This window comes from Lycium barbarum, chromosome 7 (assembly GCF_019175385.1).
Source record: "Lycium barbarum isolate Lr01 chromosome 7, ASM1917538v2, whole genome shotgun sequence".
NCBI lineage: Eukaryota > Viridiplantae > Streptophyta > Magnoliopsida > Solanales > Solanaceae > Lycium > Lycium barbarum.
This window is the reverse complement of record NC_083343.1, coordinates 1,119,005-1,181,022: the sequence shown is the minus strand read 5'-3', so window position 1 is coordinate 1,181,022 and position 62,018 is coordinate 1,119,005. Positions and strand designations below refer to the sequence as shown.

The window sequence follows — 62,018 nt, the reverse complement described above, 5'->3', positions numbered from 1 at the left end:
TACTTTTGGAAAATCAAATGTTTTTGTTGGGTGTGTGTGTCAATGGCGCCGGTCAAAAAATATGAACTCAAGTCCATAGGGAATTTTTTTTTTTTTTTTGAGTCTACATTCTAGTACAATGGTTTTACATTACAATTACCTTAAGGCCATGTTGATTAAGGACTAATGTTGCTCAACTGATTTTCTACAACTGTAAGCTTATGGTGGTGGAGGGGGTGGAAATTTTGGTGGTGAAAGAGAGGAGGAGTAAAATGGGTTAGGGGTGATGAGGTGGCAATACCACGTGGCATTCCACCAATAGTATAATGACAGGGGTATATTTGGACCCAAAGTATAACAAAGGGTATATTTAGCCCTTTTCCAGTAGTACAGGGGTATATTTGGCACTTTTCCGTTTCTTAAATCATTCCTCCCCCCCCCCCCCCCCACCGCCCCCCTCTCCCCACCCCTCTTTTTTTTCTTTTTTTGTGTGTGTAGATGTCACTTGCATCACACAAGAACAAAAAACAGTTTTTTCTGTAAAAGATCATAATTTTTATTCACTATCTATTTTTCCTCGAGAATGTGAGACTGTTTTACTTCACTAATCATATTAGATGCTTTTTTCATTTAATTACACAACTTTTTAAAAAAATAAAGAAAAAATTATCATGAATGACGACTTGTTACGACATCTTTTTCGTCACCATCCACCACATCATGCGACCTGAATTTTTTCAACTTAAGTCCATTAATTTGAAGTTAATTCCCAAATGGCTAAACTTTTAAAAAATTTATGAACTTCGGCTTTGTCTTAAATAGCGGTATAGTGGTTATCTGTGCACTTTCTACTGAAGTCCAACTATCAGTGGGCTCTTTGCTTGAAGCTCAACTACTACTGGGCCTTTGTTTCTGAAATGAGCCAGTCTCTTAAGCATCTGGGCCTTTATCTTTGAAATGGGGTCTCTTAAAGCATCTTTAGAGGTTTTAATGGTTTGTAATTTGTGAAGTTACTTCTTTTTAGCTCTTAAATTGAGGGATATTTATTGGGGAAATAACCCATATATACGGTCCACACATCTAGTTTGCAATCGATGTAGCTCACTGTATCATCTATGTATAGATATGTATCTATTCTGAACAACTATATAAACAATTACATATACTATGTATATATGATGTATATGCTTGGTATAATCATGTATAAACACACGAAACCAACTCAAATTACAATGTATAGATAATGTATTTGTTTTGTATAGTTATATATAAGTTGCTCAGACTTCTTTTGTAAGTATTTCGAAGATATACTTTCTACCGGAATGACAACAAGATCTGCCGGAAACGGTGAAATTAAGCTCTGAATGATTACATGGAAGATAAACAGTGCACCGTGTGCCGAAGATGAAGGTAGCTTCACGAACTTGAGAAGGAATAAACTTGTGGTGATCTAATGGGGCATAACTAGTTCTTCTTCTGAAGAGTTTTTTGTGGACCAATAATTATTTTTCCGTTACAATCTCCTTTTTTACCTTAAAATCAAAGATGAACGTAGGACTTACCGAAATGCACCCATCCATGAACTCAATCACTTAGTAATTATAAGTTTGATAAAATAAGTTTGGGACTATAATAATTATAAAAAGAATAGTAATCTCTTATCTCTTTTTGTTTGTTGCCGGTAGCACGGAATTTGGCCAAAGATGAAATTGAGTCCCTGTTATAATCATTAACTTAATTAATATCGAAGATATTCTTTTATAATTATTTAAGTACGAACTAACAACAATTCTTACGTTATCAAAGCAAACATCCTTAAGAACTAGTTCTAGTTGTGCAGTTCGAACGAAAATTATAGTCCACTGTCTAAAAAGAAGCTGATAGTTAGGAGAAAATGGTTAACTAGATCACCGAATGACACATATAGGTAATTATCTAATTTTTACTTTAGTTTTAGTAATGAATCAAATGTGAAAATTTGGAGATTAATTATTTTAAGAAGAGAAAGTACTTTAAGGTTGCGCGTGAAAGGATGGAAATCTTAAAGTAAAAATTAACAATCACAATATCTAAGTGTAGTGTGTGATTGAATGTGTTCAAAACAATCGATAACACTAGAGATGACTCGTGGAGCCCCTAACGTCAAGCCGATGTCAAATAAGAAGAGTATAGCACAAAGATAAAACTCTAAACTTTCTAACATATATAGGAAGGAGGGCACCTCATGGTGAAAAAATTACTAATTGTCATAAAAGTAAAAACCAATTCTTTTGAACTAAAATGAATAAATTGCCAATATTTGTGGAGTTTACACGGTTGCTTTAAGTTTTTAAGTTTTAATTTAGAGGTTTTTATACTCTAAGCTTTCGTTTGAGTTTCCCTATTTCCAAAGATGGAAAAATTAAAAGCTTCCTTTCGAGAGATTTTTTGTTGGGCTCGATAGCATCAAACACAAAGCTAGATTCAAATCCTTGAATGAATTTCAACTTAGCAGTCTTCAAAATAAAAATAAAAATAAAGAGAATTGGGATTAACTGTATTATTCTTCCAAGATTTCCTTCATTGATTTTTATTTTATTCTCACACGGTGTTCAATATTCGTATTAGGATTGATTAAATCCGTATTCGTGCTGAAAAGTCTCACATCAGGGATAAAGTGTTCCCTAACAAAAACGAGTTCATCCTCAATATTTGAATCAGAAACAACTAGTTAATGATGAAAGAGTACTTATCACTAGGGGTGTTCATGACTCGATTTTTGGTTAAAATCAAACCAACTTAGTCGGTTTTTGTGGTTATTAAGGCCAAACCAAATCAAATATAATACATAACCATCGGTTTGGTTGTTGTCGGTTTGGTTCGATTTTTCAGTTTTCAAGAAACATAATGTTATTTCTCTCTTTCATTTTTTTTTATTCCTACGATTAGGAAAGACTTTTTCATCATTTTCCAACTTATAATCCGTTATTACCCTTTTATTGTGAGAGCTATAATTTTCTAGGATTATAGAGAAAATGTCTTAAGACCTATGAGCTTTAATCAAGTGAATAAAATTTGTAAGAAACACACCTCTTTTCTATTAGGTAAATTTCATAGTTGATTGTTCGAATAAATGAGTTTGGATACATGAATTTCTTTTAAAAAATGAGCTTAAGGTGTAAGGTTCATTAGCCTAATAGAGATAAAGAAATTTTCGATGAAAGAATAAACGAAATATGTAAAATTATGTATAAAAATTAGTATATATTGTGTGTGTGTTTGTGTAATTGTGTATATTATTTAGTCGGTTCGGTTCGGTTTTTTCTTCAGTTTGTTTTTAATAAAATCAAACCAAACCAAATATTATCGGTTTTTAAAAATTTAAAACCAAACCAAACTCAAATAACTATCGATTCAGTTTGCGATTTGGATCTATTTTTAACCAAACCGTGAACAACCCTACTTATCACTCTACAACAATCCTTGTTGGTCATTGTTTTTATTTTATTTTGTTTTTTTAGGTAGTGAAAATGTCAAACTATCTAAACTCTAGACCACCCTTTATCTCCCTTAAACATCGAACTTAATTAAGTGCTAAAAAACAAAAACAAAAAAGTATAGCTTGTGAAATGTAATCAAGTGAAAATCTTATAGATCTTTGATATATATGCGATGTCGTTAACAATTGGATGGGAGTCTCTTTTATACTGGATTGACTGAGTCCAACAACTAGCTAACAAGACTAGAAATGACCTCCAATATGTAGATAACAATCTCTTGATTCGTGAGAGATAACACTACAAGCAGGGGCGTATGTAGCATGATAAGTTGGGGTTCAATTGAACCCTCAACTTTCGACGTGAAACGTAAATTTATGTGTAAAAATTATAATAAATAATAGATATGAACCCAGAACTTAAAAAATATAATGAGTTTAATACTTAAAATCTAAATTTTGAACCCCTAAAATTTAAATTCTGAATCCGCCTCTGATTACTAGTCGAGTATCTTGGCACTGGTGTCTTGATTTTTAGTATTCATGTGTTGAACTGACTCGCATTTTTTTTTTTTTCAACATAGTAGAAGATTTTCACATACACAAATTTACAAATAAGGATACAAAAATGTCTCTTTGCTGAACCCTTAAGTATAATTCTCTTGTGATAATTTTATCTACTAAGAAAAAAAAGCTCAAAATACGTGGAAGACATGAATTCTGTTATTTCCATTATGAGGAAAATTAAGTAGGCGTTTGGCCATAGATATCAAAAACAAATTTACCTTTTTTGGAATTTTTGAAGTTGGAGTTGGAGTTGGAATTGTGTTTGGCCATAGTTTTTAAAATTGTAATTTTTGGTGAGATGCAGTTGTAAAAAAGTGATTTATTTTTTTTTGAAAAATAAATTTTTTGAATTTTTAGTATTTCGAAATATAACTTCAAGGTGTAATACAACTTTAGGTTGTATTCAAAATATTTATGACCAAACGCCCAAAAATAAAAAATAAAGCGAAAAAAAATGAATAATTTTTATGGTCAAACGCACCTAAGACTAACAAAGAAAAGAAGATAGCTCCACTTGTGGGACAACTAGCAGCCAATTGGAATTTTTTTCTTTAAAAATAACATTCTTCTGGGACCCACAAATGAATATGACCCTACATGAATAAAAAACAGTTTTAAAAAAAGAGGCAATTTCATTATAGTCCTGTTCTGGTCAACATTTTTTGACTAATTGCATCTGCACCCTTAATTAACTCCATAATTAAATACTCCCTTAACTCCGTAATTAACTCTCATGAATTTTTAGGCGAAGAACAAAAATTAAAGAAAATTAATTTGAAAGACAAAAATTAAAGACCATCAATTTGAAGGGCAATCCACGCAAAGAAATGTCAAATATCACTATATTTATATCCTACTACACTAGCTTTTCTAAAAAAAAAAAAAAAAGTGAAAAAATTAAAGGATCCGAATCTTGGATTAATTATGTTAGTATCCCAAGATTTCTTTCATCGAGTTTGTGTTTCTATGTACAGTATCCGTATTAGGACCTGACCAAATTCGAATTCGCGCCGAAAAAATTCACATTAGGGGATAAATGCTCTTTATCAAAGGCGACTTTATACCTAGGGTTTGAAATCAAAATCTCTAGTTAATTATAGAGCACACCACTCACTACAACTGTCACGCCCCGAATCATGGCCTGGGCGTAACACGGCACTCGGGCCTTGCTTGCATGTGTCCAAGCGAACCTCATGGCTTGCTTGTCAACATGGGCATCAAAACAATATAATCTATATGATGCAATTTAAATAAATCATGAAAATGTAATTTGCGAAATAAAGTCTTGAAATTTATCTCATAGCATGAAATATCATGGAAACACAATAGTTTGCAAACATAAAAGCATAACTGACTTTGTGAACTAATATATGTCTATGAAACCTCTAAAACATGTCTGAATACTAACTACCAGGACATGGCCCTGGACTACCACAAACTGAATACTAATGCAGACTCCATGTTGAACCCCGAGAGAAGTGGGGCTCACCAATAAGCTGATATCTGAAGTGATCCTACTGCGCAGATGTATGCTCCTGAAAACCGGTATCTGCACCGTGAAGTGCAGGCCCCGGGCAATAGGGACGTTAGTACATGGTGAATAGTACTAGTATGTAAAACCTGCTGAAATGAAGAACATGGCACAACATAGATATAGGATATGAACTGAAATTGAATGTAACTTGAACATGAAACGTGAGTGAAGTCTTAAAACAGTAATCAATAGAAATACTTGTATGTAAAACTACTTGTAACGTGGGGAATGCTATAGTATAACCGACAACATGGTCTGGTACTTGCGTCCTACCAACAGAACACTCACAACCTTGCCAGGGATATGAGATTTAAGTAATAATAAGCATGTAAGGATCCAAACTGCATAATGAAGGTGTTGCCTCCTTGGTGACAACCTTTATCCTACGGTGGCTACGTAGTTTCGGGCTATCTGAGCCTTCTCGGTTAACTAAACAATTCCCAAAAACATGAACATAATATAGTTGGCTAAGAAGCCCATGATTTTCGTGAAATAACTTGTAATCATGATTTCACGAAATAACTTGTAAACATGGTTTCATGAAATATCTTGTAATATGGTTTCATGAGATAACTTGTCATAGTCTTGCAAACATGTTCTTGATTCATGAGTAATAACAATAGTTCATAATTATATATATATAACTTGCTACATAAAATCATAAAGTTTCATATAAACATGCTTGTAACTTGCTACATAAAATCATAAAGTTTCATATAAACATAATGAGAATACATGAGGAAGAATTCATGATTCATGGATTAAGCTAGGGTTCCTAATAACCGTAATGGAAGATTAGGAATACAATAACGAATATAGATACAAAATTCATGTACATAAATACATAAATACGGGCTAACAATATGTTGGGTTTAATGCCCTAGGGTTTGAATTTCGTGGATATCAAGAAACAGAGCATGGGGAAGAACGTAGAGATTCCTACATGTGGATGGAAGTTCTACATACCTTAATTGCTCCAAAACTTGAATTAAAGACTTGAGCTTTGAAGAAGATTTTCAAAATCTTGAATTCTTGAACCTTGAGATGGGTTTTCTTGAAAACCTTAATTTTAGAATGATAATTTCTTGTTTAGATTACAAGGATAGGTATTAGAATTGAGTTGGAATAATTAGAGTAGGCTTACCTTGGTGTTCTTGATGATGGGAGAGGATAGGAAGTCGTTCTAGGGCTTGAAGGAATGAAAAATAATGATTTGAAATGGTATGGACGAATATATACTGTCCTGGGAAAATTCAGTTTACGTCCAGCACTGTGCTGGCCGTATTTTCAGTTTACGGGTCGTAAACTGCAATACGGGTCGTATTTTGCAATATGGACTGCACTGCATCTCTTCAGTAAAATGGCTATAATTCTTTGCACAGATGTCCGTTTGACGCCCATAATATACCGTTGGAAAGGTATTTCAACACTCTACAACTTTCATCAAGGAAGTTTTCCCAAATTCCAAATAAGTTTTGAAATACGGGCCGTAAACTGAAATACGGTCCGTATTTAACCATGTGACATCAAAATGCCAAATTCCAGAATGTTCAGAAATTCTTGGTTTCAGTTTACGATTTGAAATACGGGGCCGTATAGTGAAATACGGTCCGTATTTAACCATATGACATTCAACTGCCAAATTCCAGAATGCTCAGAAATCTTTGGTACCAGTTTACGACTTGGTTTATGGCCCGTAAACTGAAATACGTCCACTGTTCATGGGCGTAAACCACTATCTCACAACTGAACAGGAAAATTCCAATTCCCACATTCTTTATCTGATTTTTCAAGTCTAGGATCATGGTTAAAGCTTACGTTAAAGGTATGAGGTGTTACAACAACCCTCTTTAATCATTGTTTTTCTACAACCCTCTTTGATCATTGTTTTTATTTTATTTGTACTTTAGGTAGTGAAAATGTCATTTTTTTTTTTCCGAAGCAACACCACCAAAAGTTGTGGTAAGATGATAAGTATCTCCCTTTCTTAGCCAGAGTCTCGGGTTCAAGCTTAGAAAATGAAACGATTTTGATAGGGAGCATTTTATCTCCGAAAGTGAGATTTTCCGGTGCACATTAGGATTAGTCGGACCCTAAAACGTATACTGAACACCAACAAAAAAAAAATTATAAAAAAAAAAAAAAACTATAGGAGGCAACAAGATATTTGTCCTTTTTCTATATTTTTCTTAGTTTCTTAGTATATTCTGCATCATCTTTTAATTTGTTCTGGTACATTAGTAGATGTTTTACTCTTTTGAAGATATCTAGGATAATCAATGCGATCCTAGCATGCGCATTATCGAACTTCGTACTGTTTATTGTTAATTTAACATACTAATTTATTACTAGCATTAATTCATATTATATTATCTTTTAGGGCTTGTTTGGAAAGCCACCCAGGTAATTGGAATTGAGTGTAATTATAAAGTTTGACTTGTTTGTTTGACCAAGTAATTACACAGTTTGGTGAAAATTGAGTGTAATTGAGAGGGTGCAATTACACTCTCCAATTCTCAAGGGGTGATTGAGAATTGAGTGTAATTACACTCTGTAATTACTGGGTTACTTTCTAGTTTGTTTCTTTTTTGTTTATTTTATTTTTATTTTTTATTTGTATTATTTTATTTTATTTTGATTTTTAATTTATTTTTTATTTCTATTATTTTATTTTATTTTTATTTTTTAAAATGTATTTTTATTTTTGTATTATTTATTTTTCATTTCCTTTCTCTCATTCCCAACCTTTACTCCTTGTGGTTCCATGTAATTGCCCGTATTTTTATTTTATTTTATTCATTTAGCATAACCATGTTACTATTCTAATTTTTGAAACTACACCTCTTAATGTTGGAAATAATGAGTCATTAACACTTGACATATAACGAGTGACATTATTAAAGTAGAATTTCGTTGTAAATGAGGTTATAGGTTATAGACTTATATTTTCCCTTTCTTTTGAATTATTTACTTAAGTTATGTTGGAACCTACTTATGTAATGTTGAAATTTGACATAAGAGCATTATGTTAAACTTTTTCTTTTGGATTTTGAATTTAGGTTATATTTTGAATTTTAAGTTATTTGCTTTCACATTGCATGTTGTTTATTTTTCACTTACATTTGATGGATTTATTGTGTCAAACAGTTGAATAATGTTATGGCAATGCTATGGCATTATATTTATAAATGTTTTTTTTTTTGTCAAACATCTCATCCATGACGTTCTCACAAAAAAAAAAGTCTTCCTTTAAGTTTTATAATTAATTAAAATTAAATATTATTAATTTGAAAAATATATATCAATTATTTTTTACAATATTAGTTACAAATATATGATTATTAATTAATATATTTTCAAGAAACAATATGTTATTTAAAAACTAATTTAATATCATTTATAAAAGGAAAATATTTTTTAAATATTAATTTTAAATTTTCATAATTAAATTTTATTTTTAAATTAAACTAACTGTGTAATTACACTGTGCAAACAAACATCACACTTGTAATTACACTGTAATTATGTTATGACAAACAAACAGATCGTTGTAATTACACTACTGTGTAATTACTAGGCTATGTAATTACTACCCTAGTAATTACACCAATTCCAATGACCAGGGGCTTTCCAAACAACCCCTTAAGATATTGTGTATTGTGTAAGAAATATATTTAATAACTTTAATTCTAAGAGTATTTATCTAGTCTTAACCACCCTTTATATCCCTTAAACATCGAACTTAATTAGGAGCTAACAAAAGAAACTAGGAATACAGCTTATGAAATCACGTAGACAAGTCAAAATCTTATAGATATATGATATACATTCGATGTCCCCAACCAATAGACGGGAGTACCTTTTATACTAGGAGCCCGTTTGGGTTGGCTTATAAGTTGCTGAAAACAGCTTATAAGTTGTTTTCAGCTTTTTTGAGTATTTGGCTGGCCAGCTTAAAGTCATTTTGTGCTTAAAATAAGCCTAAAAAAATAATTAGGCCAGTTTGGCTTAGCTTCTAAAGTAATTTATAAGCTGAAAACAGCTTATAAGCCAAAAAAAAAAAAAATTATCCTACCCAACTTATTTTTTTTTTGTTTATAAGCTGTTTCCAGCTTATAAACGGCTTATTTTAAGCCCATCCAAACAGGCTCTAGATCGATGTAGTCCAACGGCTAATTAACAAGATTAGAAATGATCTCCAATATGTAGATAACAATCTCTTGATTCGTGGGAGATGATTGCAAAACTATCCAATCCGTTAAGCACCAAGAAAGAATTGTGTCATGCCAATGGAATTCATTTTATATAGAAGTGTGAAGATCAAGCAAGAATAATATAAGCAGGAAATGCCTAATGAGTGATGTGTATGCATACTGCTAGTTGAGTATCCTTGAAACTCCTGTCCTAATTTTTAGTACTCGTGTATTGAGCTGACTCGTCCTATCTTAAAGGTTATAAAGAAGATTTAGGCCCCATTTGTTTGCACTTAATGGGGGTCTGAATCTGAATGGTTCAGATTTCAGCCTATTAAGTGCATTTGTTTTTTTTTTAAAATAGTCTCTTAATACACCTGAAAACATCTGACTCGTTCAGATTTCAAAAAGAATCTTAATGGGATTCAGACTCTCAAAAATGCCAAATTTATTTGCTTAAAAAGCTGCACGTCTGTTTTTTTTCTCTCTCTTTATAATTTACCTTCTCTCTCTCTTTATAATTTACCTTTCTCTCTTTATCCACAAGCATCAACGATCCTCTATCTCCCTCTTTATCAGTAAGCTATTCATCAAATTCTTTCTTCTTGAACAGGTAAGATGTTGAATTTTTTACAAGTATTCACCTATCTAACAAACATTAGTTCGTTAATTAATACATGAATGGAGTGTTCTTTTTCCTCTCTTAAGTTTTGAATTCGATTGTTTTGGTGTTGTTTTTCCTATCCTCATGAGTCAATTGCTAATTTTTGTATTAGAGTTGTGCATTATTTAGTTTCAACCAAGAAAACCTATATTATCTATTTTTTTTATTTTCAAGATTATTATCTGTACACATTTTGGGTGATGTAAATGTTCTTCCTGGTGCTATTGAATCTTGTGTAGTGTTAGCTACGTTAAAATTGGGAAACAAGTCCATGGGTATGGTTTAACAACTGGGTTAGCGTTAGATTCGTTTGTTGAAGCTTCTTTAGTTCATATGTATGTGAAAGGTAATAAGTTGGGATGTGCATGTAAGGTGTTTGATAAAATGCTTGAACTAGATGTGTCTAAATTTTGCAACATCTATGCGTCTCCTATTCAGTTCCCCTGCAACATCTATGCGTCTGGTATTTAATTCGTTCCCCCAACCATTGGCCGATCTATTTGTTGAGGAAGAAACATAATCAGATACAAAATGTGATTGTTATATTAAACTTGTTAATTGAACAAAATCAGATGAGCAGTCCAAACTCCACTTTTTAGTTATAGTGGCGCCTGCAATGAGATTGATAATATTAGGAATACGATATCCTCTGCGCATATATATACAAATAGCGGAAAGAATTGGCACTCTGAATTTTGATATTATAATATAATCTAGGTATTCCCTGTTCCTTGTGCTTTTTCAACTTTAGACTACTATGCTTTTCTCGAGATTGTAAATAAGTAGTTGCACAGATTAAAGAAGTACTTAAAGAAGTACTTGAAGAATAACTTTCAGAAGTTCCTATGAGGGGTATATCACATTCCAGAAAAAGAAAATTGCTTGTGCATTTCACTATGACCTTTCTTTTAGTCTAATATGCTATGATGATCATTAGAATTTTATATTTCAGTTATGGAACAAGCTAATGAAAATTCAAAATTGACTTGGAGATTGGAGGTAGTAAAAACATTTTTAGAAACTTGTATTCAAGAAGTGTCATTGAATGGGAGACAAGGAAGTAGTTTGAAGCCAGATTCATGGAACAAGGTTAAGGTTGTTCTGCAAACTTCTCATGACTTTATAGTCACACAAAAGAAGATGAAGAACCATTATGATTATCTAAAAGAAAAATATCAAGCTTGGTTGCCAATAACTAAAAAGACTGGTAATATTTATGATCCAGCAACCAATACCATTCGAATGTCTAATGAGGAGTGGGATAAGTACATAAAGGTTAGTTCATTATCTAGTAATTTTTTCTTCTCTTTTTTGTTTTAAGGAGAAACGGTTTGAAGTGTATATTGAAAGTATGATCTCTTATATTTGGATATAGGCTCATCCAAAAGCCAAGACATTGAGGAGTGCACCTCTACCCTTTCCGGAACTTTGTACAACATTATTTGAGGATTCTACTGCAACAGGCATTCATGGTTGGAGTCCAAGTTGTACAACTCCGCGGCCCGGTGCCTCTTCTGTAGCTACTAATATAGACATAGATTCACTTGATGACATTGAGGATCTACTTGGTGACCAAAATGATTGAGCTTCTAAAGATTTTCCATCTCAATCTTCAATTCCAATTGAAAAAAAGAATTTGGGAAAGAAAAGAAAAAACGCATCGTCCCGATTAGAAATTGATGAGAAGATGAGTGCTGCATTGGAGTTACTGATTAACAAAAACAACGGGCCTGATGTTGAAGAATGTATAGAAAAACTAGACAAGCTTGGATGGGAAGAGCCATTGTACTCTGCAGCTCTTAGTATATTTTGTGAAGGTGATAGCTACACAAAAACATGGATGAAACTGAGAGGGGTCGATAAATTAGAGAATTATGTTAGAACCATGGGGAAAAAATTGGGAATTCTTTAATTTTTCTAATTAGCTAGTATCTATGTTAGATGAAGATTTTATGGAATCTAGTTTTTTTTTTTTTTTTTAAATTATAACCTCTGGAACTTTGTGGTAATATATTATGCTTATGGAACGTATTTTATTGGTGAAAAATGCTACTTGTATGTCTTGTTATGCTTGATGAGTACAGAATAAATTTTTATAACCATTGTATATTTTTTTATCTTGATGAAATACATAGGTAGTTGTGTTTACGATTGTGTATTGTATCTTTTTTTCTTGGTAAAACAGATTCAACATGGATATCGATGATCAAATATTATGGTTGATGAGCTTGTATTGGCAAAGAAATCGTTATAGACTCAAGTATGATAGAAGAACTAAAGATTTAACATCATCTTTATCTGGTCAAAAGTATACATTAGAACTATTATCTGGCTCTAATCGACAATGTATAGAATTGATGCGCATGTCACGTGATGCATATGTTCGGCTATGTCAGCATTTTAGACATAATGGATGGCTCATAGATAGCAAACATATATCCGTCGAAGAGAAGATAGCAATATTCTTAACTATTATAGGACATAACGAGCGTTACGTCGTAATCAAGAGAAGATTTCAACATTCTTTGCAGACAATTCACAAATATTTTCACGAGGTTCTTGAGGCAATGAAGAATTTTGCAAAAGAGATGATAACACCTACAACATTTGATTCGAATATGAATATTCCTGGTGCTCATAACAGGTTACGAAGAATTTTTAAGGTATTATTTGTTAAACGATCATTAAAGAATTTCACAAGTTTTTTTTTTTATTCACTTTGTTGACATATATTTATATATTGGCAGGGAGCATAGGTGCACTAGACGGGGCATTAGTACATGTTGTTGTTCCTGCTAATCAACAAATTGTTTACAGAGGAAGGGGAAAAGGTAAATGCTATCAGAATGTTCTGGCAATATGTGACTTCAATATGGTCTTCACTTATGTTTATGCTGGATGGGAAGGGGTAGCACATGATGCACACGTTCTAACTAAGATTGCATCTAATCCAGATAATGGCTTTCCATTTCCTCCACCTAGTAAGTCATACAGCTTAAAAAATTGAAATGCTTATTTAGCTTTTCGATATGATCGCCTAACTTATTTTATTTTAATGTCAGATAAATACTATCTATGTGATGCGGCATATCCTAATACTCGAGGATTTCTAGCACCGTATCGTAATATTCGATATTGGTTAGGAGATTATCATCGTAGGCGTGCCATAACGAAGGAGGAAAAGTTTAATCATGCTCATGCACAGCTTAGAAACGTTATCGAACGTTCCTATGGAGTATTGAAAGCAAGATTTCCTATATTGGACAAGATGGCTCCATATCCTATTAATATCCAAAGAGATGTTGTTATTGCATGTTTTGCCGTTAATAATTTTATCAGGAAGGAGCGCATCAATGATGACTTGTTTAATCATTTTGATACGCCTCAAGTGATATTTGATGAAGAAGGACAACAAGAAGAAGCATTGGATGAAACAAATGGACCTAGTTGGACAGTTGAAGATTCTCAGATAATGACCGATATGAGGGAGCAACTTGCACTCCAACTAATGCAAAGAAGATGTAATACTTGAGAGTTCTATATTTTAGTTATTTGATTTTTTTTCCAGTGTTGGAGTGTTACAATTTGATGATTGTTAGTTAATTATTCAAATACTCTAATATTTATGTGTCTATATCATAACTGTATTTGAGATATTGTTTTACTTTGTTGGATAGGTTTGATTTATAGATTAATTTATGTTAAATTTAAATTTTTTGATTGCATTTTATAAACAATTTATTTTTAAGGATATATCATTTTTTGAATAATTCAGATAGTTTAATAATTGTATCAAACATAAAATATTCATTTATATATTTAAATACTTTAATTTATCTCTCAAATAATATTTTTTTTGCTTATCTTAATATTTGTTTGATATAATTTTTAATTTGAATTATATATTTATTATGCTTAAATATTGATATATTATACAGATTCAGATGATGAAAAACAAGCAGTCTTAATCATTTAGTGTTCAGACCTACATACCACATCTTAATATTCAGATGTGTATTCAGATTCAGACGTATTAATAAAAATAAAAACAAATGCAGCCTTACACATATTTATCCGCAACTTTACAATTAAGGATTCAAAAATGTTTCTTTTCTGAAAAATTATGTATAATCCTCTAGTGATAATTTTATCAATTAGAAGAAAAAAAAAAACTGAAAATATCTAGAAGACATGAATTCTATTTTTTCCATTATAAGGGCATCTCCAATCCATTACACTATTTTTTTTACATCAAAATGATGAAAATTAACTCCAACCCATTATACTATTTCTTACACCAAAAAAAAAAAAATCCCTTTTATATTATTCTCTTTCTTCTATATTATATTATTTTCTTTTATTTAAATTTTATTTTTTTATTTGATAAAAATCTTTTCTTTTTTTCTTATTCATCCCATATAATTCATATTCCTTTCTTATCTAACCATTTAATATAGAATTATTTTATACCATAAATTTTTAAATAATATAAATTGTAAGCAAATATTATACATTGTACATATTAATGTACAATTCAAATAAAAGTGAAATCATTGATAAAATACAATCAAATAAATATTATATCTTGGTTTAAAAAAAATTAATTTCTAAATAAATATTCAACTTCTAGGATTAGTATATTGCTCTCATAAAATATTGATGAATAGTAATGGCGTTGATGAATAGTGTTACACCAAATTTGGTGTAACACTATTCACACACTAAAATGGTGTTGGGTTGGAGCACCAAAACACAAAATATTACATCAAAATAGCATTTGATATAAGTAATGGTGTTGGGTTGGAGATGGTCTAAGGAAAAAAGCTGTTTGGACATGGTTTGAAATCATGATTTGAAACCATGTTTGGACATGCCATTTGGATATCTTAAGTTGTATTTTCTCTTATAGACATAAAAATCCAACAAGTTGTGCAAACTATCAGAACATTCTCAATTCTTATACAATCTTACCAAATGAGCAAGTCATAGTTCATAACAAAATTAATACGCTACTAGAAGACCTTTCTAAAAAATACAACATCAATTGATCAAACTTCAGTTTGATAAAAAATAAAAAATTAACATGAATAGTAATGTAACTACTCTTTAATACAATTCTCCTACATGGTAGACATAAATAAAGGTTCGTGAAAGTTAATGAGGTTGGTATTAAAAATATTTATCAACTTAAAGGTTTTTTTTTTTAAATATAAACTTATAGGTCAAGTTTTATATTTAAATTTTTTGAAATCATGGTTTGAAACTCCAAATCATCCAAAAGATGAAATGCATATTCAAATGCTGGTTTCATCTCATGATTTCAAACCGTATGTCCAAACGCCTACTAAGAATATATTGTACTCCCTCTGTCTCATAATAAGTGTCACCTTAGTCAAAAAAATTTATCCCACAATAAGTGTCATCTCAGGAAACCAAAACATAAATTGACTTGTTTTTCCAATTCTACCCTTAGACAATAAAGTAATATCTAAATAATGATTGGAAAAACCACATAGTAACTTGGTATTACTGAATTTTCAATGTCAAAAGGTTTACTTCTAGTACATGCTCTATTCAAAAGGTAAAAATAATTTATTTTTATTATATAGGGATAATATAATAAACTTCACATTATATTATTAATTTCTTAATAATATGCGTGTTTTTGGTCAAGGTGACACTTATTATCGGACGGAGGAATTACCAAGATAGCTCCACTTGTGGACATGTAGCAGCCAATTGGAATTTTTGTTTTTAAAAAAGAGAATTTTGCTGGGACCCACAAATGAATATGACTTCACATGAAAAAGCAATTTCATTATAGTCCTGCTCTGGTCAACATTTATTGTCTAATTACATCTACACCCTTAATTAACTCCATAATTTAATACAACTAACTCTAATTTATTAAATTAAAAATTAATTACTTTGAAATCTTCCAAAACTAAAGAAACCAATCACTGACTACTCTCATTCACTCTTACACAACTCTGCAAATCTTAACACATACTTTTTTACAAGAATGTTTTTTTTAAAATTTTTTTTTTTAACTTTTAGATTAGATTCTTGATTAAAGGGCATTTTGGGTATTTTAAATATAGTTCACTGTTTTTTTCTGACCACTTTTATTGAAGACTTGTGTAGTGTTCACACATTAGAAAAAAAATGAAAAGAGTAAAAAGAATTTAAAAAACCCTATTCTTGATTTTTTTTTTTGTTACCCTTCTTGGTATGGAGCTGAAAAAAGAGAGGTTTGTCCGGTAAGTAATTTTTTTTTTACTGTTTTTTATTGGTGTTTAGCTTAGTTTGTGTGATTTGGTGAATTTTTATGCTATAATTTGATAAAAAAGAGATCTTTTTAGTGATATTTTTGTTACTCTTCTTGGTATGGAGCTAAAGAAAGAGAGGTTTGTAAGGTAAGTGTTATTTTTTTTTTACTGTTTTTGATTGTTGTTTAGCTAAGTTTGTGTGATTTGGTAAATTCTTGTGTAGTAATTTGTAAAAAAAAAGTGATCTTTTTAGTGATATATTGAAGAGATTAGAACTTTGGGAGCTTAAACATAAGTTTTTATTTTTTTTATTTTATGTTTTTGATTGTTCTTTAGTTTAGTTTGTGTGATTTGGTGAATTTTTGTGTTATAATTTGATAAAAAAAAGGATGTTTTTTAGTGATATATTGCAAAGATTTGAACTTTGGGTGTTTAAAGATTGGATTTTCTTGCTTCTTTATTGCTATTAGGAATGGATACAAGATATTGAGTTTTTTTGTATTTATTTTCAGCTTCTGCCCATTTTTTTGTGTAATAATTTGATAAAAAAGAGATTTTTTGGTGATATATTGCAAAGATAAGAACTTTGGGTATTTAAAGATCAGATTTTTATGTTACTTTGTTGGTATTAGGAGTATGAGATATTGAGATTTTTGCCTACTTTTCTTTGTTTTTACATAAATTTATTTTCTTTTGGGATTTACCCTATGTTCTGCAGTGTGAAAATGCTGATTTTTTTGCTGGTGATATAATTTAGTTTATTGTTTGTAAGGTAGTATGCAATTTTTTTGTTTTGGGGTTTTATTTTTTTTACTATTTTTGATTGTTGTTTAGTTTAGTTTGTGCGATTTGGTGAATTCTTGTGTAGTAATTTGATAGAAAAGAGATCTTTTTTAGTGATATATTGCAAAGTTAAGAACTTTAGGTGTTTAAAGATCAGTTTTTTTTTTGTTTTGGGGTTTTGTTTTTTTCTGTTTTTGATTGTTGTTTAGCTTAGTTTATGTGATTTGGTGAATTCTTGTGGTATAATTTGATAAAAAAAGAGATATTTTTTAGTGATATATTGCAAAGATAAGAACTTTGGGTGCTTAAAGATCAGATTTTTTTGTTTTGGGGTTTTGTTTTTTTTTTCTGTTTTTGATTGTTGTTTAGCTTAGCTTGTGTGATTTGGTGATTCTTGTGTAGTAATTTGATAAAAAAGAGATCTTTTTGGGTGATATATTGCTAAAATTTGAGCTTTGGGTGTTTAAAGATTGGATTTTTTTGCTTCTTTGCTATTAGGAGTGTGTTTTTTTTTCTTATTCTGGACACTAGATATTGAGTTTTTTGTATTTATTTTCAGCTTTTGCCCATTTTTTGTGTAATAACTTGATAAGAAAGAGATTTTTTTTGTGATATATTGCAGAGATAAGAACTTTGGCTATTTAAAGATTGGATTTTTATGTTACTTTTTTTGGCTATTAGGAGTATGTATTTTCATATTGTGGATACAAGATATTGAGATTTTTGTATTTAATTTCAGCTTTGCTCATAGTTGATTACTGGAATTTTTATCATAATTAAGGACTTTCCTGCTTTGCTCATAGTTGATTTATGCATTTTTAGGTTCTACTCTGGTGAAAAGCAACAAGGTAGTTTTTTGGGAGGAAAAACAGACAATTCAAACCTAGAGAAATCATCTTCTGGCTATAAATTTTCATCTCCATTATTGAACTCTGATGGCAGATATGAAAAAGGCACAAATACCTTTAAGTTTGGGAGGCCTAAAAAGGTGTATCTTGAGGAGCACAAGTCCTGGAGGAATCGAATACTTGATCCAGGAAGCGATATTGTAATCCAATGGAATAGGATTTTTATTATATCCTGCTTGCTAGCATTGTTTGTGGACCCGTTATATTTCTTTTTGCCTATCATACAAGGAACTAAAGAGTCGAGTTGTGTGAAAACTGATTTGAATTTGCGAATTGTTGCCACCATTTTCCGAACTATAGCAGATTTTTTCTATCTGTTACATGTAGTGATTAAGTTCCGGACTGCTTATATTGCCCCGAATACAAGGGTATTTGGGAAGGGTGAGCTTGTTATGGACCCCAGAAAGATTGCTCGCAGATATTTAAGATCGGACTTTTTCATCGATCTGATTGCAACTCTTCCTTTGCCTCAGGTATGTTGTTCTGCCAGAAGCTTTTTACCTTATAACTATTTCACCAGCTTCTGCACTTACTGAGAGTTTTTGAGAATTTATCAAAAGCAAATACTCCCGCCGTCCCAATTCACGTGAAGGTGTTTTATTGGGCTCGGAGTTTAAGAATTAAAGAACGACTTGTGAAACTTGTGGGTCTAGAACAAATCATAGATGTTTGTGTGGCATTAAGTCATTTCAGTAGGGATAAAATGAGAAGTATAAAGTTAAATTGTTATTAAATATTGAAAGGTGTCATTCTTTTTGGACTTCCTAAAAAGGAAAGAGTGTCACATAAATTGGGTCAGAGGGAGTAATAAGTACAGAAGGTCTTTTGCCCTGCTTAAAATTGATAATGTTGCAACATTAACCAAGTAATTTGAATTGATGGTGTGTTGATGTGCTCCTCTTTCTTATGTAAACTATGTGTGTTCCGTTTTCTGCAAAGAGTTCTATAGTGGTAGTAGTAACTTTGAGATATCCTTTTCTTATTCTTTAGCTTTTTGTGCGTTTATCATTTAATGTTGTCTGATTAGTTTCATGTCTATGTTTAGATATACAAGGCCCAAACGTTGCTTTTTTTTCTTTCTCCGGCATTGTTGTCCATATCACAACAAAAACAACATACCCAGTATAGTCCACAAGTGGGGTCTGGGGAGGGTGGGGTGTAAGCATACCTTAACCCTACATTTGTGAGGTAGAGGCTTTTTTGTTGTCCGTATTATGTTCATTTTATGTATTTCATTCCATGAGTATTAATTGGTGTTCGATTTAGTTTCATAAGTTGTCTCTAGTGTGAGTAAGGCTCTTTTAGAGTGGTAAGCTGTCTGCTTTAAGCTCTGCTTAAAATGCCTTGCCAAGGGGTTAGGGGACAGGACTGGAGTTGCAATGGGGTGGATCCGGTTGTTGGCGGATTACTTGGTTCTCAGTGGTCTGATATGGTCGATTAAACAACCAGATCAATCAGGCATGTTTACAACAACAACATACCTAGTATGCTCCACCAGGTGCGTTCTGGGGAGGGTAGAGTGTAGGCAGACCTTACCCCTACCTTGTGACGGGTAGAGAGGTTGTTTCCGATAGATCCCGGACTGAAAAAATCAGATATATATTTATGACATAACAAGAAGGAAAAAAGAATATCAAAGCTAAAGGTATCTTCTCCTATGTTCTCACCAACCCTATTTTCGTCTTCTCGTGGCGGGCTCATGTATCTTCTGTTTTTCAGCAACAATTTATCAAAAAACTCAGGACATGTTCTAAGAAAGATTTTCAAATAAATTGTTTAGTTATAAATAATTTTTATAATACTGAATGGTCAACAGTCAACATCCTTGTAAAGTGTACTTTTATGGGATAAACAAGGGAAATTTGGTTTTGTAGTTGGTTAAAAATATTATTTTAGTTATATAGATAGGAAAGACAAATGAGAATCTGAGATGTACAAAACACAATTTCCATTGATTTCATCCCCCAAACATAAATACATCATAAAGCTTTCATCTATGAACGTCTAAAAGTTTTCATCTACTACTTCCATAATGAAAGCTTTGCAAAAATACATAATAACAAAAACTAGACTATGGGGATGTGATGAGATCATCAGGCTCAATGTCGCGCCTCTCTAGAATCACACGCAACAAGTGTGTAATGCCAGAGATTCATATCGAGCTGGGCTCGGTCTTCGCCGAGCCCCCTGAAAAGACGTTTGTAGTCGTTTCGTAGCAGAAGGATGGGATTGGAGCTTGGTAGCGGTGGTGACGGTTGGGTCTTGGTGGTCAGGCCTGAACTTGTCTTGTCATTTTCTGCAGAGATGAAGTGTTCGAAGTTTTTTCTTTTGAGTATAGAGATATATCGTGATATATAGACCCTAAGGGGAGGAGAAAGGGAAGGGTTGGCTCAAGTGGAAACGATGTGTGGGTTGCATTTACGAGAAGCCATAAATGTTGGGGTGTCTAATTATTTCGTGGATAGAGCTGTTTAGATGGTTTTTCAGCCTTCTTGGATTGTAATGATGGCAATTTTTTGAATTCACATGCAATAGGGGTATTTACCCAGGGATTGTACCCATCTAACATCTTAATGGTTGATTGTAACATGCTATTGATATTTATAGTATGATTATGATAGAACAATAGGGGTATGTATGATAAAGCAAATGTAATTCGATGATAGACTCAGACATAAGTTGATGAAGTTGGAACTGACATTCAATTATCAGAATCGTTTACAAAGCAGAAGCTAAAATTCAAAATACACCAATAATACATTGAAATGGAAAAAATTCAAGTGGGATGATGTCTCAAAAGATTGGCACATTAGCGATATAATGATGTAGTTTAGTCCCAATGCAAACATGCTTCTTAATGGCTGCTCAATGATGCATTGGGAAGGTGATGCTTGTTATGAATCAAGAAAAGATTTAATGAAAAGGCTCTTTTTGATTGGATGAAGTAAATATACTCCAGCATGCTAACATACAACCTCACTATAAACACTGGATTAAATACTACAAGCAGTTATTAGATAGGGCATGCTTTTAAATAATTAATTATATTATGTCCAGTTGTTAGAGAGAGCGTATTTTTAAATAATTAACATTATCTGTAAGTGGCATAAGTTGGTAGTTTTACATGTCAAGAAAATTCTAGTTTAAATCTCATCAGTCATTCATTGCTTTCAAGTTTCTCTCATTTTTTGATGAAATAATCTTTCTTGCAGATGGTTATCTGGTTTATTATACCAGCGACGAGAAGTCAGCACGCTAATCATAACAATAATGCCCTTGCGTTGATTGTCCTACTCCAATACGTTCCCAGATTGTATCTTATATTCCCATTAAGTTCGCAGATTATCAAAGCAACTGGAGTTGTCACAAAAACTGCTTGGGCAGGGGCTGCATATAATCTACTTCTCTACATGCTGGCAAGTCATGTATGTAGCTCCAACAACTTTGTTTTCAGAATTGATGCTTTAAAAGTCTGGTTAGTTGCCGTATTAACCTGTGGGCCTCACAAAGGGGTTCCTTATCTTTGGTTGTAGGTTCAAAATCGTACCTTAAGAATCACTCGAGTAGTTTGGTCTTTTATGTTTGCTAAAAGTAAGCACTTTTGGTCTTTGTCAGATATTTGCCAAACCGTGATTGTTAAATTTAATTGGAACTGTGAAAATAAAAAATATTTAACAGGAACTCACATATAGAAGTATATATTTTGTAGTTTATGTTATTTTTTATCTATTTCAAGAATCTGGTGCATTTTGATCTATTGTTGTGTCTGGTGTAGTTTTTTATGTTGTGGTTTCTGTAATTTTGACGGAAATATATGGTGCTTTGGGTTAAATTCTTCTTTACATAGTTCTGGTTGAATTTAACGGTCAGAGTTATTTGACGGAGACCAAAGTGCTTACTTTTGGCAAACTTAAAGGACTATAACTGCTTAGTTAATACCCAAGGGACTAAGTTGACCCAACTACCAAAGATTAGGGACCATGTTTTTCATTTTCTTGCTGTTATGCTAGTGATTTCCTTTTCTTTTTTTCCCCTTCCTCTCTTGTTTTCTTTTCAAGAGTTGGATATAACGACATGCTATATGTTTTTCTTGCTTTTTCTTTAGGTTATAGGGGCAGCATGGTATTTGCTGTCAGTTGATCGATATACTTCTTGCTGGAAATCAATATGCCGAAATGAAAAAAAATCTACGCAGTGCGTGCTTCGCTATTTGGATTGTGATACTTTCGACCAAAATGCTCGTAAGAGTTGGGCAAATATCACCAAGGTATTTGAAAGTTGTGATCCTGATGGGAGTAGTACTTTCAAATACGGAATATTTGAAAGCGCAGTTAAAAAGGATGTTGTCTCCTCAAGTTTTATGGCTAAGTACTTTTATTGCTTGTGGTGGGGTTTACAACAACTGAGGTAATTTTCCTATGTGGTTGGGCAAAATAATGATGTCATTTATAATGTTTTTATCTAGTGTTTTTGGCTGTAATTTATTGAAAGTGCTCTTAAAAAAGTGGTTATTTTAAGAAAATTTCCTAATGGAATTTAGTACAATAGCTTGAATTTGTGCTCGGGGATCTCAACAGCTTAAGTGATTTGTTTGCCTTACTTTCTACATACTCCATATATAAAATGGAGTAAACAAATCTAGGATCTTAGAGAAAAATTTAAGCACTCAAAATGCACTCTAAGCACCCAAGGGTGTGGCCTAGTGGTCAATGAAGTGGCTGTGAACCATGAGGTCTCAGGTTCAAATCCCAACAGAGACAAAAACGCTAGGTGATTTCTTCCCATCTGTCCAAGCTTTGGTAGACAGAGTTACTTGATACCTGTTGTTGGTCGGAGGTGGCTGGTATCCTGGGGGAAATAGTCGAGGTACCAAGTAGCATATATTATATTTCCTCAGTTCTAATTTGCTTCACTATTTATCTGTTTAGTTTTTAGTTTATGTGATCCCTTTTATAAGATGGATAACTGTCCTATCTCCAGTGGCGGACCCAGGATTTTGTTCAAGCGGGTTCAACTATGTTGCTCAGACTCTCTAACAATATTGTCGCACCCGTGTCGATCTTCCAAAAGGCACTACTTTTGGAGAATCCAACGCACACACTCGTTGACATCTTTAATGGGTCCAAGCAACATAGGGTCATATATATATATATGCGCGCGCGCACACACACACACATTGAAAATTTTCCTCGAGTCTTCAATTTAAATTTTTATGTTTCACACTAACAATCAGCTAATAACGATAAAATTGTAGCAATTTTGAAACACCACAAACAAAACAAAAACAGAATAAGAAAAAATATAGTAAATAAATAAAATAAAATCAACCTAACCTTCATGTATACAAAACACGGAGGAAAAAGACAAATAAATTTACATTTTATACATTATAGAAATATTACTTAAATGAACTAAGAAGCATTATTTGCATATAATACGAATTAATGAACTAAGTTAGGATATGCTACGGGCTATGTCTAATGTTAGTGCCTAGAGCCCTGGACCCTACATCAATTACTTCAAAAAAATAAGGAAGAAACATAAAACGAGTAATTGCATGTGCAGCGAATCGATATTTGCTCCTTTGGCATGTATTGAACCTGCTAACAGTCCAAAAATTCCATAATCTAGTACTGTTTCGATTTTTTTGGACTTGAGTCAGTACTTTTTCAACAACTAATGCTTTTTTAATTACATTGAGCTTGATATGATAGCTCTTTAACAATCTACCCCACTTACTATTGTTCAGCTTGTCTAAACACATCTAACTTACTCCAATACGATACTACTCAATATTGGTAATTTTTGCAATATTGTTGAAAAAGGTTCTTAAGCATGTAATTACATTGGGAGAGTAAATGTGCCAGTTGCCTTTCTAATTCAACTTTTAGTGAGTCATTTGAAAGGAAGTTCTGAACTTCAAATTTTTCCTTTTCTTGTGTTATAGTTCTTACGGGCAGAATTTGACGACGACTACATTTATCGGGGAAACATCCTTTGCTATACTCATTGCAATTGTGGGTCTGGTTTTGTTCGCACACCTTATTGGGAATATGCAGGTAAGTCAAAGGCTCTGCTGCTATTCGTTCTCCCTCCATATGAACTTGTTTTATTAGACCTTGTAATTCTTTCTCTTGACTGTTTATTATCTGCATGATCTTAACATCTTGACCAACACTTACAGACAGTTATAGTTGCTGTTCTTGATTTAATATATGCAAGATTCTGCTTGATTGGTGATTTTTCTGCAAATATGATTCATCTTTGTAGATTTATATGCCAATAGAAAACAAAGAGAACTTCTAGAGTCAAGGAAAACATTATTATCTTATAGTCGATCTATATAATTGAGAATTCATATAGTCGATCTATACTTGCTCGTAATCGACGTAGTTATATTATTCCTCTTTCCATGCATAAATTTCACATGAATGCCAATGGGATGTGTCAGTTTTTAAGTGCATATTGACAATATAAAGGTTTACATAATAACCGTTGCTAGAGTATCCAACTCCTAGTTCACACAACTAATTTAATTTGTCAGCATGAAATAGTTTGGTCATGTCCTGCAGCGTCGACTTCCAGATGCACCAATCAATAGGCATGAAATTATAGTGAAGTGTTAAAAGGGACGAGGTAGACCTAAAATCACATAGGAGGAACTAGGAAGTTGTTTCTAAAGACCTATAATTTCTTGGATTTGATGTAGACTTAGCGAAATATAATTATGGAAGAAAAAAATATGTATACGCGACATTTATTTATGGGGATATATTTTAATCCTGTTTGTATATTTACTTTAGGTGCTATAATTTCTATGAGTTTTTTAGCCTTATCTGAGACTTTACGCCAGTAGAAAAGAACTTGTATTTTTTTGTTCTGTATAATGTTCAGTAAGATGTATTTAAATGGGAAACATAGTCACTGAGAATGTAGTTTCAGCTTACTTAGAGCCCGTTTGGATTGGCTTACAGCTTAAAGCTGTTTGCAGCTTATAAGCTGAAAAAAATAAGTTGGGGTAGTCCAACTTATTTTTTTTTGCTTATAAGCTGTTTTCAGCTTATAAGCTGCTTTAGATAAACTAAGTCAAATGGGTCCAATTATTTTTTTGAGCTTATTTTAAGCATAAAATGACTTTAAGCTGGCCAGCCAAACACTCAAAAAAGCTGAAAACAGCTTATAAGCCAACTTATAAGTCAATCCAAACGGGCTCTTAATTTGTTTGGGACTGAGGCACAGTTTGATTTAGCATCATCATTGGAGGAAACAAGGGAGCCGTCCTACCTTGGTAGGAGTAAGGTCTGCGTACACTCTACCCTCCCCAGACCCCATGTTGTGGGATTTCACTGGGTGGTTATTGTTGTTGTTGTTTTGGAGGAAACAAGGGAGAAAGTGAAGATGAGTGTTATTTATTTATGGGAAAATACAAATAGGGCTAGAACCGTGCAATGCACTGTCCTAAGAAACTATTTCAGCAGGTATGAAAGTTTCATCAAACATTAAACAAGATTTACTCTATCACAGAAACGGGAACACTAAATTTAAATAACATAACCAACAAGTATGAAAGAGAGTAGGTTATGATAAAGTGATAATTATCTAATCACTGGTATGTCGATAATGAAGATAACAAATGAGATATTTTCTTAATCGTGGCACATGCACATGTCATGATGGAAAGACATGCTAGATGAGGTGATAAAGAGACTTGTCTATCATCTTTCAATTGATCAATAAAATTTAACTTTGAAAAAATCTTTAAAAATATTATTAGAAACTGTTATTTGTCCAAAACGTCCTAATATAAGCATAGTAGTCATTGCATACGTGGTCTCAATCAAAATGACCACAATGTCTTTCAGTAGAAAGAAGTAAAATTTTGGTTTGAATGTTGAATTTTTATCTCTCTTAATAAAAATCTATATTTAAGGAAAAATCATTCGGGCCACAAAGGGTGTGACTAAAATGGCCAAAATGGGGACATTTAAGACAATTCACGTGGATTATGGGGTATTATGGAGCCTTCATGAAAAAGTGAGATGCAAATTTTGAATTTCATTCTCAGTCTATCAAGTTAATGATGCTTTATGTTTCCAATGCATAGAAAAAAGTAAAAGTTTCTCTCTCTTCCTGAAACACATTTAATGAATTTATCTTACGCAAATTTTGGATACCAAACTTTTTTTTTTTTTTTTAATAATAGTGTAAAATATTATATTTAGTTCCGGTTGAAATCCCCTCCAATTGAATCTGCTCAAGTATCCTCTCGTGCTTTATTCGATTTATACTACATCATTAAACTGAATTTAATAAAGAGTTCTCACCTAGGGTGAGGATTCACTCTTAATAAGACACGCTTAATAGAAAAAAAAATAACATTAAAGAAAGCAAAAGTAAAAAATCCGTAACTTTCAAAGAATAAAGAACCACTATGTTCAGCCAAACCAAAAATTCATTTAAAATCAAAATAAAGAATAAAGAAAAGTATTTATATTTGGAAGCAAAAATCTTTTTTTGCTATTAGAAACCTGTTACGTTGTTAAATCTACAAAATTATTGATACGATAGATTAAAAGTTCTTATAAATTAGATAATATACCAATGAAAATCTGAACTGAATTTAATAAATTAGGCATAATCCATAAACAAAAACTAAAAAATCAAAAGAAAATTCAACGCTATCCCTAATAATCATCAAAAGTATAAGATTTTTCCCTTTATATTATGTAAAAAATAAGAAAAGAAAGATAAGTTCGGGATTCAAAATTTTGGTAGTTAGGTAGTGTATCATGAAGAGAGAGAAATTTTACTTTTTTTATGCATTGAAAACATAAAGCATGAAAGAGAATGAAGTTCAACTGCATCCCACTTTCTCATGAAGGCATAATTGACACAAAAAAATTAGGAAGTGTCCGTAGTACCCTCATAACCCACGTGAATTGTCTTAAATGTCCCCGTTGTGGTCACGCCCTTTCTGGCTAGAACGATTATGTGGTCATTTTGATTGAGAGGCCACATATGCAAAGACTATTATGCCGATATTTGGAAAATAACAGTTTGTAATAAATATTTCGAAAGATTTTTTAAAATGTTAATTTCTACTGGCCGATTGAAAGGTAGACAAGTGTATTTATCACCTCATCTTTTAATGACAAACGTTGCCAAGTACTTTGCCATCGTAAAATGTGTCATGGATAAGAAAATATCTCATTTGTTATCTACTACACCGCCGCCATATATATATATATGTGTGTGTGTGTATGGCTTCATTATCGAGATACTAATTATTAGATAATTATCGCTCTATTATTTACTCTCTTTGTACTTTGATGGGTTTGTTATCTAAATTTTGTTTCTCCTGTTCCATCTAATAGAGGAAGGCTTGTTTAATTTGGGAAAGCTTTCACACTACTGAAATAGTTTCTTAGGACAATGTTTTACACGACTCAAGGCCATTTCCCCCTTGTTTATCCAACAATTTTAGTAGTATCTAGTCATATGATGACACAAGGTTTAGATGGTTTTACAATGTGTCATTAGGGGGAAGGAAGACTTTTAAGATTTTGCTTTGAGGTATTGATTCTCTTGGGACACTTCCAGTCATATCAAAAGCTTCTCAAACTCATGATTGAGGTGTTTTTGTTTACATCCCTGTTTAATTTGTTGCCTGAAGATAGATCCGAGACATAAATTGGCTAGTTTTTTTCAACTCTACCCTTAGACTAAAATTGACAAGTTAAAGTAACATCTAAATGATGATTGGAAAAACCACATAGTAACTTGGTTTTGTTGGATTCCAATGTCAAAAGGTTTATTACTTGTGCATGCTCTAATCAAGAGGAAAAAAGTAATTTATTTTTATTATATAGGGGTAATTTAATAAACTTAACATTGCATCATTGGTTTCTTAATATGCGTGTTTTGGCTAAGGTGATACCTATTACGGGACGGAGGGAGTAACATTTTATTTGATTTTTAGTAGTATCGTGTAGAAGTTTTTTGGTTTATTATATGATAAATAATGTTAAAACTCTTAATTAGTAATCAACTTCTTCTCATATCATTATATTTAGATATTAACCCTTCATTTTTTTTTCCCTTGCATGTAGACATACTTGCAGTCTTTGACGTTGAGGCTCGAGGAATGGAGACTCAAGAGAAGAGATACTGAAGAGTGGATGGAGCATCGTCAACTTCCAGAAGATTTGAGAAAACGAGTTAGGCGTTTTGATCAATATAAATGGGTTGCTACTAGAGGAGTAGATGAAGAGACAATTTTGCATGGCCTGCCTACTGATCTTCGTCGTGACATCCAACGTCATCTTTGCCTGGACCTTGTCCGACGGGTATGATTTTCCTTCATCAGACGGACTCTTTCCCAAGTATTTGCTACAACTATCAAAAAGCATGTGCCCGAAGGGTGGCTTCTAAAAAGATAGACACTTAAATTGTTGGTTTATTTTCCACTTCTTGAGTCTGTTCTTAATTGGCATCTGTATGACACCATCCTTCTTGGCCCTGGTATCTTGCATATCTTTTAAAGGGCTTACCACTTACATATAAACACATTTTTCTTTTGTCACTTTTCGATCAAAGTAGGTTCAGAATAGTCCATTAAGTATGCATTGAACAGTTTTGGTCCTTTAAGTTTGCCAAAAGTTAACACTTTTAGCAGTGGCGGACCCATGTATAACTTTTGGGTGCTCCAGCACCCATTAAACTCAGTCACGGAGTGTATAACTGTATAGAAAATATAAAGGAAACAGATATAAATAGTTAATAGAGCACCCCCGAACTCAAAATTCCTGGGTCCAGCACCCCCGAACTCAAAATCCTGGGTCCGCCACTGACTTTTAGTCTCTGCTAAATATTTAACAATTTATGTTCATTATTTACCGGAAATAGTGAAAAAGAGAAAGACTTGACCATAAACACTAAAAAGACATAAAAAATAGCAAAAATTCCACCTCAAAGAGCTGCACCAAACTCTAGAAATAAATAAAAAATAGCATAATCTACAAAAAGTTGTACCTCTGAATGTGAGTTCCCGCTAGTTTCCTTTTTCTTCGTAGTTCCCATCAAATCTAACATACAGAGTTCAGTAAAAATATCTGAAATATCTGGCTGAGACTAAAAGTGGACTGGCAAAACTTCAAGGATCAAAACTGTTCAATGCATACTAAAAGGGACTATTTGAACCTACCCTCAAACATAAGGGACCATTTTTGTCATTTTCTGGCACTTTGTTATATGTGCATTATTGACGTCGTCATTTCCTTGCATTTTAAGCCCATCTTCACTTATTTTGTTATAATTGTTTTTTAGGTTCCATTTTTCTCCCAAATGGATGATCAATTGCTTGATGCAATATGCGAACGTCTGGTCTCGTCCTTAAGCACTGAAGGCACTTATATCGTCCGTGAAGGAGATCCGGTCACGGAAATGTTGTTTATCATCAGAGGTAGGCTCGAGAGTTCTACAACGAATGGTGGTCGGACTGGTTTCTTCAATTCTATTACATTGAGGCCCGGAGATTTTTGCGGTGAGGAGCTACTCGCGTGGGCTTTGCTTCCGAAATCAACTGTGAATTTGCCTTCTTCGACCAGAACAGTCAGGGCGCTTGTCGAAGTGGAAGCGTTCGCGTTGGGAGCTGATGATCTCAAGTTTGTCGCGAACCAATTCAGACGCCTTCATAGCAAGAAGCTCCAGCATACGTTCCGGTTCTACTCTTACCATTGGCGCACGTGGGCAGCGTGTTTCATACAGGCTGCATGGAGGCGCCACAAACGGAGGACCATGGCGAAAGATCTTGCAGCACTGGAATCGTTTAATCTGGATGAGAGTACGGTCGATGAAACAGAGCAAAACGAGGAGCAAGATCAAGGTAACACTAGCGCAAATCCGTCCCCGAGAATATCACACCTCGGAGTAACAATATTGGCTTCAAGATTTGCTGCAAACACGAGAAGAGGAGCTCAAAAGCTTAAAGATGTAAGATTGCCTAAGTTACAGAAACCGGAAGAGCCTGACTTTTCAGCTGAGGCTGATGACTAGTAGATATCGATACGGTGACTCAATTCTGAGATTGATGTTTCTCTGCGATCCATTCTTACACTTGAGGATCATCTTTGTACATGTGGCAAATGCGTTTCTAAAAGATAATAGAGTGTTGTAAGAGGGGAAGTTTTCGGGAAGGGAATGTGGGATTTTTTTTTTTTTTTGGTTAATGTAATTGTATTTAAGAATAGCTTTTTTAGTAGCAGGATGCCAATCTGTACTTATATAAACTCAATAACATCTAAGTCATCTGTAAAAACTAAGAGTTGCTAGTTCTATAGTACAAGTAAATAATTATTTCATCAAATTTTTACAGTGCTTGTAGAGCTTAGCATGTCCTCTTTTTCCCCTCTACCGTGCCTCAAGGTACTTGGAATCTGGTTTTGGTTATGCTTATAAATTTGTTTCCAACTACTTATGCTAAAAGGTCGTTTGCTTCACATGCTATTTATATGGGGTTATAATGCGGAGATTATTTATGCGATGAACAATAATGTAAGGATTCTTATGTAGTGAATAATAACACATGGAACGCTATGCAGGACTTACCAACTTTAAGGGCAAAATAGAAAAACACTAGATTTTCGCATAACTTAATGTTAATCTGTACTATTTATGCTTGTTGCTGCTGCCTCTTTTTTATCTTTCTTTGAACAGAAGATTTATCGAAAACAATCTCTCTACCTTTTCAGGGTATCGGACCCCACTTGTGGGGTTTTGTTGTTGTTGTAGTAGTAGTCAAATGTAAGGTGATTTAAGTATATTTCTACCGCATATGTTCAAGAGTCTTAGATTACATGACATGTGGCACATCTATTTTCTTCTTTTTCAAGGCTATAAGTTTCACATTTTCCCCTCAACCTGCCCCTACTAGTTAAAAGAAGTCCAGAGATCTTAGATTTTCTTGTACAAAGTAGCTTTTTATTTGAATTCAGAATAATGATATACTTCAAGAACTGAAAAGGGGGAAATTAGCTACAAACAAAAAATGACACAAAAAAGATGGCAGTTGTGCGCCTGCATTTTACACAGATCTAAGAAACATGTACATCTAAGTTAGTAATACAGACTATTAGAATAAATTGATTACAAAAAGTAGAGTCTCTCACGTCCAGAGTAAGTTCGTGTCATGGTGTTTACGTTCTCTTTATGTATTACAATCTCATTTCTCCAGCTTTAACCAGAAGTCCCGATTCAATATTTATTATCAATGTCGTAAAACTCTATATTCTTGTACTTTTGGGATATGATCTCCGCTTGCACTTTCCTTGCGGTGTCTGTAGCACAACCGACGAGAATAAGCACTGACGTGCCTGCAAAGCCCCGGAAAGCAGTGAGGTGTGTGGCTTGTTCAATCACAGCAGGGCCAGCAGCGAGAACTGCCAAAAATGCAGAACCAAGAACTGATATCCGGCTGAGTACCTGTAAATTCCCCATTTAAGGCATGAATCAAGACAAAGTCTTTAAGCCTTTAATAAGATTACCAAGTGCAGCTATTCATATGGTATATATGCAGTTGATCAATAACTTACCTATTCTAGAGAATCAAGTATACAGGAAAGGTACACTATCCTTGTTAGAAAAGAAATGGAGAAGTGAAACCAAACCACCAAAAGTTGTGGTGGGATGGATAGTATCCTTCCACCCTTAACCAAAGATCTCGGATTCGAGCCTTGAGAATGGAGGAACTCCAGTTAGAGAGCTTCCCCATTTAATGGGTCTTATGTGACACGAATTCAGATTAATCAGGCCAACGGTATCAGATGGTTAAAACCAACAAAAAAACCCATAAATCCAAATCATCTTGACAAAATGCACCTTGTTTAACTGGATGGGTGGACTCCAATAAAGAGACAAATAGGGTGATTAATGAAGAGATGGATCATATACCTGAGCTGCCACTATGCGGTTTTCTTATGAAAAACTCCGCATCCAAGTACTAGTTACGGTAATAACGGGATACTAGACAAGCTATTGACGTTTCCTAGTAAGGTCACTAAGATTTTCTGACTAGTTCCGAAATTTTAAGAGCAAACCAGTAGGGGATCTCCAGAGAAAATAAGATGGCCAACAAGCGACAGTTTTAAGACCGAGGTATTAATTTGTGATATTTCCGTAATTTCAAATTTGGACGGGTTAAAATGGGTAGAACCGATAACAGGTGGCTATAACTCGCCCAATATTTTCTTTGGTCAAGATGAACGGGTCATTTGGGCTAAACAATGGGTCATAACTCAATCTGCCAACTCAAAAGTCATTTTCATTTGATTGTTTGCTCTTTTATAATGTGTTTACAAACCAAATCAAACCAATAAAGGGGGTTTTTCTTCTATTCATCATAACTATATCAAACAAACCAAACTAAAAATGAAAAACATATTTTCAACTCTTTGATAAGCTTTTATGAGTCAATATGGGCTGCATGCCTGCATATGAAGCCCAAATTGGTCCAAGCTTTTAGATTGGCTAACTAGAGTTAAGCCTAAAATGACCCGCCAAAGAACACTTGCGCAGCCCAACCCTCCCAAGTCTGGGTGGTTTGACGGGTTATATTTTCTTGAACTAAATTTGACACTCCTAATTGTGACCTACAGTACTTTCATAGTTTCATGTAGTTTTACATTTTATTTCAAAAAAATTGAAGAATCTATGTCCAAATTCACACTAGACGATAGGGCATTTTGACCCTTGCATCTATATTCACATAAATGGGACAGAGGGAGCACATCTTATAATAAAGATCCACATAGATTAACAGTTCTCTTATAAGGAACAGGGCATGCCCTGCTAGATTAATACTAGAACGGTCCATTGTTTCTTAAAGCAGTAACTACTGAGACTACCAAATTTGCGTGGACAATTTCAAATTAGACTTATCAGGTCATTATTTTACACTCTTATGAAAATGATGGGTGAAGAACATACTTAAATCAAGATAGACATTAGCCAGATAGAGAATGAGTATCAAGGAAACAAAGAAGGCAATAATACCGTTTTGATGAATGCTGCTGTGCTTTTACCCGGTCGAACAAGTGGGATTGAGGCCCCTTGTCGCTTCAATTGGTCACTGACATCATCGGGGTCCAATTGCAGGAATGTATAATAGTAATTGAAGAAGGCAATCATCAAAATGTTTGTCGGGAGATAGAAAGAACCTGAAAACAAACATCTGTTTGGTTATAGCCTTCAAAATTCTCTAAAGTGGAAAAAAACCTGGACGGGAAAAAAGAAATGAACTAGCAACAATGAAGGGATAATTTCTTTCTTTTGCATACATCCTTTTAGTTGAAAACACAATACCATCTTTTTCATATACCTTTTCTTTCCAAAATGATACTCACTGATAATCTATTTCAGAGAGGAATTAGAACACATCCCACATGAAATCACATATTCCTCTTGACTACAAGGCTTTAATGAGAATAACACCTATTCCATCTTATAGACGCCACTTTTCTGTTTCTGCTTCTAGTTTGTTCTATCTTCTGCATAGGGGTGGGCAAAATTAACCCATGGAAACATGACCCACCCAACCCGTGCAGCAGGAATCTAGTAGCTCAGTTGGTTGGCTACCTGAACTTTCATCTTGGTGGTGAGGGTTCGAATCCCCACGTTGTAATCCCCTTCCCGATTTCCCCTTCCCCTGCCCCCTATGTAATAAAAAAAAAAAAAAAAAAACCAACCTGTTCAAGTTTGGGCGGGTCACTGACACACTCATTTGTTGGCTCAGCCCTTTTTTCCCCGCCTAATTCAGCCCATTTAAAAATTGGGCTGATATGTAGCTCAAATTGACCTACGAGAAACCTTGTCATAAACATACTTTTTGTTTGATATGTTATATATGGCCATAATAAAGAAAAAAAGAGATTTTATTAGGTACTTAAAATATTATAAAAGAACAAACAAAGAAATTAAATCTTTGTAAGAATTGGGCCGGGTTGGGTTATACCGCTTTTTAGCCCTTTTTTAGCCCAAGTAATGACCCGCCCATTTATTAACTCATCCCATTTTGACCCGCCCAAATTCAGCCCAGTCCGCCCATTTGACACCCCTAACTTCTGCATAATACCACTAACTCAGGAAAATTGCACAATGGGTTCCCACGGCTAAAACTCTTCATTTAGTGATAGTTTGGAAATTTGTTTAAAAACTTCTTACATATGCACCATAAGTTCAAAGGGAGTTAACTCTAAGGCAGACACCTATTCCAGCACGTGCACGTGGATTGCATAGATGCGCCTACTTTGAAGCCACAAAAAGCCAGTCAAATTTCAGAAATATTCTCTCTCAGATAAATTCGTTTGCATATGAAAAATGATGAGTAAGGTAACTATGCTAGACTTTACATACCTCCAGGGTTTAAACCTAATGCAGCCTTCCTCAGGAAACCGACACCAGTGAAACGTGCCAGAGTGCCAGGAAGGGCTAGTGCCGATGTAGAGAAAATAATCGGCATTACTCCTGAACTGTTTACCTGCCCAATTAGAATTGTTATTGTAACTAAGTAGGATCATAATTTCATAATTGCAAAAGAGCTTCACCGAAAATATGAAACCAAGATATTTTAAGTAACAAGTTTGTAGTTCAGAATGGGCTTATCATTAACAATATCAATGATTTAGTCATTTAGCTAATCCGCATGCCCACTGTTGATTGCCAAAATAACTCAAATAAATGAATCCTCTCTTTCTGTTCCCTAATATTTCCAGTTCCCAGTTCTTGATGTCAAAAAATCTTATACACACATTGGCGCAGCCACATAGGGCCGAGGACACCCCCTTTGGCGGAAAAAAACATTGTTTTTACATGGTTAAAATTATTTTTTATGTACGGGGGCGAGGGTTAGGAGGGGTAAGTGGGTTAAAGGAGCATCTAGGTTGAGAGTAGGATCTTGGAACATTGGAATGTTAACGGGGAAGTCCTTAAAGCTAGTTAAGATTCTTAAGAAGAGAAAGATTAATATAGCTTGTATCCAAGAGACCAAATGGGTAGGTCCTAAAGCTAAGGAGGTAGACGGGTATAAGCTGTGGTTCTCTGGTAGGTCGAAGTATAGAAATGGGGTGGGCATTTTAGTAGCTAGTGAATTAAGGGATCAGGTGGTAGAGGTTAGGAGAGTCACTGATAGGATGATGTCGATTAAGGTGGTCGTTGAAGGACTCACTTTGAACATTATTAGTGTATATGCGCCGCAAGCGGGCTTAGGCGACGAGGAGAAGAGGCGCTTTTGGGAGGATTTGGACGAATTAGTAGGAGGCATACCGCCTACTAAGAAGCTATTCGTGGGAGGTGATTTCAATGGACACATCGGACCTATTTCGGGAGATTATGATGATGTGCATGGAGGCTTTGGCTTCGGGGACAGGAATGGAGGAGGAGTCTCACTTTTGGATTTTGCAAGAGCTTTTGGGTTGGTGATAGCCAATTCGAGTTTTCCAAAGCAGGAGGAACACTTGGTAACTTTCCGTAGTTCGGTGGCTAAGACTCAAATAGACTTTTTACTCCTTAGGAAGGATGATAAAGGTCTGTGCAAGGATTGTAAGGTCATTCCGAGCGAATATCTTACAACCCGACATAAGCTCTTGGTGATGGATTTAGCGATCAAGATGACGAGGAAGAAGAGGGTCGTGGAGGACCGACCTAGGATCAGATGGGGGAGTTTGACCACTATTAGTGCCCTGGAGATGGGAGAGAAATTGAAGGATATGGGGGCCTGGGATAGTAGTGGGGATGCGACCAGTATGTGGGATAAGACGGCTAGTTGCATTAGGGTGGTAGCAAGGGAAGTGTTGGGGGTCTCAACAGGTAGTCGTGGTCAGCATCGAGGGGACTGGTGGTGGAATGGAGAAGTTCAAGGGAAGGTGGAAGCAAAGAAGGTGGCGTATGCGAAGTTGATAGAAAGCAAGGATGAGGTGGAGAAGTGGACGAATACAGAACTTTATAAGATGGCGAGGAAGGAGGCGAAGTTGGCGGTTTCGACGGCAAAAACGGCAGCTTTTGAACGCATGTATGCTGAACTAGAAGAGAAAGGAGGGGACCAGAAATTGTTCAGGCTAGCCAAGGTGAGGGAGAGAAAGGCACGTGATGTGGATCAAGTAAAATGCATCAAGGACGAGCATGGCAAAGTATTGCTAGAGGAGACTCTCATTAGACGGAGATGACAGTCATACTTCTCCAAACTCTTGAATGAAGAAAGGGACAGAGACATTGTGTTGGGTGATTTAGAACATACAGGAAGGCGTCACGATTTTGGCTATTGCAAGAGTATTAAGGTTGACGAGGTTAAGGGTGATGTTCGTAGGATGCGCAGGGGAAGAGCGACCGGACTTGACGAGATTCCGGGGGAATTCTGGAAGAGCGCAGGCCCGGCAGGTTTGGAGTGGCTGACTAGGTTGTTTAATGTCATCTTTAAGACGGCATTGATGCCCGAAGAATGGAGGGCAAGTGTAATGATCCCTCTATACAAGAATAAGGGAGATATCCAGAGTTGCAACAACTATAGAGGTATCAAGCTGCTAAGCCATACTATGAAAGTGTGGGAAAGGGTGGTGGAGATGAGGGTGAGGAGAGGTGTGTCTGTTTCAGAAAACCAGTTCGGATTCATGCCGGGACGTTCAACTACAGAAGCCATCCATCTTATGAGAAGGTTGGTGGAGCAGTATAGGGAGAGGAAGAGGGACTTACACATGGTATTCATCGACCTAGAAAAGGCTTATGACAAAGTTCCAAGACAGATCCTATGGAAATGCTTGGAGGCTAAAAGTGTACCTGTGGCGTACATTAGGGTGATCAAGGACATGTATGAGGGAGCCAAAACCAGGGTGAGGACAGTAGGAGGAGACTCAGAGCACTTTCCAGTTGTGATGGGGTTGCATCAAGGATCAGCTCTTAGTCCGTTTTTATTTGCCTTGGTGATGGATGGATTGACACGGCAAATTCAAGGTGAGGTGCCATGGTGTATGCTTTTCGCAGACGACATAGTCCTGATTGACGAGACTCGTAGCGGAGTTAACGCTAAGCTGGAGTGTTGGAGACATACTCTGGAGTCTAAAGGGTTTAAGCTGAGTAGGACCAAGACAGAGTACTTGGAGTGTAAGTTCAGTGAAGCACCTCAGGAGGCTGACTTGGAAGTAAGGCTTGGTACCCAGGCCATCCAGAAGAAAAGTAGTTTCAAGTACCTTGGGTCTATTGTGCAAGGCAGCGGGGAGATTGACGATGATGTCACACATCGTATTGAGGCAGGGTGGATGAAATGGAGGCTTGCTTCCGGAGTGCTATGTGACAAGAAGGTGCCACCAAAACTTAAGAGCAAGTTCTACAAAGTGGTGGTTAGACCGACTATGCTGTATGGGGCGGAGTGTTGGCCAGTTAAGATCTCTCACGTTCAAAAAATGAAAGTTGCCGAGATGAGAATGTTGAGATGGATGTGTGGCCACACCAGGAGTGACAGGATTAGGAATGAGGATATTCGGGATAAGGTAGGGGTGGCCTCGGTGGAAGAGAAGATGCGAGAAGCGAGATTGAGATGGTTTGGGCATGTGAAGAGAAGAGACACAGATGCCCCAGTGCGAAGGTGTGAGAGGTTGGCCATGGATGGTTTCAGACGAGGTAGGGGTAGGCCGAAGAAGTATTGGGGAGAGGTAATTAGACACGACATGGCGCAACTACAGCTTACCGAGGACATGACCTTAGATAGGAGGGTTTGGAGGACCCAAATTAGGGTAGAAGGCTAGTAGATAGTCTCGTTATCCGTTCTTATTAGTAGTCGCATTATTGCAATATAATTTCTTGTGCTCCGATTTCTGTTATTATCTGTTATTTCCTGTGCTTTGATTATTATGTGTTATCTGCTCCGATTTCTGCTATTATCTGTTATTTCCTGTGCTTTGATTACCCTGTGTTATCTGTGTCGCTTGCATTATTTCATTTCCATATCGCTTTGAATCTCTTATCCGAATCTCTTAACCTTATCTGACTTCTTTTTATGCTTTTATTGAGCCGAGGGTCTTTCGGAAACAGCCGTCCTACCTTGGTAGGAGTAAGGTCTGCGTACACTCTACCCTCCCCAGACCCCACGATGTGGGATTTCACTGGGTTGTTGTTGTTGTTGTTGTTGTATATATAGTAGATGTTGAACCCCCTTAGTGAAAATCCTGGCTCTGCCACTGCATACACACACACATCTACAGAGAGAGAGGGGCCACAAGAATAACTTGAAATGTATGTCAGACATGATGACAAATAAAGTTATATTTTCAAAATGTAAGGCCTGAATTTGCCAACATCCAAACTGCTTATACCCCAGAGATTGGACGGAACAACATGTAAAACAAAAAACAGGTTTGATGTTTGGTTTCTGATACGTTTTTTGCTTTGCACCTTGTAACTTTATCCAGACGATAGGCAAGCATTTAAGATTTTGCACTAGTTGATTGATCATCATTAATATGGCAATTTATATCATGACTCAGGAGAAATATCAGTTAATCTCCACCAAGGAGAGTTCTCAACAAAGAGACCTTACATTAATATTTTTTTTTTTCCCTTTTGACTGGTTAAATGGGGTTTGAAGTTTGTAACACATTTCTGTCTACTAAAGGAGAGTTACTGATTGCAGACATAATTATGTAAATAAAAATGTGCTCTCTCTAACAACTTAAGCTTTATGATGAGGTGATCACACAATTCATCGTAGTACCAAAGCAGACAACGGTCTTGGATTCAAGTCTCACCCCGTCCATTATCAAAAAGAATTTCCATCTGCTTGGCTTATAAAAACAAATTAGCCCGCACTTGAAGGAGCTCATTGAAGATATAAATCAAGTAAAATAAATGTGCTTGCTCTAGCAGCTTGAAAATTTTAGATGAGGTGGTGACACTATTCAACTAAAAGTTCCAAACAAACAAAATATAAACAGAGAAGAAGGATACTAACTTTAAACGGTAAGTATGCAGATTTTTGAAGTCCTCCTCCTGTTCTGCCAGTATACCTTGATGCATAATTTAGGGGAATTTTCCTCTCTGCTTCCTGGAAAATTGGACCGTTAGCAAATCTTCCCTCAACGGCATGACAATGAGTTAAATTCCATGTAACCTAGACATAAGAACATACCTGAACGTATACAATGCTAAGGACTAGCAGGAAGAATGAGACTAGGATCCCGGCAAGCCCAACATAATTACCATCTTGATATGCCTGTGCAACGGTCCTACCAAAGGATGCTGGCAAGTAGGAGATGATATTTGTAAAGATCAAAAGTGATGTACCGTTTCCAAGTTTTAAATCAGTGATTCGCTCCCCAATATACGTCGTAAATACTGAGCCGAGGGTCAAGAGAACAACAGAAGAAATTGCCCACTCGGTACTGAAGTCATTAACATAAGGACGAAGGAACAATACTTGGCCAATTGCCTGCCACATAAATTAAAGATAAGTGTAATTTGCTAAGTAAGAATCAAATTCAAACAAACTAAATATACTCTATTGTTCACCGAAATATCTTATATACAGAATGCTTCTTCAGTATTTTAAGTAATACTCCTCTTTCATTTTATGTGGGGGTGTTTGACTGGACACGGAACTTAAGAAGGAAAGGAAGACTTTTAGGGCCCTTTTGGACGTGATCTTTTTTCCTTTTTTCAAAAATTATTTTTAAAACAGCATTTGGTTATACATTCAACTGATTTTTGAAAGAAACTTTGAAGATGAGTTTCAAGTTTGAAAAGGTGGTTTTGACCAAATTTCATTTCCACTCACAAAACTTCTACTTTTTTTCAAGTTATATACATGTCCAAACACAACTTCAACTTCCAAATACCATTTTTCAACTTTTTTCCAAATACTACTTTTTCCAGATATCACATTTTTTCCAAACGCCTACTTAGAACTTGGGGTCTTAAACATGTCATGACATTTCAATGGCTATAAAAGCTTGTCATAAAGAGAGAAATTGGAAATTTAAGTTAATTTATTTTCAACTATCGAAAGGTTCCATTCTTTTTGTAATAGACTAAAAAAGGAAAGAGTGTCGCATAAATGAAACATAGGCAGTTTCAATTTTTCCAGAAAAACAACATTACCTGTACTACGGCAAATCCGACAGAAGCATAACGAGTATACTGAAGAACTTTCTTTCTTCCAGCTTCACCTTCTCTTTTTTGAAGTTCTTGCAGCTTGGGGTAAATTTGAGCAAGAAGTTGAAACACAATTTGTGCATTGATGAAAGGAACAATTCCTAGGGAACATATTCCGAGTCGACCTATGCCTCCACCCGAAAAGGAATCCAAGGTACTTAATATACTATTCTCATCTAAATTTCCTACAAACGCCTCCCGATTTACTCCGCCGAGGGGTATGTAGATCCCGAGTCGTGACAAAGCCAAAAAGCCTAATAGCTTTAGAAACTTTCCTGGTAACGGGCCTTTGAAGAAGTCTCCAAAATCAATGCTAGTATCTTCAATTGCAGCTGGAAGTGACAAGAAATTCTAATCAAAGGCTAGGATATGTGGGTATAAATATAATCAAAGAGAAAATGACAAAAATGGTCTCTTATGTTTGAGGGTAGGTTCAAGATATTCCCTTAAGTATCACTTGAGAAATTTTGGTCCATTAAGTTTGACAAAATTGAGCACTTTTAGTTTCCGTCAAATATTTAACAATTTATGTTCGTTAGATTTGACAGAAATAATGAGAAAAAAAGATTTAACCATAAACATCAAGAAAGTCTCCTCAAAACTTAAAATATGCAACACAAAGCATAAATAAATTGAAAATAACAGAATCTACAAAAAATTTACCTCATAGTTTCCGTCAAATCTAATAGACAGAGTTCGGTAAATATTCGACGGAGACTAAAAGTGTTAACTTTTGGCAAACTTAAAGGACTAAAACTGTTACTTGCATACTCAAGGGGCTGTTTTGAACCTATCCTCAAATATAAAGGACCAATTTTGTCATTTTCTCGTATAATCAACAACATAAAATTACAAAATCTTAAATTGACAGGTTACCTGCCAACCCTCTAGCTGATGAATTTTTGTCTTTTCTAGTGTTTGAGGAGCTTTCGAATGTCTGAGAGAGCAAGCTCACTAAATTATCCCACGATGATTTACCTGAATTGATACCCAATGGATCAAATACTGAACTATCACAGCTGGAGAAAGAGGACAACAGTCAGAAAGAAGAAAAGACTAAAGATTATGGAAATTACTGCAGAAATAAATAAATAAATAAATAAATAGATGAAATGGATCAACAACAGATAGCAGAGAAAAAAGACCAAGGAAGGAGAAAGAGAATGTGAAACAGAAGATAACAGTTTAAGAATTCATGCACAATCCCTACAACTTCACAACCTCAAACGAAACCATAAGAAAGAGTATGGCTATGATGAAGACATAACAATTTGATATTCAACCGTTATAGACTATATCCCCAATAAGCATATATTTCTCTAGTTCAAGTTTGAGAATTTTTCTTTCTTTTTAGTGAGCAAGAGTTTCAAGGTGAATAACCTTTTTGCAGAAAGTCCAAAGTCAAAAGAAAAAGGATAAAAACATTCGAATACAACTAGCCATATGTCTAAGCTTTCTCTGGATTACCCTCGCATAAGCCCCTTTAGACCAAATCTAGTATTACTTACTCCTACACTTCCTCTATTAGTTTTCAAATAAAAGCCTGTAATATACTCAGTAAGTTAGAAATTTGTTCAACTTCTTCCACTGGAGAAAAAGAGACTCTGCATATCTCACATTTTAACAGCAAAACGAGCCATACAATTTGGCAAAATTAGCAATAGGACCATTTCACAATCCTCCTAAACAAACCAGCATCCAGATTTGGGAATTCTTTTCAGGGAAAACACTCAACATGAAAGTAAATAATACAATCCTAGAAAGAAAGAAAGAAAAAAAAGCAACACAAAGTCCTAAGTTCCACGAAATTAGAAGCTCTAAACAAGAATCATTACAATAAACAAGCAGAACGTTCAAGATCCTTTTCAGAAACAAATGAAATACATGAAGGAACTCAAAAATATAAAAGTATCAGGAAATTCAAGTCTTTAACTTCACAACATATTACATCAGATTGAGCAAAAACCAAGTCATGTAAGAGCAAATAGACCAAAAGGGTATAACCCCAGATAAAGGAATTCAAAAAGTTAGAAGTTTTAACAATACCCCATCACAACAAACTGTGAGAAAGTTCAATATATTCACAACACATTTTTTATCATAATTGAGCAAAAACCAAGGCATGTAAGAGCAAATAGACCAAAAGGGTACCTTTTTTTTTTTTTTTTTTTTTATATATATAGTAACTAACTTTGTTGTATAAATCACTAAATGAGTCATTACAAATCCATAACTACACTACCACAGTAAGTTATCTAAACAGAAAACAAAAAGTTCAAGTCTTTATCTTCATAACACATATTTTTATCAAAATTAAGCAAAAACCAAGGCATGTAAGAGCAAAGAGACCAAAAGGGCACATTTTATTTTCAAAAAATTACCTATTACAACAAACACTAAGAAAGTTCAAGTCTTTACATTCACATCATATTTTTCATCAAATTGAGAGTAAAAACTGAACAAAGAGACCAAAAAGGTACATTTTATATTCAAGAAATTACCTTTCTGTTGATTGAAAAAGACCAAGATTCCATGATGGGGCAGTATTATCAGTGTTTTTTTTATGGAAACTGATGCCACTAGCTTTACAAATTGGTGTGAACCTATTTACCTTTAAAGAGTGTAACTGTTTGGAATTAATTTTAGTGTTAGAAATGAAAGAATTGAAACATAGTGAAGAAGAAGAAATTTCTCTGACTGTTATCAACATTATCCTCAAACAAAGACACACACTTTAGTTGAAGTAGAAACAAGTCATTTGGAGTTGAAATAGAACTTTATTATGAGCCTGTTTGGATGAGATTAGAAAAAGCAGAGCCAAAAAAAAATTGGGCATAAGCCAAAAAAAAAAAAAAAAATTTGAATGAGTTCAATTATTTTTTGGGTTTATTTTAGCACAAAATAACGTATAAGCTGGCTAGTTAAATATTTAAAAAAACTGAAAACAGCTTATACTTTAGCTGTTTGTGAGGTGTATATAAGTTCATTGATGTTCAGTTGGGTCTTTAAGGTTTATAAATATTGGCTTTTAGGCTTACCTAGTTTGATTTAAAAAAAAAAAAACAATTCTTTTTCTTTTTCATAATAATTGAGAAATTTTTGAAGGTAGAAAATGCACAGTTTATTTTTTTTACACTTAAATGTGATTTTTTTTCGCTTAATTTATACATCAAACGAAACCAATTTAATGAAAATCTTGCATCCCAAGTTTAGGAAGTTGGTGATTTAAATTTAGGAGAAATAATCCATATATACAACCCACACATTTAGTTTGCAGTTATGTAGCCCATTGTATCGCCGCTGTATAAATTGCTCAATTTTTTTTTTTTGCAACTTTACATAGACATTTTATACACTATTATACATTATATATATATTACGTATACATTCTTATGCGCTATATATAATGTATATGCTTTATATAATTATGTATATCTTACAAGATATGATCTATTCAAATGTCAAATGCAGCACATGTTCATCATCTTCTAAAAGAGATGCTTAACAAACTTAATGAAGTGACACGAAATATTAGGGAGGCTTAACCTAAATATATACCCGTTTGGCCATGGGAATTTTTCACTTTTTTCCTGCTTTTTTCCCCACTTTATTTAGAAATCAGCATGAAAATTCCAAATACAACTAACTTGAAAAACATCTAAAATGTTATTTTTTCACTTTCAATATATTTAAACAGCCAAATATTCTTTACAAAAGTTATAACCAAATACAACTTCATCTTCAAACTCCAACTTCAAAAGTCCAAAAAAAAAAAAGTAAAAAACATCTGATTTTCATGGCCAAACGCCACTTAAATATCAAGTCATATCATAAAAGTTTAAATGGACTTTAAAAATTATCTCAAACTTTTTTAAAAAGGAAAAGGGTCAAAAATATCTCTCTACTTTAGAAAAAAGCCTAAAAATATCCTCCAAAATTATTTTGGGTCAAAAATATCACTCCCATGATTAAAGTTTTCAAATATACCATTGTCTTAACGGAAATTCCCAGCATAATTCGATTTCATTTTCAAATCCGCTCCATTTAAATCCGATCTAACTAAATAAAAAACCCATATAGATTACCCGCTCCTGTGCCTAATGGCTCCAGATGTAGTACTCGGGAACAAATTGGTGGCATGTGAGTTTTTTTATGTAGGCGGGTCGGATTTAAATAGAGCGAGTTTAAAAATGAAATCAGGTTATGTTGGGAATTTCCGTTAAGATAAGGATATATTTAAAAACTTTAATGATAGAAGAGATATTTTTTACCCAAAATAAATTTAGAGGATATTTTTAGCCTTTTTTCCACGGTATGAATATTCCTTCACCTCACAAATATCGCAATTAATTTTGAGTCCTAAGCCCCTAAGCCATTAAAGTGAAGAAACAAAAGAAAAAAGAAAATATTTTTAAAGTTTTTTTTTTTTTTAAAGATTCTTTTCTGTCTGGTGGTTTAAAGACCAAAGGCTAAAACCCTACACCACTCTTCTTGTATTTCACTTTATTATTCCCAACAATTTCAACTCCTCACTAAAGCTTTAACAATGGAGCTTGGAACTTGTTTCAATGCCTCAAATATCAATCAAAAGTTATTTTTATCAGCACCCATCACCCAAAAATCCAATCTTTTTCCAAGTTGTAATACCAATTTTTCTTTGCCACCAAGAAAAATCTGTTCTTGCAAAGCCATCAGCTCATTCAAAACTCAAGAAAAGGTTACTTTTTTTTTTTAATGGTTTTTTTTTTCTGTTATTGAGATGAAGTTTCAATTGTTAGTTTTGTTTTGTTAGATTTTTATGTTGAGAATTTTATGTATCTTGGTATTGGCAGTGGCGGATACAGGATTTTAAGGTTGTGGGTGCTCACTTCTTCGATATAAATGCACAATTATTTGAATGTAAATTTTAAAAGCTCGAGAAAACGATGATTAATATTATTGTTATTAAGAAAAGGACTTGTAGTCACAAGTTACATTGAGAAAAATACAGTTAATATTATTACTATTATTGGTTTAGAAAAAAGAAGTGTTATAGTTACTAAGACCCGACGACTTTTTATATTTTGAAGACGCTGAACAATTGTATCACTACTTACAATTGCAACTATATTACGCTCTAAAATTTTATAGAAGCTGAAGTTTTTTGTCGTAATGAATGAGATATAGGAAATAGAAAAAGTAAAAAATAAAATACACTAAAAGAAATGGTGAGGAAAAGACCAAGATTGAAATGTTACCAATTTTAAAAATAGGTTATGATTGAAAAGAAAGGAAAGGAAAGGAAGAGAAAGTGTTTAGCATATGAAGTAGTAGTACGCCTCCTACGAATTTAAAGAAAAAGGTCAAGATTGAAAAGAAAGAAAAAGGAAAAAGTGATTAGCATATTCCTAAAAACTGCTCGGGCTGAGAATCGATCCCTCGGTTCACATGTGCTTGGCGCTAAACCTTCAGCTTCAGAACTAAAGCACCCATCTAAACGTTTGGTTTATGGGTGCTTAACAGCCCAATATATTCGTTTTTCAATATTTTCTGTCTAACTATATGCATTCCGCATCGGGGTCAGTGGGTGCTCGAGCCCCCGGAACCTACCACATAGGTCCGCCCCTGGTATTGCGATGATCAGTTTTAACATATTTTAATGTATTTAATGATGTGCCATAACACCATGGTATGTTATGTCAAATAAATTTTCCATGGAACAGAACTTAAAGGTGGTTAAAATTGCTAAAAGGGTACATATGCATATTACTGTAAAGGTGCAATCTTGATGATGAAGAGTTGGGTTTTCATTCTCCTTGTTTAAAGGATAACAAGAAACTATTATAAGCAGAAACTTTTTAAATTTCAGTTTCTACGAGGATTTCATATTTCAGCTGGATTGACTTCATCTCTCTGTTGGTTATGTATTATATTCGTTTACACGTTGGATTGGGGGTGCGGCACGATTGTCGTTTATGATGAGACAAAATTATTAAATGGAAGGTTCAATGACACTTTAGTTGGAGAATTCTCTTTGGTTTATTATTTTGATGTTAGACATAATTTGCCTGATTTATAGTAGATATAGATTTAGTAATAACTGGTTAATCTTGATAAAAGTGTTTTTGTGGTAAAAATTTGTTTGAGTTATACCCTTTTTGTTCAAAGATAAAAAGTGTACATCTATAGGTTATTGAGGAGTAACTTGAAAATTCTGGAGAACTATTGGGCATTAGGTGAACTGATCTGTGAAGATTTAGAGGTTCAAAACTCCACTAGGCAATTCCTGCGATTGAGTTATGACAGTTTTAATAGTCCAGAACTGTCCAAATCTGTTTGGTGCTGAATTAGAGTGTGTTGAATTATTTAGATCATTGGAGTTCCAATTTTTGGACATGCAATTAAATTATCCAAACTTATGAGTTGTGCGTAGAAATATTTCAGAATAACCAAAAGCTTCAGTTCTGCATGCAAATGAGAAATTCGAAGATCAGTTTTGTAACGTTGTTCTACCTGAGAACTCAGATTGTTTAATTTCAATTTCAAGAATCTAAATAGTCTGCTTGGACTGACCGTGAGCTCAATCTGCATACCCAACTTCTTTTGCACAGACTTCCAAAAAATGAGATGTGAACTGTGTACCTATTTCCATTATTTCAGACCGAGGTAAAAGGAGTTTTGGGTAAACAGGTTGAGCTTACTACAACATTTCGCCCACAGACTGATGGTCAATAACCTATAGATGTACCAAATTTGTTTGATTCAGTATCTTGCAGCATATGTTCTATGGGAATTGATAATGTAAGAGTTGTATCATCTGCTAGGTAAGACGCAAAGAGTAGAAGACTCATTATGTTACCCAAGGCATTAGCTTGCTCTAAAAGCATGCATGACTGATCTATGTATTTTTTTTTTTTTTTTTTTTTTTTTTTTTTTTTTACAAATTCATATCTAGTGTGGCGTTCATCAGTACTCAGCTCAACTTCTTATTATTGTCTCATGGAGCAATGGCTCTGTTCTTTTTTTGGAGGAATTATAGCTTATATAATTTTGACATGGTATCTTTTTAACTTCCCAGGTCACAGGGATGTCTTCAGTTCATTCTCAAGAGCTAGAACTCTCAAGTTTAACAGCTCTATGTCCATTGGATGGTCGTTATTGGGGTAAAGTCAAAGAACTGGCTCCGTTTATGAGCGAGTATGGCTTAATTCGTTTCCGCATTTTGGTTGAGGTGGTTACTTTTTCCTCCTTGACTATCTAGCAGGAAAGGCTAATTTTAAAATCATTTTCGTTGAGAATTTTTTAAAATGAAATTAAATTACAATTTTGGTAATGTCTCTTTTTGTCAGATAAAATGGTTGATAAAAATGTCTCAAATACCTCAAATCGTTGAAGTTCCAAGCTTCTCTGAAGGAGCTCTGGCATTTTTGCAAGATTTAATTGATGGATTTAGTATGAATGATGCCTTGGAAGTTAAGAAGATTGAGAGAGTCACGAACCATGATGTAAAAGCAGTGGAATACTTCTTGAAACAAAGATGCCAATCACATCCAGAGATATCTAGGGTATGAATAAATTCATGTCATACTTTCCACGTGAATCGTCTTGCTATCTAAGCAGGATATTAGAGCTACAAAGATTTATGGTCAAACCTCTCCATAACAGCCATCCAACATTTCACTAAAACAATCATGTTTTTTGTGAAATCGATCTTTTATGTTATGTTATATCTTCCCTATAACAACATTTTGCTAAAGCAGCCAAAAAATATAGGAAAAAAAACGGCGCTGTTATAGAGAAGTTTGACTGTATATGAAAGCTATCAACCCCAGAAAGCTTTATTTTGCACGTGCATCTTCCTATAGTTTGTCCCTCTTTCTGTGGTAGGTGCTCGAGTTTTTTCACTTTGCCTGTACATCTGAGGACATCAACAATCTTGCCCATGCATTGATGTTGAAAGGAGCTTTGAACACAGTCATCTTGCCAGTCATGGATGAATTAATTAAAGCAATATGTGACATGGCCACAACACATTCTTCTGTTCCTATGCTTTCTCGCACCCATGGGCAGGTATACTTTTTTTCCCAGTCCTCTTGTTAGGCGTACTTTGATGAAGTTTTGATACAAGAAGCTTAACCTCCGGGAAGAATGATGGTCACATATATATCCTGTGTGACTGCATAATTTAGTTTGCTTCTAAATAATTTTGAACAACAATTTATTTAAAAGCATTACTCATTCTTTTTACAACTTGTAGCCAGCTTCACCAACAACCCTTGGAAAGGAAATGGCAATTTTTGCTTATCGATTAAATAGGGAAAGACAGGAGATTTCTCAAATAGAGATGCTTGGGAAATTTGCTGGTGCTGTAGGAAACTACAATGCACATCTAGCGGCATACCCCGAAATAAACTGGCCAGAAATTGCAGAGGAGTTTGTCATGTCACTTGGATTAAAATTCAATCCATATGTTCCTCAGGTTTGTTTCGTGGACTGATTTCTTTTGATTTTTCAATCAGCGCCATGGTAGGTTTACTTTGCTTTCTTTTTTTAATTCTTTGTGTTGAATGTGACATAATTCATTTTGTAAATGAGCTTTATGCATTAGTTTGGGGGAGTTTATAGCTGCTTCTGAGGTACTCCAATGTATTAGTTTATACAATGGTGTTTAAGTAGGTTATAGGTAAAGAGTTTAAGAAAGACTTCTAATGCATAGGCCAGATATCTAAAACATACTCCCTCCGTTTCAATTTGTTTGTCTTAGTTTGACTTGACACGAAGTTTAAGAAAATAAAGATCTTTTATTCTTGTGGTCTTAAACTGAAGATATAAAATGTACCAAAATGCCTTTAACCTTGTGGGATGTTGAAGTTAAAGAGTTGCCAAATTAGGAAAGAGACATTCTTTTTTTTTTTTTTTTTGATGACATGGGAACCCGCAGCCGCTACCCTTTGGGTGCGCACAGGGTAAAACCAGCTTCTGTGCAATAGATCGCAAACCACACAGAAGAGGCAACTTGCACTAGGCAAGCCCGGTGCGACGAGCTCGACCCAGAAGACAAATCCCCTACTTTTGTAGGCAGGGGGTTTCGAACTTGAGACCTCCATTATGAAAGCCCCATGCTCAACCAACTGAGCCACCCTTGCGGGTAAGAGACATTCTTTTTGATACGAAATAAAAAGGAAAGTAAGACAAACAAATTGAAACAGGAGTACTAAATTAACCCTTAGAATCTTGTGGTCTTCAACATGTCATGCCATTCATGTAAGAGCATGTCATCAGGGCAAAATGTGAATGTTAAATGAAAGAATTTCCAAATATAGAAATGTGTCGATCTTTTCGGAACGGACCAGAAAGGAAAGTGTGGAAAGGAGGAAGTATTTATTAGATTTTGTAATTCTTTCTGAATGAGCGCATAATTTAGCATTACCAAGTTAGTTACTGTTCTTCAACTTCTGACTCTGTTAGTGTAATGCAGATTGAAACTCATGACTATATGGCCAAACTTTTTTACTTGATTGTCCAGTTTAACAACGTTTTGGTTGATTTTGATAGAGATGTTTGGGGATACATTTCTCTTGGTTACTTTAAGCAGGTAACTGTCCTGTATTTTGGTTTATACTCTATTATTCTTTTGCTGGATATTGGAGTTAATAAATCTTTATGTTATGTAGACGACTAAAGCTGGTGAAATTGGGTCCTCGACGATGCCTCACAAAGTAAATCCAATCGACTTTGAAAATAGTGAAGGCAATCTTGGAGTAGCTAATGGAGATTTATCACATTTGAGTACTAAACTACCTATTTCACGCTGGCAGGTGTGTCTAATCTGGCCATGTTATCATTATCTTTTTACTAAATATTCTGCTAAATAATTTGGCTTCATTTTTCGTTTGGTTGGACACATATTTGAGTACTAGGAGTTTTTATTTACCTTGTACTCCTCATGGTCCCTTCTCTTAGGTCCAAAAAAGTCCTTTAAGCATCACTTGATCAGTTTTGGTCTCCGTGAGATATTTACCAAGCTCTGTTTAATTTTAATCAGAACTGTGAAATAAAAATAATTAATGGGAACTCACATTTGGAAGTATAATTTTTGTAGTTTATGTTTATTTTGGTCTATTTCAAGAGTGTGATGCAACTATTTGAAGTGTGATTTCTATGTTCTTTGGATTATTTTGTGTCTGGTGTAGTTTTTTATGTTGCGGTTTCCGAGATTTCGACAGAATTGTGTTGTGTTTCTGGTTAATATTTTCATTACAGTTCCAGTTATATTTAACAATCAGAGTTAGGTAAATATCTGACAGAGACCAAAAATGCTCACGGTTTTTTTAAGAGGACCAAAAGTGCTTACTTTTTGGCGAACTTAAAGGACCAAAACTGTTCAACTGAATACTAAAGGGACCATTTTGTCATTTTTTCTTTAAAAGTTTGAAGCACTATATGATGTAGATAGCCACAGATTTAGAGCATGTCAAATTTTGGGTTCTTTCCTTTATCCGATGGCTTCAGTTGCATATTTATCTTGTTCGTAAATTTTTCCTTGTCATTTGCAGCGGGATTTGACAGATTCAACTGTTCTGAGAAACATGGGAGTAGGACTGGGACATTCCCTTCTTGCTTACAGAAGTGCATTACAGGGAATTCATAAGCTTCAGGTAAGCAATACAAGTTGAAATGCTATGGCCTATGGATTAATCATCTATCTTTGCATTACTTGCAATTTTTTCTAGTCATCTGTATGATCATAAATATGTGATGTCTGCCTGCTTCAAAAAAGCTAGAATCAGCAGTTATTTTTATTTAGTGCATTAATTGGAACCCTATAGAAAATCCATATTGCATGAGACCAAGATGTTTGACTAGGTAATGAAAACTGTGTTGGATTATTTTTTTGATGTCTCATATAATAATGTCCAAAAATGTTGTTAATAAAGTGGGTTAAGAACCATGAGGATTCAGGTTCAAATGCCAGTGAAAGCAAAATTATTAGGTGATTTCTTCCCTTCTGTCCAAGCTTTGGTGGATAGAGTTACCCGATACCTATGCTGGTTGGGGGTAGCACACTAGCAGGTATAGCGTGAAATTAGTTGATTTGTGAGAAAGCTGGCCCTGACAATACGGTTATCCAGACAAAAAAGACCACAACAAAAAAAATTCCTTCCTAGAGAAGGCTGCACTTCCTATAAGTTCCTTTGTTATGCTTTCTCCTGTATTTTTTAAGGACACGTGGCTGCCAAATGCTATAAAAATTTATTTTCCCATAATATAAGTCACTGAAGAAAATTTGAATGCAGTTCTTGGAGAAGTTTCAGGGAAAGTCAAGTTTGAATAACCTGTATTCACGTACTCTTGCTGAACCGCTGAAGTATCAATTTTTTGAAATTTGTTCTTACTGATTTGTCTGTTTATAATTTAGGTCAATGAAGGTGCTCTGGCTGAAGATTTAGATAAAACATGGGAGGTTCTCGCTGAACCAATACAGACGGTATGGAGCTTTTGCTTTATCTGGACTTATTGTTAGTATTGGTCAACCTGCAATACATATGCAATTCTTTTAGATTCCAAGCTTGAGTTTCACCGAATGATCTGTGGAATATGTTAGTGGTAATGCTGGTAGTGTTTGCTAGGAATATTTTTCAAGGTCTGGTCTTTTGGAGAAACGAGGACCTAAACTACCAACTCTTTAAAGAAACAGGTGTGTGGAAGTACACGTATAGTTGGCAAATAAAGTTCTTTAGTCCTATCTATTGATATACAGCAACGCTCAATCTAAGCAAGTTGAGGTCAGCTATATGAATCGTCACTGACAATGCCGTTCTGTTTAAACTTATCTCAGCCTAGTATTACACTAAATAAATAAATACTAAGAGTTCTCTATATTTACTACTGGCATAAAAATCTCTGACATGACTAAAAGACTCCTAGAAAACATAGGGCCTAAAGTAAACGTAACATACTAACATGTCTACCCATATTTCCAACTTATTGGTATCGCCTATATAGATCTTTTTATTTCATTGTACCCTATTAATTTCTAAATTTGCATGAATTCCAAGGGATTGTAAGTCTTTCGAGACAACTTATGTAGTCTTATTAAGAAATGATCTAAAGTTTTATTTTTTCTATTGTTTGGTATTTAGGTGATGCGAAGGTACGGTGTGCCAGAGCCTTATGAGAAGCTGAAGGAGTTAACCCGAGGAAGAGCGGTGAACAAAGAAAACATTAGAGAATTCATACAAAAGTTGGACATACCAGGTGATGCAAAGACATCTCTCTTGAACATGACACCTCATAGTTACATTGGAGCAGCTGCAGAATTGGCTAAGAACGTAAACGAGGCCATAAATCTTGTGAATGGAGTTCAGATCTCTTGAAACGGGAGCCAAAAACCTTTTGCAGCCGTCTTGCATCAGTGGCGGGAATGGAGCATACAGTCAACTGGTTCAACTGAATCCAACATTTTTGGCGAGAGTATAAGTTATGTGGAAAATCACCATGATATCAAAAAACATTGAATTTTGAATCCCTAATTTCAAGAGTGTAAAGGGTTCAGTTGTAAGAACCTAAATGTTGAGTTCATCGAATTTAAATTTTGTATTCGCTTCTGTCTCCATTTTTTGCATGGAAGATCCAGTTGAAACGTGTTGATGAGCAGATGCAGAGTCGTGTGGGATGTTCGATCCATGAGAAGGTTACCATTCACTTACCAACGTGCTAAACTTATTGGAACTATAACAAAAACTTGTTCTACTTGTAACTTATTCAGTGATCTGATCTATTTGAAAATTTTCTAGATTTAGTATATCCATATACTCCATGTATCTGCAAGCAATAGAGGTCTTTGCCTTTATGTTTGGTGGAAATTATAAATCCTCAATCTTTTCGACCTTGGTTTTGTAGGAGCAGCTCAGAAAGATTGAGAAATAGAACCATCTGATTTAATTCATTTTCAATAGCCACGAGATGATCATCTTAGAGTGATCCTTTTGTCGATGGATGCTCTTATTACACTCGTAGTCTCTGAAGGATGAGAACCAATTATGTAGCATCTACATCGAGAATTTAAGTATTGTATACGTCATTAGTCCGATCCTTTGTAGGAACTACCCGTAATAACGAACTTGCAAAATGGATTTGTTTATCATAAAGAGATTCATCGTTCCTGTCCTTGCTTCACCTTAATTGTTATTTGAACAAGTAAAAGTTCCGTCTTGATCCGAGTGGGGATAACATTTCTTTTCTGCATGTCCATGGAGTTTTGAAAAATCCAAACATCTCAAAGATAGATAGAGAGGTAGGAATTTCTCGAACGAACTGCACTCCTTCATATACGTCAGGAGTCCATTGATGAGAAGGGGCTGGGGAAAGCTTAAACCCAATTCCTACGATAATGAATATGAGCGCAATTGAAATTCTTATGGTAATGAATATGAGCGCAATTAGTACTCCATTTTTTTTTTTTCATTTTAGGTACTGTACCCTTTTAAACTATTTGTCATAGATAGTTTTTCTATATCTCATTTTCTGAAAAAACTTCATGTTATTTGTCTCTCCATGAGTGGAAGAAACAGGAGCTATTCACAAGCATGCTATGAATTTGTGCTATGAATTCATCATAGCATGCTATGCTATGAATTCCGCGTCGCTATTTTACATTTATCTTCATTTAAGGAATTTGTGCAAAAGTAGTATCGACGCGCAAAAGAATGAAAAATTACGCTTTCACAAGTCATGCCGGGTGGATAATGACTTTAAGCACAATCTTCATTATACATGTTGTTGAATTGTTTACATGTCAGGCCTAATCAGTAGATTTTCCTTGTTCACAAGCCATGCCGGGGACCGGGAGCATGACTTAAGTACAATCTTCATTCTACATATCTTAAATTTTTCACAAGTCATGCAGGACTAAATAACTTTCCTTGTTCACAAGTCATACCGGATGGAGCACGATTTTAAGTATAATCTTCATTCTACTTATCTTAAGATTTCTCATAAGTCATGTTGGATTGACAAGACTAGTATGTATTGCTCAATATGTTCACAAGTTATGTCGGATTGACAAGATTTGATATTGTTTTCATTCTCCCTATTTTGTTAAATTGTTCACAAGTTCTACCGTATTGCATGACGTGCATGTGTTGTTTGATTGTTCTTTGATGAACTAAAGCATTTCAGGTTCTTATTTAAACCAAAATACATACATGCTCACACTGCTGTACTAATGCTTGCATCCGCTTGGGATCACTTGGCTGAAGAACGAAGATAAATTAAAATGCTATTGTATCCTTGTCTTATTTGTTCCCCTTATCAACGATATTACTAGGTCACTTCGCCCGATTGCCCCTATTTTGGGGCGGTCTATAATTTTTGCCCTTGGCCACTTTAAGTAATAGAAAAGTGATTGAAAATACCTCTGAGATTCTGGGTTCGAACCTCAGCAGATTAAAAAAACAAATCGCAAGGCAAGATTTCATAACAGACTATGTCTATTCAGCATGGTTCAATGTAGTTACATAGAACTACACAGAAACTATGCCTTGTCCGGCATAGATTTGTAAAAATTAAGTTATACTACAAAACTATGCCGGAAAAGGAACATAGTCTGCCGCAGACGTTGCCTTAAGGCATAACTAAAAAGTCTACCTTATAAGGCAAAGTTTGTCATATCCAGCAGACTTTTCGCGAAGCCTTGCCTTACGATTTTTTATTATTATTTTTATGACTAGGCCGGGGTTCAAACCCAAAACCTCGAAGTATTTTAGGCGAAGGATAAAAGTTAAAGACCAACAATTTGAAGGGCAGAAATTGAAGACCAACAATTTGGGGGTAAAAATTAAAGACCAGTGCCTTTGAAAGGCAATCCGCGCAGAAATAATTTGCACGATTGTCCTTCTTTGGGGGTGGTCTTTAATTTTTACCCCTCAAATTGCTGGTCTTTAATTTTTGTCCTTCGCCTAAAATACTCGAAGGTTCTGGATTCGAACCGTGGCTTAGTCATAAAAATAAAATAAAAAAATCGCAAGGCAAGGATTTGCGAAAAGGCTGCCTTATATGGCAGTCTTTACCTTAAGGCATAATTAAAAGCCTGTCGGATATGACATACTTTGCCTTATAAGGTAGACTTTTAGTTGTGCCTTAAGGCAACGTCTGCCGCATAAGGCAGACTTTTTCCAAAGCCTTACCTTGCAATTTTTCTTTTTTACTGAGTGGGGGTTTGAACCCAAAACCTCGGGTATTTTCAGCCACCTTTTTAATCGAAAGAGAAAAATTAAAGACCAGCAATTTGAGGGATAAAAATTAAAGGCCAGTGCCTTTGAAGGGCAATTCGCACAACAACAATTTGCACGGTTGTCCTTTGGGGGTGGTCTTTAATTCTTGCCCCTCAAATTGCTGGTGTTTAATTTTTGCTCTTCGCCTAAAATACTCCGAGGTTCCGGGTTCGAACCCCGGCTTAGTCATAAAAATAAAAAATAAAATCGCAAGGCAAAGCTTCTCAAAAAGCCTGCCTTATGCGGCAGACTTTGTCTTAAGGCATAACTAAAAGTGTACCGCATATGACAGACTTTTCCTTATAAGGCAGACTTTTAGTTATGCTTACGTCTGCCGCATAGGGCATTGCTTACGTCTGCCGCATAAGGCAGACTTTTTGCAAAGCCTTGCCTTGCGATTTTTTTTTGCGGAATTTGAACCCAGAAGCTTGAGGTATTTTCGGCCACCTTTTTAAGCGAAGGGAAAAATGAAAGACCAGTGCCTTCGAAGGTCAATCCGCGCAAAAATTTGATTTTTTGTCTTATTATTGGCAACTCCCTTATACGATTGATAATGGACTTGGACTATAGTTCATGAAAAAATGGGCTTGGACTATACTATCCTGTATATGGCAGCCCAATATAAGCCCAGTTCACTTAGAGTCACGGTTTGATGTAAGGACCAATGCGAATGAACCTTGGGAGATCATCCCCTTTTTGTACATATTTTAAAGTGGTCTTTGTATCATTATGATTTACCAATAACACAAAATAATAAGGGACATCAAACCTTGTTTAGATTGGAAGAAAAACTACGAAAAGGGCTGGTTTATGGTGGAAAATTAGCCCACTAAAATTTGATCCGTCTTAACTCGCTTAAATTTAGGCCGGTTAACAATTTGCTCATTTATGTACTCAACTCATTTTTATTAGGGCTAAGTATGTAACGCAAATTAATCCATGAAAAACTAGTCAAAATATTTAAATAAAAATAATTATAAGGAAGAAGTAAAAAGTATTTTATTACTTTTATTTGGTAATTAAACACATTATAAGAAAACGAAGAAAGAAATTTAAACTTGAACTTCTGAATCTGAGAGGAAATCTTATTGTTATAGATTTGAACTCAATCTTACCATTGTCAAATTTTTTCTTTTAAAAAAAAAAAATACCTCAAATTGAACCGATATTTTTTGCCTTAATTGGCCAGAAAATCAATGACTGGATAAGTACAAAAATAGGGCCAGATTGTAATATTCCAAATATAGCAGAAATCCAAAAGGGTCATAGTCTAATAATAGCAAGAAACGTGAAGGTAGGCCAAAATGAATCACTTCATGTATCTATTTCTAGTTCAATTTAGTACTTCCATCTTAAATTCTCTCAACTCCTTTGAAACTTTGAAGTAGTCAATGTTTCACCAACCATAATTGTACTGCGGTGGCTACGATCCCTCCACACTTAAATAGAGATTTTGAGTTTGGATTTGGAGAACAGAAAATATCTTGCTAGAGAACAGTATACTCTCCTCAACGGCAATATCGTTGTCATCAACTTTTATATATAAGTATTTTTTGACTTACATACACATAGTATCTTTTTGTGTGTGTGGTATAAATTTTTATTGAGGGTGTTCATTGATCACCCTTCACTGTATTTAGGAGCAGAGCCACCGTACTTGTTACGGGTTTGACAGAACCAAATAACTTTAGTTCAAATTTTGCATTTGTGTTAAAAAAAATTCATTTAATAGGTAAAAATAATCTATCCGGAACCCAAAAAGCAAAAAAAAATTATGGTCCAAAATTCATTAACTAAAAATTCTGATTTTGCCTAATTATATATATATATATATAGCTATGGAACTGCTCAATGGGCCTATTAGATATGATATGAAATAGTTGAGCCAACAAATTCTAAATATATCTCAGATGGCTAAAATATGAAAATAAAAATAAAAAGTAGTCATTGTTTTGTGTCAAGTTGCACTCAATACAAAGGACAAGTTGGCAAGTTTTAAGCCATGCCTTAGCCAACTCCTCTCTGGCTCCCCACATATTAAAACCTGTGGTTGATCCTTTTATACTTAAATGTTTAGATCCTTGTTTCCCCCCCCCCCCCCCCCCCCCCCCCCCCTCTTCCACTCATTATTCAATATTCATATTAGGATTTCGACTAATTTATATTTGTGTCACGTAAAATTTATTAGGTGTCGTTTGGACATGATTTGAAATCTTAAATCATGCCTATTTGGATGATTTGAGATTTCATCTCATGACATGAAATTATAAGATGTAATCGCATGTTCAAACGCTGATTTCATCTTATGATTTGAAATCGCATGTCCAAACTCCTACTAAATGTGATAAGAACACCTGCATAAAAAAAGTAAAGATTTTTTGTGTGTGTTTGGGATTTGTGCCTTTACTTGCCCTTTTAGCTATTGTCCCCTCTATTTAAAGCCTTACCCAACACATGGGCTCTTCACCTTGGATATATAAGACTTCATCAAACTCATAATTTAGATCTCTCTTTACTAAATAATGTCACGCAAAATTGATTCTTATATTTCCGAATCATATTTACATTATTTCTTGAGGACATGGCATCAAGATTTCTTCAACAACAAAACAATAGTCATCTATAATATTTTAAATATTTTGTAGTAGAAAACTTGTAAGTTCTAGTATATTGATGTAGTTTTTGATTTTGTGAGATGTGTTTTCGCTGATCATCCGCTGTCACAAAATGTTTTGATCTCATTATAAAGTGAAAGTATATCACAGACGGACATAAATCCTAAACTTTCATGAGCAAGCTTGAAGAGACAAAATTAGCTAATGGCACATAGGAGAACCTTCAAAATTCGATAGGTTCACTACGAACAATTATTAACGTGATCTTTATTTTTTTCTCGGCTCATATGGATCACTTAAATAGAGCGAAATTGATCGATCTACCTAAAATATTCTGATTTCCCTTTTCGCAAGCACACCTACTCCTCATGTGATTTTGCCAAAGAATTGCTCAAATTAACTATGGAGTACAAAATGTGACAACTAAATGGAGACAGAGTTGTTACCTAAAAGCACCTTTACAAATCTTGTTTTCTTATGTAAGATAAAATTACAAGAATGTCCCCATCAATATTGGGGGGTAGGGTACAAACTTGCTAATAATGTATTGACAAAAAATAAGTGAGAGACAAAGGTGATATGAAATAAATAAATAAATAAAATAATTTATGGAGCGTTGGTTAGAGGGAACAGGTAAGCATGGAGCTAAAAAAGCCTGCATATCTACAAAAAGATGAGCAAATAAAAAGGCATGTTCTGATTTGTTCTTTACTTGTTCAAATGGCTCTCACATAAAGGTGTTAACATTCCATTTTATTGTTGTTTAATCAAAATTGTATCTTAGCTTATTCATTGATTAAAGTGAGAGATCTATAAAGTGGATGTATGATGTATCTTAATTATTTTATTAATAACTTAAGATAACAAGCTAGTTGCTTCATTAGGTGGTTAATAGTAGAACTTTTTGTTGGTTCTCTTTAGGGATAATAGCACTTTTGATCCCTCACTTATGTCAATTCTGCTTTTGGGCCTTTTGATAAATGACTAAATACATTTAACCTTTCATTAATTAAAATGTAGAATTTTGATCCCTTTACGGAGAAATATGTTATATTTGTACTATTTTAAAAGTATAGTACTCTCAAATATGTCGTAATAGTATAAACTTAACATAACAAGTTTGCGATTAAATATGATGGAACTAGGGCTGGGCATATTTCGATTCAAACCGGAAAAACCGACCGAATCGAACCGAAGTTAATTTCGATTTCGGTTTTTCGGTTCGGTTTAAATTTATATGAATTCAACAATTCGGTTCGGTTTTCGGTTTATGCAAAATTTAATTAGGTTAAATCGAAAAACTAAATTTTAACAAGCCACTTTTTTCTTGAAACGTGTATATATATATATATATATATATAAAGAGGCCGAAATCCCAATCCCAAAATAAAATATCCAACCCAATTCGTAGCCCTTTTAGCTAATGTTCCGTGTTGTGACTGTGTTATATATATATATATATATATATATATGTGACGGCTTTGCTCCTGTTCAAATGTACTAATATTGTTACTGTTTCCTGTTTTCTCTGAGCTTAGAAAACATTGCTCTAATTTTAGCTTATGTTTGTTAAAAATTGCTTGAAATTGTCCAAACGCCTACTTGTGGCTGTGGGAAAGTTTCCATATCTAAACCGAATAAACCGAATCGAAATTGTAAAAACCGAACTGAACCGAAGTTATTTTGGTTCGGTTTCGGTTCCCATTTTTTACAAACCGAAAATCAAAAAACCGAACCGAATTTGTGAAACCGAACCGAACCGACCGAACGCCCAGCCCTAGATGGAACGATTAAATAAAGCATGAAATTTGTGAATATGCTAGCAAATGAATCAAAAGTGTGCAGATTTCAAGTGATAAATGTAAAACGTGCATAGCAAAATACACAAGGACTAGAATTAGAATTTATTAATAATCGAGGAAGCAAAGTGTTATTCATAGGCGGATTCAGAATTGAAGTTTATGAGTTTCAACAATGATCTCAAGTTAATATACAGTAATAAATAAGTTCACAGTTGAACATTTATAAATATTCAATGTTATACATATGCAAAATTTAGATAAAAGCTATTAAATTCTCCTGAATTCATAAGTTACACACTAAATCCGCTTGTTTATTACTGCTATTTATGTTTAAAAAAAAGATGAATATCTTTAATTAGAGGAGAATTCTTCTTACACCCTCCAATGTATGTGTAAATTGCAATAGCTATTACTCCATCTATTTCATTTTATGTGCTATTACTATTTTTCGAGTAATTTTCTTATATATTTAAAAAATATTATTGCGCGGTCATATACTTTAGTTTTTAAATATATAAAATTTATTTTCTAAAACTAAAAAATTTGTGTTCGAATCTATAAAAAAAATTAAATAATTTAACGCCCGTACTCCAAATTTTGTGTTCGAAATGTGGAATCTATATTTAAAACCAAAGTCTCCAAAACAATTTAAAGTGGTGTCTCTATACTCATTATAAAAGTGAAAAGGTGATGGATTTATCTTTTTTCTTCTGAAGCAACTCTTTTACTTTTTAAATGTTTACGTAACTAAAGAGGTCCTACTTTTACTTTCTATTTTAATTTGGTGAGAAGATGAATGATTGATTCTGAAGTTGGGGGGGGGGGGGGGGGGGAGTTGGGGTGGAGTACTGAGACTGTGTATTAGGTTAAAAGAACACTTTAGTCTTAATTAATAATTTAAGGATTGAAGAAAATTAGGTTAATAATTAAAGGCCATTAAAGAATGCTTTGATGCTGACTAGTAATGACTATTATTTAAATCGCCACATCATGCTTTTGTATGAAGTGGTACACTAATTAATCTCTAATTTGATTGCCATATTCCTACACAACTTTGTCTATGTATTCATGTTAAAAAAATTAAATGATGGGATTTAAAATCTTGTTTTATGTATACGTCGATCTCCGATTAAGATTTAACTATAATTTTGAGTACAGTATGAGTTTTGTTTTTCTTCCACATATTTGAATGCAATGCTTATTATGTCGGCTTGACCGTTTCAAAACATAAAAACGTCTGTTGTATGTTCTTAATTCTACATAGACGTCCACTATGATGTTCGAGTAAATCTCGAGCCATAATACTATTATTTAATTAGATCATCGAATCTTTTTGTGAGATTACTTCAATGTTCAATTTTAGACACGTCTTTTTTTTTTTTTTGGAGGTCTATAACTATTATTATGTGGCATAAAAATTACATCATCTATGAAAATTAGTAGTAATATATATCATTTCAAGAAATAGCTCCCAATGCTGCTCTCTTTTTCGAGACGGGACCTTATATCATAACTTTTGTTGATAGATGAATAGTATCACTCTATCATTAATTAAAAGTCTCGAGTTTGAACTCAAAATAAAATTTAATGGGAAATTAACCCTTTCTCCTTTAATAAGTTTTTACGGTGCGAATATAAAATAGTTGGAGTTCAAATGCTAGTATAGAATACCGACGAAAAACTAAATAAAAATAAAATAGAAGCACAAAAAAAAAAACAAATAAATAGAAAAGAAAACACACAAAGAAAATGTGATTTGATTTATGTGTCAGCGCCGAAGGGTTTAT

The 62,018-nt window shown here is 34.3% G+C and overlaps 5 protein-coding genes across 6 annotated transcripts; 4 read left to right on the top strand and 1 right to left on the bottom strand.

Moving 5' to 3' along the window:
• The first annotated feature begins 10,203 nt into the window (after nt 1-10,203).
• Nucleotides 10,204-12,443, top strand: LOC132602032 (L10-interacting MYB domain-containing protein-like). Its single transcript, XM_060315059.1, has 3 exons — nt 10,204-10,361; nt 11,365-11,687; nt 11,788-12,443. The coding sequence occupies exons 2-3, from the start codon at nt 11,367-11,369 to the stop codon at nt 11,995-11,997; spliced, it is 531 nt and encodes a 176-aa protein (XP_060171042.1). The 5' UTR covers nt 10,204-10,361; nt 11,365-11,366; the 3' UTR covers nt 11,998-12,443.
• On the top strand, nt 12,100-14,059 carry LOC132602729 (uncharacterized). The gene is made up of 3 exons (XM_060315509.1): nt 12,100-12,229; nt 13,160-13,393; nt 13,475-14,059. Exons 1-3 carry the CDS (start codon nt 12,100-12,102, stop codon nt 13,942-13,944), a joined length of 834 nt encoding a protein of 277 aa, XP_060171492.1. The 3' UTR covers nt 13,945-14,059.
• Nucleotides 14,060-16,490: 2,431 nt separating this feature from the next.
• Nucleotides 16,491-30,749, top strand: LOC132602847 (cyclic nucleotide-gated ion channel 17-like). 2 transcript variants are annotated; one of them, XM_060315639.1, is made up of 7 exons: nt 16,491-16,672; nt 18,287-18,845; nt 21,585-21,797; nt 22,478-22,779; nt 24,320-24,431; nt 28,482-28,718; nt 29,698-30,749. In XM_060315639.1, the coding sequence occupies exons 1-7, from the start codon at nt 16,644-16,646 to the stop codon at nt 30,424-30,426; spliced, it is 2,181 nt and encodes a 726-aa protein (XP_060171622.1). In that variant the 5' UTR covers nt 16,491-16,643; the 3' UTR covers nt 30,427-30,749. The 2 variants fall into 2 exon arrangements, with proteins under 2 accessions (XP_060171622.1, XP_060171623.1); XM_060315640.1 differs by lacking the exon at nt 16,491-16,672 and adding an exon at nt 16,720-16,828.
• A 669-nt stretch (nt 30,750-31,418) lies between these two features.
• Nucleotides 31,419-43,329, bottom strand: LOC132602848 (preprotein translocase subunit SCY1, chloroplastic). Its single transcript, XM_060315641.1, has 8 exons — nt 43,062-43,329; nt 41,437-41,579; nt 40,507-40,892; nt 39,539-39,838; nt 39,362-39,454; nt 34,780-34,903; nt 33,421-33,584; nt 31,419-31,851 (listed from the first exon to the last, which is right to left on the bottom strand). Exons 1-8 carry the CDS (start codon nt 43,268-43,270, stop codon nt 31,624-31,626), a joined length of 1,647 nt encoding a protein of 548 aa, XP_060171624.1. The 5' UTR covers nt 43,271-43,329; the 3' UTR covers nt 31,419-31,623.
• Nucleotides 43,330-45,026: 1,697 nt separating this feature from the next.
• Nucleotides 45,027-53,346, top strand: LOC132602846 (uncharacterized). Its single transcript, XM_060315638.1, has 10 exons — nt 45,027-45,277; nt 47,618-47,770; nt 47,889-48,104; nt 48,427-48,609; nt 48,797-49,018; nt 50,018-50,134; nt 50,214-50,357; nt 51,096-51,197; nt 51,959-52,027; nt 52,683-53,346. Exons 1-10 carry the CDS (start codon nt 45,107-45,109, stop codon nt 52,914-52,916), a joined length of 1,611 nt encoding a protein of 536 aa, XP_060171621.1. The 5' UTR covers nt 45,027-45,106; the 3' UTR covers nt 52,917-53,346.
• The last annotated feature ends 8,672 nt before the right edge of the window (nt 53,347-62,018 follow it).

Coding starts and splice junctions, on each gene's coding strand:
- LOC132602846 (XM_060315638.1), top strand. CDS start 45,107: ATGGAGCTTGGAACTTGTTTCAATGCCTCAAATATCAATCAAAAGTTA. Junction 47,771..47,888: donor GTTTCCGCATTTTGGTTGAG/GTGGTTACTTTT, acceptor TCTTTTTGTCAG/ATAAAATGGTTGATAAAAAT. Junction 49,019..50,017: donor TCAATCCATATGTTCCTCAG/GTTTGTTTCGTG, acceptor AGTGTAATGCAG/ATTGAAACTCATGACTATAT.
- LOC132602847 (XM_060315639.1), top strand. CDS start 16,644: ATGGAGCTGAAAAAAGAGAGGTTTGTCCG. Junction 21,798..22,477: donor TCTACATGCTGGCAAGTCAT/GTATGTAGCTCC, acceptor CTTTTTCTTTAG/GTTATAGGGGCAGCATGGTA. Junction 28,719..29,697: donor GCCTGGACCTTGTCCGACGG/GTATGATTTTCC, acceptor ATTGTTTTTTAG/GTTCCATTTTTCTCCCAAAT.
- LOC132602729 (XM_060315509.1), top strand. CDS start 12,100: ATGAGTGCTGCATTGGAGTTACTGATTAACAAAAACAACGGGCCTGAT. Junction 12,230..13,159: donor TCTTAGTATATTTTGTGAAG/GTGATAGCTACA, acceptor ATATATTGGCAG/GGAGCATAGGTGCACTAGAC. Junction 13,394..13,474: donor CTTTCCATTTCCTCCACCTA/GTAAGTCATACA, acceptor TTTTAATGTCAG/ATAAATACTATCTATGTGAT.
- LOC132602848 (XM_060315641.1), bottom strand. CDS start 43,270: ATGTTGATAACAGTCAGAGAAATTTCTTCTTCTTCACTATGTTTCAAT. Junction 39,839..40,506: donor TCGGATTTGCCGTAGTACAG/GTAATGTTGTTT, acceptor TTTATGTGGCAG/GCAATTGGCCAAGTATTGTT. Junction 33,585..34,779: donor ATTAGGTTTAAACCCTGGAG/GTATGTAAAGTC, acceptor GTTTGTTTTCAG/GTTCTTTCTATCTCCCGACA.
- LOC132602032 (XM_060315059.1), top strand. CDS start 11,367: ATGGAACAAGCTAATGAAAATTCAAAATTGACTTGGAGATTGGAGGTA. Junction 11,688..11,787: donor AGTGGGATAAGTACATAAAG/GTTAGTTCATTA, acceptor ATTTGGATATAG/GCTCATCCAAAAGCCAAGAC.